This window comes from Malania oleifera, chromosome 10 (assembly GCF_029873635.1).
Source record: "Malania oleifera isolate guangnan ecotype guangnan chromosome 10, ASM2987363v1, whole genome shotgun sequence".
Lineage (NCBI taxonomy): Eukaryota > Viridiplantae > Streptophyta > Magnoliopsida > Santalales > Ximeniaceae > Malania > Malania oleifera.
The window spans coordinates 5153850-5225938 of record NC_080426.1 but is presented as its reverse complement, the minus strand read 5'-3'; the positions used below and the strand labels follow the sequence as shown (position 1 = coordinate 5225938).

The window sequence follows — 72089 nt, the reverse complement described above, 5'->3', positions numbered from 1 at the left end:
AGACTTACCAAAAAATCGCGGAAGCACAACCGGAAGTACTTTCTCTCCCAATTAACAAAATCAGTTCTTATGATATGATAAAAACACAAAAATATATATTTTCAACATCACAAAATCAGCCCAAAAAATAATCATAAATATCAATCACACGAGACACACATTTTTATGTGGACAACCCCTTCAAATCAAAGGGTAAAAACCACTGGACTTGATCGTCTATTAAAAAACTTCACTATGATAAAAATGTGGGTATAAGATCTCAATGAATACATAACTCTATTTTTAGTTAACAAGAAAAGATCATAAAAATCAAAGAGGGAAAGTTGAGAATTTCACCAAAAACATTGTAACGACCCAGAAAATATTCATATTCAAATATTGAAGAGAGAGGAAAATAGATACAGAAATAAAAGGAGGCTGTAGACTTCATCGACGACATTGTATTTTGGAGAATGAAAGAAATTCAAGAAATTAGAAAGACTCGTCAACGAATACAGGGATTCGTTGACGAGTGGTTAAGAAATTTCGTCGACAAACATAGGGCTTCGTCGACGAGAAAATGTCGAGAGGGGTTCTGGGGCAGTCTGAATTTTGTCGACGAATACAAGGCCTCGTCGACAAAATTTGTGAAGGACTCGTCGACGAAATCCCCTGGTTTATAAATAGTAGAAATCCGGGATATTTTTCACTTTTCACCGAGCTCTATCTTCTCTCTCTCTCTCTACGACTCTCTCTCCCTTCTCTCTTCATTTTCGGCCCCACCGGTCGTCGGATCGAGCATCCGAAGCTACCACGACTCTCCTGGCGGAGTTCTCCACAAGTTTGCCGGAGCGAATCGTCGAGAAAACAAAGTTGGATTTCATCCCAAATTCTGGGTAAGGTCTTTTATTGAGTTTTTGACTTCCTGACAGTTATAAAAAATGATGTAAACTGGGAAATACTGATATTTTGTTCTGGGGGATTGCATTTTCAGGATATCGGATTAGGCATCCTGCGGGTATAGAGCCAGATTTTTATAGGGGCTTTTCAAAGTTGAGGGAAGGGAAATATGCTATGCTAGGAATTTTTGTAATGATAATAGAGATTTTATAAATGCATAACTACCCCATTTTGCTATACAGATTTTCAGAATATGAGTTTGAATTAGTATTTGTTTTAGAATATAAGTTTAAATGTTCGTGTGGCCTAAGTAGATTTTTATGAGATGAAGAAATTCATACAGTTATTATGATATATCATATTATACTGAATTGAGAGACGGCGGTACGTAACGCCTCAATCTCATGAGAGATTATACAGATTATACAGATGAGGATATACATGTATAGAGAAATTTACTTGTATATACAGTTTTTATACAAGTAGTTTCATGACCAGTATTTTATATTACAGTTTATTATAGAACGGTATATACATATATACAGTGTTATAACATGCCATGTTTTTCCTATTACCATAACATACAGAACACAGACAGAGTATATATACAGATTACACAGATAGATATACAGAGGTAGCATCAAGATGCTACAGATACAATGTTTACATTACAAAAATAAAGAGTTATGGTAATTTTGGAAATACGATGAAAATAGTAAAAGAGTATATATATGTATATAGTATCAGATCCCTGAGGAAAGTTACACAGACAGATACAGATTACAGAGTACGGTACCGTTGCTAGATACAGATAGAGTGCAACCACATAGCTCAGATAGTATATGGGTACCATCAGCCGTGCTCAGAGAGTATGCAGCTCCCCAGTATACTAGGTTGAGGGGGCCGGTTTGACGAGGTAGTAGTCAGTCCCGAGCTTAGGAGAGGATGCAGTTTGGCCGGGTTGAGGTAGTGTAGAGTATGATGACCTATCTGGAGGGCCAACCAGATAGAGTCCCGCCTATGGGCCGCACAATCCTGTCATGAGGGGTCAAATCAAGACGTACAGAGTCCATGGGATAAAGTATAGATATTTATATATTTACAGTTTTACAGTATAGTATGATATTACCAGTATGAAAAGTAGAAAAAGCAGATGATACAATATGTTTTGAATTGTGAAAGAAAGATATGTTTTACAGATGATTTATTACCCTGCAGATCAGTTATTATTTTAAAAGTATCCTTAACTTAGTTGTCACACACTAGTGATAGCATATTTCTACTTACTGAGCGTCGACTCACCCCTTTATTCTCACATTTTTCAGGTGAGCCAGTTAGGCGAGCAGATCAGGCTCGTGGATAGAGTGTAGCCCATATCACCTTGGTTATAGGGTGAGTTTTTGTCAGAGTAGTGTATGTTTTGGAATAGATGATACTTGAGGGGCATTTTTGTATGGTCTGTATATTGGATTCTGGTATTGTACAGTTATGTTGTAATAGTGATATGTTTTTTGTTTCCGCTGCGTAGGAATGTTTACTGTATATATATATATATATAAATGGTATGAATTTTGAGGTCGTTACAAATATGGTTACTATTCAAACTCGATATATGATGCAATGATGCCTGGACGATCAATCTAATCATTCAAAAAAAGCATTTATGAGTCTTCTATCTGCTGACAAAAAATCAGCTCGATTAGACTACGGATGACCCTCTAATCGTCGATTGATAAAAAAAGTTTAAAATATTCTTATTATTTTATCGAAATATCTGATGAATTTCTTAAGTATATTCACCCATAATAAAAAAAAGAGTTCCAGAGATAAAAACACAATTATGTATATGTATACAACTTTATAGTATTTGATGAATATAGTATGATATTAGCAATATGAAAAGTAGAAAAACTCAGATGATACAATTATGTTTTAAACTGCGAAAAATGTAAGCTATGCTTTACAGACTAATCATTTTATTACAGCTCAGATGTTGTTTAAAATTTATATGTAACTTAGTCGGCATACACTAGTAATAGCATATTTCTACTTACTGAGCGTCGACTCACCCTATTATTCTAACATTTTTTAGGTGAGCCAGTTAGGCAAGTAGATCAGGCTCGCGGATAGAGATTTCTTGATTACCTTGGTTGTAGGGTGAGTTTGAGACAGAGTTTTGTATTTTTGGGGTAGATGATACTGGAAGGAAATGTTTTATAGCTATAGTATGTATGTACTGAATTCTGGTATTGTATAGTGTATATGGATGCATAACTTATGTTTCTACTACATAGGTATAATTATATATATATATATATATATATATATAATGATATAATTTTGAGGTCGTTACATTTATAGTTACACAAAAAATACCGAACCTTGCTTTGAAACCAGTATATTGGGAAGAAACGAGACTTATCAAAAAAAATTGCGGAAGCACAACCAAAAGTTCTTTTTCTCCCAATTAACAAAATCAGTTCTTATGATATGACAATAACATAAAAATATATATTTTCAGGATCACAAAATCAGTCCAAAAATAATCACAAATAACAATCACACGAGATACACAAATTTACGTGGAAAACCCCTTAAAATCAAAGGGTAAAACCCACAAGACTTGAGAGTCCACTCTAAAACTTCACTATGATAAAGGTATAGGTACAAGATCTCAATTTTCAGTTATCACAATGAGTACATAATTATATGTTTAGTTAACAACAAGAGATCTTAAAAATCAAAGAGGGAAAGTTGAAAATTTCACACAAAACATGGTTACTGTTCAAACTTGATATTTGATGCTATAGTGCTTGGACGACAAATCAGGCCATTCAAAATTAGCATCTATAAGTCCTATATCTAGTGATAAAATATCTACTTGATCGGACCACGAATGACTCTTCAATCTTTGGTTGATCAAAACTGCACACTTGCAAAAACCCAAATTTTCTCAACGTGGTTACTGTTCAAAAATCGATATCTAACGCTACAATGCTTGGATGACCATTACGACCGTTCAAAATCAACGTTTATGAGTCTTCTATCTACAGACAAAAAATCAGTTCGATCGGACCATGGATGACCCTCCAATTATCGGTTGATAAAAATTACATGCATTAGGTGTAACAAAAAAAAGATTTTCTCTTCTGTTTCTCCCTATTTCTGCCGCACACTTTCTCTCCCTTTTTTGATGGAATTCTACTTTGCCAACCGTAATTTTCTTTACTTAATTTAGGTGTAAAAAGCCTAAAAAAGAAAAATGAGTTAAATGGTTGAATAAGTTTCACCACATAAGAAAGATATCCAAACCTAACATTGATTTGCCTTGTATGTGTGACTGTCATGTGTTCCACTCATTATATGTCTCATTTAGATGACCTTTCATTATAATTGTTAAGATGATATTATTGTAAGTGACACCTCATGGCAAGAGTAGGAGATAGCAAAAAGATGAGATATATCGCACTAACAATATCAAAATTGAAATCAAATACATACATGATATGATGTGGGAATAAAAACGTGGTGAATGGTGGACGGTGTTCTTGCCATATCCATATATATCGCAAGAAGTTGCTTCTTTCCGTAGAGCACACCATTAATTTTGATCACGCGCAAGGCTACCCCCTCACGAGTTGCGGCTACCTGCACTTGCACTCAATCTCCACTGGCACTGCCAAGATCACAGAGGACAACCAAATCGAAAAAGCACACAGAAGACGACTGATATCTTCTCATTTTTGCTGCAAACTCTGCGTGCGGTAATCTTAATGCATGCTGTCAACATGGCACCCCACCCCTAGCTTAATTTATTTACACCTCAAAAAAAAATAAAAAAAAAAAAAATGCAGCATTTTATGCTTACCAAAAGTTCACAGAATATCCGTCCTCATAAATAAGATAATTATATGTAGCTTAACTTACATGCATAAATTTAACCGTATGAATGTTTACTTTTGTTTTTTTAATTTTTATATTAGTATTTTTTTTTTTCATCCTTATCTCATTATATTGATTAATATTGTTAGTACCGGATGAGTCTTTATGAACAAACTTTATACATATACGAGTGAGCACCAACTTGACTTTAAGGTTTAAATTTACTCGATCTTGGGACAAATCAAGTATATAAACTTTCATCTTTTACTTTATTTTATCAACGCGAGACAAATTTATGAGTACAATTCTCAACAAATGTAATCTTAATTTATATTAAAATGCAATTGACTAAGTTTGTGTCAATAAATTTCATTTTGTAGGATACACGTAGTTATACTTTTTTGTTTGCTCATATTTTTTTGAAAGGTGAAGACAAACAAGAGTAAAACAACTCTTAAAAAAAAAGAAAAGAGAAGGAAACAATCTTATAACTAAGAGCAAGGGTCATGGAAAAATTATACACAGACCTCTCCCTCCACGTGTCTCAATGTCAGTGTCCTTAATTATACACTTATTAAAAATAGAATCTTTTTTGATATTAATGATTGTACAATCAATTTAGTACACACAGATACTTGGAGAGGAAGGTTTCCTATAATTTCCCAGTGTGATGGTTGTTTATTGGGGAGCATGAACATTTTACTGTAACCCCACAAATGCCGATTATCCATTAATTAATTGGATCCATCCATCAGATTTTGCTTATGACAATATTTGTCGGGGACTTTTTGTGAGTAGCTATAGCTTAAAATTGCCAATTGACATACATAAATCCAGACGTGGTTTCAATCACAGGAGAAAGTGCAAGGCACCTGTGGGGGTGGTACTGGTAGGGGATAAAGCTCCCAAAAGCGCTAAGAAGTGGCTGTCTTAATCAACATAATTAATTAATTAATGAGGTGACCTGAATCACCCCTATTCACTCAATCATATACATATATATTTATATACATGTGCTTGTATATATGAATGCATGTGATGCTGAAGACCACAGTAATTGATTGGGGCTCGTTCACAGCGAATTCTATGTACAAATTAAAACTGTCTCTTTGCACTTGGACATCCCCCCCTTCACTCTCTGTCACCCTCACCCCCCCCAATCACGATCCAACTTAGCGACAATGCGACCCATATCGCCAAATTCTGCCCTTTAATTTAATTAATGGCCCACTTCAGTCAATGGTGAGAAATTTAATTTAGATCCATCATAACTCATAAGCGTTTTCAAAATGTGTTGATAGGTTAGTTAGGGTAATTGGTTGAGGACTTTTATTCTGGGTTTGAAAATGAATTATTGTTACTATGTTTGAATAGTTTTTTATTTGAATTTGTATTGAATTTTTGAAAAATGTAATATAAAACAATATGTAGAAATTAGTACAAATCTATCTGAATTCAAATTCGAGCGTATGGAACTCATGTTTCCAAACTCAGCATATGTTTATTTGGAAGAAAAGTAAAATAAATGTGTATAGAATTTCATCTAAATTAATTTACAAAAATCGAAATTTAGTTCTCTCAAACACTATATTAGCGTTTTTCTATGTTTTATGTTTCACAATTGTAAGCGATAAGATATGGTAGATGAACTAAAGAAGGTCTTTTGCTCTCGCTTAAGTTGACGGGTCTTTTTCATGCTGCTAGTCCAAGCAATTAAAATTAAGAGTTAAAAGAAGATATAAAAATTATTGACTAAAAACAAAAAAAATTTGCATGAATTATGTCCTATATATTTCTTACAAATAGTAGATTACTATTTGGAACATCTTAAAAAATAATTTTTTTTTAAAAAAAAAAAAAAAAAAACTTTCTATAAGTACTTATGTTAATAAGTAGTGTTTGATTTATACTTAAATAAGTATTTATTTCAAAAATTACTTTTTCAAACTATTTTTTCTTAAAAAAAAGTATTTTTGAAAAGTAATTTTGTTTAAAAAGGTATTTGGTTGAAAAATTAATTATAGTAAGTAATTTTTGACTATTTTTAGACAAAAATACTTTTTGAGATAAGAACCTTTCATTTTTTTTTTTTTTTATAAATGGTTTCAAACAATTTACACAAGCTAATTAGATATCATGTCTAGGACAATTGAATCTTATAAAATTAAATATATCTAACTCATTGAAGGTCCAAGTTCATTCTAATAATTAACTTGCTAATGGGTTTTGGAGAAAGGAAAAGTTTACCTTTCCTATATCCTTGGAATATTAGGTGCATATTCAGAACCAAAGTAGGTCCCATATACAAACATGGGTCCTATCCTTGTTTCGTATGTGCTCAGGATACTGTGGAGACACACCAGGGAAGGTTATAACTCTCATTTTAAGAATTGAATAATAAGTTTTGACTTCATTGATATTTAACTAAGCTAGGGAAGGAACTCAAGTGAGGTGTGGGGATAAATTTTGTAGTAAATATATATTTTTTTAGGATAACCCAAAACTTTAATTTGGACAAATCCTTCAAACTTACTTAAGCGGTATCAAACTAAGAGATAAAAACATTACTGTCCGTCCATTTATGTATTCCTAATAATTCACTAAACAAAACATAAATGAGGGACCAAACCTGAAACCTAAAAATTATCAAAGTCAAACTTTATCCTTATCACTTAAGATGAACTATTAACTTCAGATATTTTGAATTCGATTTTGTCTTTTTAGGATTAGATTAAATTCAATATTAAGGATGCTCTGCAATCACATAAAATACTTTAATGGTTAAGAAAATATTTCAAGTATTTTCATTAAGCTTGAGTTTAAAACATAGGACGTCATTTAGGAACAAAACTACTCTTCACCTAACCAAGTTTTGAAGAATATGAAGCGATAACATTTATTATAGTCCACCAAATACTAATTAATTAATTAGTGAAGCTCAATCCCCTGTCTCGGTTACATGCATGCATGGGGGCGAGAGAGAGTCCTAGCTGCATGCCGGCCACGAACAAATTATTCCAAGGGCCAATGTCCATGATTGATTGATTCAACTACATTTAATTTAATAATTATGCAATAGAATAAAAATTAAGAATGTAGCAGCCAATTAACATTACTTATATATATTTATTTAGTTATTTATTTATATTCTGCAGTAGCAATCGAAACAATTAGTCATAGTTAGGTAATAGGAAAGCAGGGTTGGTGAGAAGAAGGTGGGGGGCGGGGACCACGGCGGCCGGCGGGAACAAGGGGCCGGGGGGTGGTGGGCCTAATTCAAAGAATAGAACGTCAAAATTAAGGGAATCTGAGGAGACGCCGGAGCAGCAACTAGCAAGACTCCAAATTAATTAAGTAAAGGTACATGAATGCTGCTGCAACCCTAGCTGATCCAACGAGCATGTATATATATGTACATATTACATAACAGCGTTTGACTTTGTTGAGTGTTCATATATCACCATCAAAGAGAGAGTACGTAATGCAGTAGGCAGGTATAGATAGATATAGATAGGTACTGTGAAAAATATATATAGATGCATACAATTAATTAATATCTGCAGTTGGAGAAGCTGTACGTTTAATTGGGTCCATACCTGCATGAGTATATACACTTAATTGGTTCCTGCATTAGTCCAGTCTACTTTGGATGCTGTAAGTTCCTTCCCCAAGGATTGCAATCATGGTCTGCGTATATTTATTAATGGTGAATCGAGTTGCAGGGGAGCCCCAACGGGATGGAGAACTTACAGGAGCCATATTATTACTCTCTGAATTTTGCAGGGTTATATACATGGATAAAAAATACTTTTAAACACTTCAGGAATGCTGTTAATTTCTTTTTCCAAATATTGCTCCAAGTTTAGATGTTTAATGTTACTCATATACATTTTAGTGCACTAAAATTTGAAATATCTAATCTATGAGGGTTTCATTTTATATTATATTTTATTTTTCTTTATATCAAAATAATACTAAAAATAAGAATTAGTTCTAATATAATTAAAAATTAAGAAAAAATAAATTTTATTGAAACCCAAATTAAATTTTAATTTATTGATTTCATATATATTTTTTTTCTTTCTTTTCCTTGATAACCAAACGTCAGAAGTGAATTACTCCATGTTTTCCATTCATTTTCTTCATATTTTTATAGTCCCGAATTGAGTCTAAATATACCAAAAAAGGAGAAATCGAATTGCCTACCACTTCTTACATATAGGTGCATGCTCATGTTAAAATTCAATTGTCTGCTATTCCTTATAGGAGGTACCTACTTGTACATGATGTATTATTATTACATGTGCAATAGGTACATACTTGTACATGATGTATTATTATTACATGTGCAATATATCTAAACACAAGTCCTAGAGTTGGTCTATATATAACGATAATTATATAGAAAATTAACATATAAACTAGGAAGGATAACATAATAGGGGACTAACATACTAGGAGGCGAAAATAATATAACAAGGGACTAACATAAAAGAAAAGTGACGATAATATAATAATAGCCTAACATGTTGAGAAGTGACAATAATATGACACGGGACTAACATACTGAGAAGCGAAAATAATATAACAAGGGACTAACATAAAGAAAAGTGACTATAATATAAAATACTAAGAAGTGACTATAATATAAAATGGACTAACATACAAAAAAAATCACAACTTAATACAATTATAAATGTTAGTGTTAAGAGAAATTCGTTCATTAAATTTCAATTACACAATAAAATTTCATTTTTCATATAATGACATAATATTCAACGATCTCTTAATAAAACCCAACTACATCTTCATTGAAAATTCAATCTATATATATATATTTTTTTGCATTACGCACCGAGTTTCCACGTGTCCGTTTTACGGTCTACGTAACTAATCCCGCGCCCCTTGAAGCCGACATTACAATATCAAAGGGAGATAAATTTCAGGAATCCAGGGGCGGAAACAAACCCGGGAGGGTTTGAACACCTGATGTCGTGAGAGACACTCCCACAGCCTGCACTACCACCTAAATCACACCCTGGGGGAGAGGTTTTGAATTTAGATCTGTATGAATTCTTATTAAAAAATATTATTAGTTTTAAGTTTTAAAGTGACTTTTTCTCCATGTTTGATTAAATCATTATTTCCATTCAAACTTTTTCATAATTCATTTCATTGGGATTACGCATCGGGTTTCCATGTGTCCGTTTTACGGTCCACGTGACTAATCCTGCGCCCTTTGAAGCCGACCCTACAACTCTAAAGGGAGGTAAATTTCAGGAATCTATTGACAGAAACGAATCCGGGAGGGTTTGAACATCTGACCTCGTGAGAGGTACTCCCACAGTCCGCACTACCACTATAACCATACCCTGGGGGTTGCATAATTCATTTCATTTCTCAAATCAAACATAGGAGAGAGAGAGAGAGAGAGAGAGAGAGAGAGAGAGAGAGAGAGAGAGAGAGAAATTGCATACGTAAGGTATGGTTGGTGTTGAACTGTCATACGCGTGACAAGTGTGTCAAGGTACACTGCAACAATCCCCAACCCCACACGTTGGCAATTTGGGCCAAGGAGGCCGTGGCCCTACCCAGAGTCAACTCTATTTTTAGGGCTGCCCCTATATTTTAAGCCACGCACATTACTCCTTACTCCAAATGAGCCAATTATATATAAATAGCATAGTGGCACACGCCAACGAATCAGAGAAGGGGAGTGTTTGGGGACATAATTAATTATAAAACTGAATTATTTTTTGGGGCGGGGGGGGGGGGGTGTCTAAATTTAATCAACCGACCCTCTTTGTGGCAGATAATGGGATTGGGATCCCAAAGTCGAAACAATAGAAGCAAATACACAGCTTAATGCACAATTAAATATCCGTACGCAGTTCAGTTACAGTTCATGATCAGAATATATATTTATACGCTTATAATTATCTGAAGAAGCCTCTGGCTGGCTAGCTGAGGCATGCATCACATACTACGTGAGAGAGAGAGAGAGAGAGTTGAAAGGTAATGGCATGGCACAGAGACCGACTTTTCTCGGGATTTGAAGAATGACAGGCTACGTCCAGAAGGTAAATAGTCGGCTGCGGATGGAGGATAATTTTCAGATTCATGATTCATTTACATACTCTTCTTCCTTCTTCCCCAACACACACACCGACCCATGCATTAGTGATTTTATATATATAACATACTGTGTAATGGGTAATTAGAAAACTAGTTTAAAGATCGAAAGTAAAATCGAGGCTAAAATCTAAAATCGAGGGGAGGAAAGTTAAAACTAAATTTGGATGAGAGTAATTTGGGGAACATAGGACCGACGGATGGTGATGACATCCTTAGAGACTGTACAAGTTCTTTTATTTTTGATTTTTCAAAATATTTTAGTTATTGTTATAATAATAAAACTGAATTGAGAGCTGTGAAAGAAGGAATAAAACTTTATAAAATATTGGGCCATACCAGTATTGACATTGAATGTGATTCGAATATTATAATAAATTGGATAAGATCCATAAAATGATTTTTATGGTATTTGTGGGATTTTTGGGAGCTAATTATTGATGTATTGGAGGGAATAGATTTTTCTATAAATTATTTATATAAAGAAGGGAATAAAGTGGCAGATGCATTGATTCGACAAAGTGTCATGATGAGGAATAGTTTATTACAAATAGTAGTCAACTTTATAAAGTTATCAAAAATTTATATAAATTGGATAAGATAGGTACGACTTATATGAGATATATTTAGTTGGTTTTCTTTTGGTATTGGTATACGTTTGTTTTATTTTTTTTTTTTATTTGATACATGTGATGTTTTTAATTTGATTATTATGTAAGCCCCAAGTGTCTTATTGTTTCCACGGTATTCTTCCGCTATAAGTGATGATTATTAATAAAATTAAGAAAGAAGGTACCGTCCTCTTTTACTACAAAAAAAAAAGTACATAAATTATGTACAGTAATTTTAATAAAATAAAATATAAAACATATATTAAATCAGTGTCTACGTTATCATATATAAAGTCTTGTGTCGCACATTATAATATTTTATGAAAAATTAATGTTATGATATCAAAATAATAATAAATTAAATATAAAAGCTACCTAAAAATGTAAATTATACAGTATATATTTATATGTTTGATTCTAATAAAGCCCTTATCCCATTCTAAAGAATAAAAACTTTTAAAATCTTATTTTATAAAAAGACTTCTATTCGGTGAAACAAACACCATGTTGTATTAATTTTGAAATTTGTTTATGTGTAACATTTGATGGAACTCTGTGCTATGTTGTTTGCGTCAACTTGCTGGTTATTTACAAGTAAAAATATAAGTGAGTCAAATCTACTCACATGCTCACTCATTTTGTAATTTAAATCCACTCAATTTTATCTTAAAATTTGAACCAAATTCAAACTACTCGAATAGCTCAATGAATCAAATTTGGCTTTTGTAATACTAATAGCGGGCTTAGTAAAAAAAAATTAGTTTTCTTATTTTTATATTATAGAAGTTATACAATATATATTTTCTACATATATTTAATTTTTATATTATTTTATTTATATTATTTTATCATTAATTTACAATCAAGTTAAGTTTAATTAACTAATGTTTGAGTTTCTGAGAGCTTCCAACAGTATCGAATTCTAGTTTGACAATTTATGATAGATTGAGTATGGGTTGAATTATAAGTTAAAAATTTTTGAATCATGTTGACTTCAAATATCTCATTCTGTAACACAATTCCATCCACAATTGTGAGTCAAACTCTTCACCAAAAGCAACTCATATTTAGTGAATGCCCCCATAGGAAGATTCATAAACCCTACTCAAATCCTAACCCCAACCCAAACCCCATCTCCTTCCTTTTAGGAATTAATTAAACGCCAATCTCCTCTTTGTGAGCGAGAAGATGAACCACTGGGGACCTGACTATAGTTCAGGCTCTAGATCTAGCAAAACGAAAAAAAAAATTTGTTAATTTTGTGATTTTTAAAGTTAATAGCGAACATACATTCATTAATTTATTCAAAAGAAAAAAAAATATTCATTTATTTTTCTGTTTAAATTTAATTTATATGGAAATTCTATTTTGAATTATGAAATTTCATCAATTTTTAAGAATTATATGTTAAGAGTAGTCATGGTTTGTATTTAAATTTAGATGAATTACATTTACAATTGTAATTTTAATAATATTTGTTGGCTTTATAAGGTTTAACATTCTATTTTAATGCTAACAAACAAGTGGAACTTAATATATTTGGTTGAATAATGTCATTTCAGGATTCAATGATAGAAGTAAGGTCAAGTATTCATTGAAAGCTTATACTTCAAAGAATGATGATCATATGAAACTTAAGACATGAATTCAAAGATGATTTAATAGAACTTGAAGATTATGAGAGCATGCATATTAAAGTGAATTTACTAAAAGCTTAAAGTACATTGAAAGTTTGAAGAAAAGATAGACTTAAAGTAAGCACTTACATGAAGACTTCAAGAGTTGAAGGGTTCAATATAAATTGAATTGAAGCTCTTTAAGAAAAAGAAACTAAGAAACCAATTATGAAAGCCTTAAAATATGTTTTCTTAAAATTAAAATCATAAAGGTCTCAAATAAGAAGATGTTTCCAAAGTTAAAATCAATTTTCTGAAAGTCAGGTCACTGCCAATTCAAGCAAGCGACTACTCATTTCAAATATTTAAAATCTGGTAGATAATAGAGTCTCAGGCAACTGTTAGGAACCTACCAAATACCTGGGTGGTCAAGCTAGGCACCTGCCTGTGCTTTGGCAAGTGATTGCCTACCTTTTGAGTTTCAGGTTTGAATTATGGCAGGCAACTGACAGGTCGTGGCAAGCAACTGCTACTTAAACAGTGCTTAACAAATTCCAACAGACATATTTTTAATTTTGGTTTCTTGAGCACTACTCTTTTCAAAAACTTGGTCCACACTCCAAGAAAACTTGAGGGACAAGGTATTAACTTTTAAACATCTATAAATAACCCTCAATACAAGGATTTTATAAACCAAGAAAATCTTTCAGTAATCAAGAATTCTCAAATTGCTCTAAAACTCTTTTGTTCACATCTTACTTTTACTATTGAGTTGCTATTGATCCTAACTCTGAATTTGTGTCTTCAAAGTCTGAATCTTTCAATCCAAGGAAGACAAATTCGGTGATTTAATTTAATCAAACTTCAATTTCTTTATATTTTGAATTACATTGAAGTATATAGATTTGAAATTGTACTAATCTGCTATTTGTGAGAATATACTTGTATGAAGCTTGTATCTTGTGGTTCTTGTAGTTCTTTTACACTCCATGGTGTTTGGATCCTTGGCTAAGCGTGGGGTATCGCGTAGAAAGGTGTAGCTCTAACCTATTGTGTAATGACCTACTTAATTAATTGATTTTTTTTTTCCATAATAGCAATTAACATACTCTGATACCATCATGATAACCTAAGCAGCGAAAAGCAGAATCATATAAACATAACCTAACCATTACATTCATACCAGAGTGCTGAAATGTTTTGCAATATATACAACATATCTGTATCCCCAAAAATGCCCTCAACTAGTTAGGGTAATACAAAAATGCTCCCAAAAATGATACTCACTCTCTGTCAGGGCACTACTGAAGCCCTTTTATTTGCGAGCCTGGTCTGCTTGCCTACCTGGATCACCTGAAAAATATTTCAATACTGGGATGAGCCAACGCTCAGTAAGAGAAAATATGTTATTACTAGTGTGTGGCAAATGAACTACTATATATAATAAAATATGTTTCATATAAACATTAAATAACTGAGTACAGTACAAATAATAAAGCACACCACCCATTTTTCCTATTGCTTAACATATCAGTATTATGGTTATAATTCAAAATACTTCGAGTATATATAGTAGGATCCCTGTTTCTGTAAATCAATACGTAAGTAATAGTAACTGAAACTGTTCCCTGTGGCTATCTATGTCATGACATGCCCCTCATGACGAGGTTGTGCGGCTTGTAGGCTGGATTTACCCTGGATGGCCAACTAGGAATAAATCACTGAACTCCGTCAGTCGACCTACCCACATCAACCCATATCTGGATGGGGAGCCTAAACTCTTCAAGGGCCTAGGTGGTCGACTTTACCATGTATATCTGAATAGGTGGTTGCACTCATAAAATAACATAGTATCTGTAGCAACGGTACCGTGCTGTGTAGCTGCAAGTCCAACAGGGTCTGATATCATAAAATATATTTCTATACATAACTAACTGATTTACCATAATTCTGAAGTACTGAAATAACCATGATGCTGCATAACGTACTGAAATCTGAATAATCATAACATGGAACTGCATATTCGTAATACTGAAATTCATAAAATTATGGTATTGAAATATCGTAAAATCATGGTACTGAAATTCGTAAGATCATGATACTAAAGTTCGTATAACCATAATACTGAAATTCATAAAATCAGGAAACTAAATTCGTAAAACATATCCTCGTACCATATACATAATCACAAGCCACACTATACTAAAATACATAATTTTCATAAATAAATACACTGTATAATATTTGGGATTTTCCTAACATAGCATATTTTCTTTACCTTAACTTTGAAAAGCCCCTAGGGAATACAAGCCTAACACCCGCAGGACCTTTTACAAAACACCCTGAAACCAATATATGCCAGAATATAACATCAGTATTTTCCTACCTACATTATTTCTTATAACTGCCATGAGGCCAAAAAGTGGCGAAAAGGGCTTATCCTGAATTTGGGATTATTTCCAACTCTGATTTCTAGACGATCCGCTCTGGTAGAAGCGTAGAGAACTCCGCCAGGAGCGTCGTGGTAGCATCGGATTGTCGATGCGGCGACTGGTGGGGCTGGAAATGAAGAGAGAAGGGAGAGAGAGTCGTAGGAGAGAGAGAGCGGCAAGAGAAAATGAGAAATGTCTCAGTTTCCCGCCTTTTATAGGGCCAGGTTTGTCGATGAGCCACGTCACTTCATCGACGAGCCCTTCACAAAATTCTTCGATGAGACCCTGTGTTCGTCAACGAAATTCAAAGCACCCCGAACCGTCTCTCGGTATTTTCTCGTCGACGAAGCATGGCAAAATTCTGAAATTATGATTATTTAATGTTTTCTCCAAATTACAATGTCGTCGACGAACGCAGAGCGTTCGTCAACCAAGTCTACGGCCTCCTTCTGTTTCTATTTCTATTTTCTCTCCCTCTTATTATTAAAAACGCTATTATTCTTCGGGTCACTACATATTGAAAGAGTGACTGAGTGAAGGGATATCACTTGGAGAGGCGGTTTCTAACCTATTCAAGGAGTGTGTAAATGGTGTTGATCCGCCCAGCAAAGGAACTGGTTTTAGCGAATCCTTTTGTGATTTACCAAAGGCGAGGACGTAGGTTGGGGATAAGCCGAACCTCGTAAAAATCGTGGTCGCACTCTCTTTCTCCCTTACTTGTAAAAACTGCGATCTCACTCTCTCTTTCCCTTACTCTCTTTACATTCAGCATATATAAACTGCATGGATGATTTAATTTTCTTAATTATACAAACTATGTAATTTGGAAGGTGAATAAACTTAAATTTTAATTTTGATTTGAGATTGCGTAAACCGAAAGAGAGCTTGTTGGTTAAATAAAACTGTGGAAACTTCAAAAGGAAGTACGTTGTTTGGTTAACACCCAAAAATAAATTAACTAAAGAATTTATTTAAATTTTGAGTTGTTTGGGAATTGAATTGTGGTTTGCATTGAATGAACGATTTCATATATACAAGGTTTAGTTCAAATTCACATTCACTATAGGGCTTGAATATAAATCATATACACAGGGCTACAGACAACAAAGTAGAATCTATCAAAGTACTGCATTTTGATTGATTGAATATATTTTGTTTGATTGTTTACTTGAATTGTGTGGTTGTTGATTGAAATCTATGAAAGAATTAAAAGGCTTAAAAATTCATTAAAAGATTTGAAAGAAATTTTAAAACTCAATTCACCATCTCTCTTGGGACTACACATTTGTTTTCAATATTAATTGCATTTATTAAATTATTTATTATTGATCAAATTATAAATTCAAACATAAAATGATTTACTAATTCATTTGATAAAAAATGAATTATTTTGCCTCAGGGCGTGGTTCAGGTGCGATTTACCTTCCTTGTGGTATTATGGGGTCGGTTCCACAGGGCGTGAGAATAGTCATAGAACGTAAAACGCACTGGATACCCGACAATATTAAAAAAAAGAGGAATTATTTTTTAGCCATCATGCATTCTATTTGATCGTCGCTTAATTAAATTGATCATAAATTAAAATTTATTAATTACATATAACTCAATCAGGTCACAAATTATTAGATCCCACCTTCGGTTTACAGCATCCTTGCCGTACAAAAAGGTTGCAGCAGCAGGTGCTTATAGTATTCCAATTTTCGATGGAGCGGAGGAAGCCAGGGTGAAGGGTGGGGCCCACGCTGCTCCAAGCTTTGGCCCCCGTCGACCATTAATTGTGCCTACTCAAAAAGCTGTGGACTATATATGCACACCGCTGAGATTTGCATTTCCGTATCTTTCCATATCATATCTCCCACCCCCTTCTCTCCTTTTAAAATTCCCAACTTGTGCCTAATTAAATTTCCTAACTCAATCCATCACATCCATTCCAAGGTATATATATATTTAAAAACTTTAAAATCTATGTTATTTTATATGAATAAAAGATACAAGTAAAAAAATTAAGACTTGTATTAAATTTATTTATATGAAAAGTGTGAAGTAATAAGATTTTCATAACTTCAAAATCTCATAATCAATTCTTGATTTAGTTCTTATGTGTATACAATATTTAAATGGATACCTTTTAAAAAATGAAAACAAATAAAAAAATTTAAATTTATATTAATTTGTTGATCATTATTCAAAACAATTCACAAACCTTTTTAGATTTTATTCAAGTTGTTTAGTTATTAAATATGATGCTCAACCAGACGCATAAATGTAAACCACAATTCTAACAATCATACAATTTGAGCTAATTGTTTTAAAATTATATTTTATTTTTTAAAAGATATATTTAGTCATTTAATTTTTATGAAATGTATATAGCAAATATTTCGTAACAATGTGATTATTTGAGTGTTTTTTATTAAAGTATTAATTTAATTATGTTAATACGTATATCGACCAAATAACCTGACTTAGTCATTGTGTATTCGATTCAGCTATAATTTTAATTTTCAAAATATGTTGTAATTAACAACCAGTTTTTTAAACTTAATTTGTCAAGTTAATATTATTTTATTAATTTATCTTATTAAAATTGGGTGGAAGGATAAAACGATAATTTTATTAAGGATAAAATTTAATTTTCACTAAACTTAATTTTTAATTAATGATCTACTAACAAAACATTCATTTTGTTGACAAAATTAAACCTTAAAAGGTTTTATGGTAATTCTAAAAAAGATTGGTTGTCATATTTTAAAAAGTGAGAAGACGTTGTTGGATTTTAATTTTTTAATAATTAATTAAAAAAATGCCATAATTTAAGAGCATAAATTAATGTAAAAAAACTAATTATATATATATATATATATATATATGTATGTATAAAACTCGGGAAATTAATGATAATTACGCCCCATCAGATATTCACAAACATTTTTAATATAAATTAATTAATTTTCGTTGACATTTTTATAAACAAGAAGGGTGAGTTCAAGGTTTGAGGGCTGAGGCGCTGGCCGGTTGCCAGTTGTAAGAAATAGGAGAGTAAGACAAACACACGTGATTGCTAACCAGGGTTGGCATTTACTCCCCTATTTATTTCCAGCAGTGACTCGCTGATTCACCGCGTTATTCATCATCATCATCATCGTTCACCATCGCCATCATCAAACAATTTCACAATAATAAAAACTAACCTCAGCGATTGATCGAAGTGCATGAACCAGGCCACCCGCCACCACCCTATATATACCTCCACCAACCCCCCTTCCGTCCTCACTCGCAATTCCTGCAGCGAGGGAGAGAAGTAGTAGCAGAAGAAGAAGAAGAGAAACAAAGTGTTGATCGATCGAAAATGCCTTTCTGTTCTTCTTACTCTTCTCCAACGGTGGTCTCCAGATGCACCGTCGTGCCGGAGCAAAAATCATCCATGGGAGACCTCAGGCTCTCCATCTCCGACCTCCCCATGCTCTCCTGTCACTACATTCAAAAGGGCTGCCTCTACACTCGGCCTCCTTTAGAGGTGGACGAGCTCGTTGCGCTCCTTAAGCGACACCTATCCCAAGCCCTCACCCTCTTCCCCCCTCTCGCCGGTCGTCTCATCACCGACTCCGCTGGTTATGTCTACATCACCTGCAACGACGCCGGCGCTCTTTTCATCCACGCCAATTCTACCGCGAATCGCGTCAGGGACGTTCTGGTGCCCGGCGATGTGCCCGAATTCGTCGAGGAGTTCTTCGCCTTCGACAGGACCGTCAGCTATACCGGGCACTCGAACCCGATCATGGCTGTGCAGGTGACGGCGCTCGCTGACGGCGTTTTCATCGGCATCTCTGTCAACCACGCCGTCACTGACGGGACCTCCTTCTGGAACTTCTTTAATACTTACGCCGAGCTGTGCAGGTCATCAGGATCGAGGAAGATTTCTCCGACGCCGGATTTTACCCGGGATTCGGTGTTGATTTCTACGGCGGTGCTGAAATTTCCAGCGGGCGGACCCAAGGTGACCTTCTCTGTCGACGCTCCGTTGCGGGAGAGAATCTTTAGTTTCAGCAGAGAATCGATTCTGAAGCTGAAGGCTTTAGTGAACAACCGTAGATTCTCTTCAGACGGAGCCATTAACGCCGAGATATTAGGGAAGCAAAGCAACGACACATGGAAAGCACCTGAAAAAACGGTAACGAAGCTTCTCGGAAACTTGTTCAAAAACCCCCTATCCACCAAACCCCAAAGTCCGGCCGAGATCTCATCTTTCCAATCTCTCTGCGCGCTACTCTGGCGTGGGGTGACGCGCGCGAGGAGGTTTCCGGACTCAAAAATGACAACGTTCCGTATGGCGGTGAACTGCCGGCACCGGCTTGCGCCGAAGCTGGACCCTTTCTACTTTGGAAACGCGATACAGAGCATTCCCACTTACGCGCTCGCCGGAAAAGTCACGTCCCGCGATCTGCAGTGGTGCGCGCAGCAGCTGAACATCGCCGTGAATGCTCACGACGCCGACGCCATTCTCAGCGTCGTGGAGGACTGGGAGAGCGATCCCCGGTGCTTTCCACTGGGTAACTTCGACGGAGCGATGATCACGATGGGAAGCTCGCCAAGGTTTCCCATGTACGAGAACGATTTAGGGTGGGGCCGACCGGTGGCGGTTCGGAGCGGGCGGGCAAATAAGTTCGACGGCAAAATTTCGGCGTTTCCAGGGCGGGACGGCGGCGGAAGCGTCGACTTGGAGGTGTGCCTGTCTCCGGAAACGATGACCGCACTTGAGAACGATTCGGAGTTCATGCAGTATGTGTCAGTCTGATTAAACAATGTGTATCCGCGTAGTATTGATGACTTCCACCAACTTGTCTTGGGTCAAAGCCGTTAAGGGTTTGTAGGGCTGCGATGGGCGTGGCCGTTACGATTTGAACGGTTTTGATTAGGTCTCGGTGGACCACTCTCTCCCCTTCTTTTAACTCTTTTTGTTTAACATAATCCAGTTTTAATTCTGATTTTTAATTTCCGATTCACTAATTAAGACTGAAGTTGACTTGCTCGAGTTGAGTCATGGAATTTGGTATTTCAAATTAGGGCAGCAACTTAATATAATGCTATAGTATTTTATATTGATATTTGGAAAATAAATTACGTGTTAATATTTTTTAAAAAATATGACTTCGAAGTGAAGAATACATGATGAGCTGCCAAATGTTTTTCAACCTTAAAAGTATGTTGTCCAACGTTTAGAACGGAGAGCTGTACATCTCAAAAAGTTATTTTAATTTTATTATTATTATTATATAAGAGAATTATGTTATTTTTGGAAAGCAACCATTTTATAAGAAGTGAAAAAATGTGATCACATAATTTTAAGGCAATAGTTGCAAAATTCTAATGATACAAGATAGTGGAGGAAATTCAAAATTATATTATTGGCCTTATTGGACTTCCGCCATCATTGAGAGCATTTTAATGACAAAATTACAAGATTCGTGGTTTAAAACTTCTCTTAAATAAGTTACAAAATAACTTTTGATATAAATAATACAATAAAAGACATAAGGTAAGATTTGACAAACTTTTTTTAAGATTTTAAAATTTCTAAAAGTCTTCTTTAAGATCTCAAAAAACATAGGCGTTTCTGCTAAATTTCAAAATTTTCACATATCACCCTTGAGATTTTTTTTAAAAAATAATAATAAATAAATATCATTTTCCATTTAATAAAAAGAAACACTTTTCGAGAGATATAAGTATTTCAAAAATTAAATGTCAAGGGAAGTATGTAAACTATTTTAAATATTTACGGGAGATTTTTATTTTTATTGTTTTGTCAAATCTTAAGGCAAATATTTGTCTTTTGGCCCACATAATATTTCCATGATAAAATTTAAGAATGCTTGACTTTTTTTTTTTTTTTTTCTATTTTATAGTAGTTAAAATGACAATTAGTTTTTATGATTTATCTCAAAATAACACCACTCTTCTAATAAGCTAATATTTGATATTTGTATACAGTGACCACTTAATTGCCACTAGCTAATACATTTTTTGAAGCAAAAATAATTTTAGTGCTTTGACAGTGGAGAATGATTTGTCATTTAAGTTAAAAAATTAAAATTTTAATATTTTTTGAGGACATGAATTTGAATTTCTATAGGTTTGGAATAGATTTACTATAATTTTGTATTTCATTTGATTCCAATACATACAAATCCAATCAAACATTCAAATTATATATTTCCAGACGCAGGACTAACATTTGTTGATGTTTGGTTTGCGGAATGAAATTAAATATAAATGGAATGAAATTAAAATTTCAATGAAGAGAATAAAAAAAATCGAGTGATAGATTCAATTCAATTCTTTTGATTCCATTCCATTCTTATCCACCAAACAAACTATTAGGGGCTTGAAGATTAAAAATAAATTAAATTATATTAAATTTTATTTAATTTCATATAAATTGAGATAGCAAAATTGAAATTCAAAACCAAACAGAATCTAAGGCTATCTTTGTGAGTATAAACTTAAAGTTTTGAATTCATATTTAAATTCATGATGGAATGGTTGAATTTTATCGACATTGAATTATGTATTGTTATCATTACTAATTTGATACTTGTTTGATATTACAATTTTGATTGTGTTTCGTAAATGGTGTTGCAATTGTGGTTGAGGATTATAACTAATTGTCGTAGTTGGATGCACTGACTATGAATGTATTTTCTAGTTGTTAGGATTGTGATTTAGCATTAAAATTAATTGTTTGTTGGGAGAAAATCAACAAACAATCACAACGGAATAATTCTTCTCCCTATATGTAAGCAAATATAGTATATTTCTATTTTTATACATGCTAAAAATAATAAGAAAAATAATCAATCGTACCAAACCACAAGAACACAAGCAAAATAATTGGTACAAAAAGTCTTCTTTAATCTCAATTAGAGGCTACAAATATATCTCATCAAGATATCATTAATCTTAGAAAATACAAAGAGAATTGGAGAGAATATACCAAAATTGCGGTTACTGTTCACGAGCACAAATCCCAACTCCTGAACTCAAAATCCAATCTCCACTGTTCATATTATAGCTACTTGCGTCGTGAACCTATCTTCCAAATTTCAGCTTAATCGAACCACAGACGAGGCAGGATAAGAGTCTTGATTAAATATGGGCAGTATGAGAAAAAAAAAAACCTACATTTTTCTCTCTCTCTTTTGAAAAGTGGCGGCTCCTTTCCTCTCCCCTCTTTTTTTATGACTTCCTTTAGGTTATCACACTAAAGGGCTGGGCTCTGGGCTTTTAATAAAACCCACTTGGCCTTTTAATAAAACCCACTTGGGCTTTCCTCCAAATGGAAGGAAATAACCCAACAAATCTCCCCATTTCCAACTATGTGAAGGGAATCGCCATCCCAGTAATCGAACAACAAACTTCAAGCTTCTCCATTGGTAGTATCTTTGTCAACATATCAGAACCATTATTATCAATGTGAATCTTCTCAAGTTCTAGTAACTTATCATTCAAAGCATCTCTGATCCAATGGTATCGTACATCAATTTGTTTCGATTTTCGCATGGAAACTGGAATTCTTAGCAAGATGAATAACACTTTGGCTATCACAAAACAACACATACCTCTGCTGCTTGAACCAAGTTATCTTAAGAAATTTTTTATCCATAGTAACTCTTTAGTCGCTTCCGTTGCTGCAATGAACTCTGCCTCTGTCGTAGAAAGAGCAATACACTTCTAAAGTCTCAATTGCCAAGCTACAACCCCACCTGCAAAAGTAATCAAATAACCCAAAGTAGACTTACGAGTATCCACATCCCTTGCCATATTTGCATTTGTGTAGCCAACTAATAATGGTTATCCATTTCCCAAACCAAGTCTCAAAGCGGAAGTGCCTCAAAGATACCTCATGATCTACTTCACTGCATTCCAATGCTCTTTTCTCGGATTTAACAAGAATCAGCTAACTACACCAACTGCGTAGGCTATATATGATCTTGTGCAAACCATTGCATACATCAAACTTTTTATTGCTGAGGCGTAAAGGACTCTTTCTATGTCTTCCTTTTCCTTATCTGTAGAAGGACATTCCTTTGTACTCAGTCTGAAGTGGTTAGTAAGGGGAGAGCTAACCACTTTAGCTTCTTCCATATTGAACCTCTGAAGCACTTTCTCAATGTACTCCTTCTATGACAAATATAACTTCTTCGAACTCATATCACAATTGATTCTTATTCCAAGAATTTTGTTTACTGGCCCCAAATTCTTCATAGCAAATGACTTACTCAATTACTTCTTCAACTAGTCAATCCTTGAAGCATTCCTGCCAACAATCAGCATGTCTTCCACATAAAGCAGTAAAAAGATAAAATCATCATCAAAGAATTTTTGAACAAATACACAGTGATCTGAAGTTGTCTTCTTGTAGCCTTGCTCTCCCATAACAGACTCAAACTTCCTATACCACAGTCTTGGTGCTTGATTCAAACCATATAGGCTTTTCTTTAGCTTACACACATAATCCTATTTCCCTTTCACTCTGAAACCTTCTGGCTACTTCATATAAATCTTTTCCTCCAAATCACCATGAAGGAAGGTAGTTTTTACATCCATTTGCTCAACTTCCAAGTCAAGACTAGCTGCTAAGGCGAGTACTGTACGGATTGATGACATCTTTAAAATTGGAGAGAAGATCTCATCAAAGTCAATACCCTTTCTCGGATCGAACCATTTTACAACCAATCTAGCTTTGTACTTTGGCTGTGAAGAGAACTCATTTGGCTTCTTCTTGTAAATCCACTTGTTCTCCAAAGCTCTTTTTCCTTTAAGTAGCTTCACTAACTCAAAGGTGTGGTTATCATGCAATGATTACATCTCATCTTGCATGGTCTCAACCCACTCTATGTTGTGTTCATCTTCCATGGCTTCTGCAAAACACTAGGGATCTCCCCCGTCAGTCAATAACTTATATTGTTCTGTTGAATACCGAGTGGAAGGATGCCGGTCTCTGGCTGACCTCCTGGATGGAATCTCTAGTGGAATCTCTGGCACTGTCAACTACTCATCAGTATCAATATCTCCCTGAACCTGTAAAGGAACATCCACATCACCTTTGCCCTGGTGGTCATCCTGAACATCATTCTCAACCTGAGATGGAAAATTCTTCAAAGAAATTGAATCCACATCAGTCAAAATGTCACCCTGCTAAGACATAGATTTCTCTGCCTTCTCAATATCCTGAATCGTCTGATCTTCTACAAACACGACATCTCTACTTCTCACAATTTTCTTCTCAACTTGATCATAAAGCTTGTATCCAAACTCATCTTGACCGTAGCCAAGGAATATACACTGTTGTGTTTTCTCATCAAGTTTGGACCTTTCATTTTTTGGAATATGCAGAAATGCTTTGCACCAAAAAATACGCAGGTGATTATAGGAAACATCCTTACCTGTCCAAACTCGGTCTAGCACATCAAATTGTAGAGGAACACAATGTAGAAACCCAAACCTAGAAAATAAGGAAAATAAGGAAATTAAATAAGAAAAAAAAGGAAAAAGGGAATTTTAGCAGGTTTCGTCAACGAATCCCCTGCTTTCGTTGACGAAGACCCTTATGAGGTTCGTCGCCGGAATTAAGAGCATTGTCGATGAAGAGATCCAGAACGACAAAAAGTATTAGGCTTAGGGTTCGTCGACGAAGTCCTTCTTTCGTCGACAAACGACTTTCTGCAATTCGTCGATGAAGGTGCCATTTTGTCGACGAATTTGACCGGGTTAAGGGGGCTATAAATAAGATTTTTTTTATTCTTCATTAAGAAAACTAAATCTCTCTCTCTCTCTCTCTCTCTCTCTCTCTCTCTCTCTCTCTCTCTCTCTTTAATCTCTCGTCGTTCGTTGCTTGTTTCGATGAATGGAAGTTACCATGAGGATTAGGGGGCGAATCTCTACAAGTCTAGCGGAGTGGATTCTTGAACTAGGGAAAAAGTTAGGGTTCGATTTTCAAGTTTTTGGTCCGTTTCAATTTCTGTTTCGAAAACAGGTAGGGGGATTAAGTTAATGCAGCATTTTAATGATTTTGAAGTGATTGAAATATGATTTGAGTACGTATATTTATGTTTTCAGTTATCCTTTTGAAAGTCGACCGTTCGAAATGAGTTTTTCCTAAACTTAGGATATATGATATGATATTTTGAGTAGAAATGAATGGTGGAAAGATCGGTTTGATCCTACAAACCATTTATACAGTGTTCTTCTTATTTGCCTAAGAGCTATGTTTTAAATATGAAAAATTGTGTGGCAAGTGAATACTATATTGAGAGTTATGGAAACACCAAAAATAAGAATGTTTGTGAAATATTGAACTGTTTGAGAAATGTATTAGAACTGTTTGAGAAATTCAGCAATTGAGAACCGAGTTGTAACAGAGGGTTGAGGCTGAGTTTGTATTAAATGGCACGAGGCTTGGGTTTATAAAATGACAGAATTTATGTGAAATGAGTTTAAAGTACAATTTTAATTACATAAATTGCATGATATGCTCTAGGAACCCTGAGGACCCAATTGTTATGAGTACGGTACCGTTGCTAAAGAGAGTTTCATCAGTTGACTGTGTGCGCCCACACTGTACTCGAGAGTAGTGTTGGGTGGTCCAGCCGATTGACCCAGGTAGAGGTGTTACCTTCCTTGGAAGTACGTACCAGGAAGTGGTAAGGCAATCGTACCCGCAAACGAGCTTGTGGAAGTTTGCAAATGTAGATAGTAGGGAGTGACTTGGTCTAGGTTGATCCCCTAGGTTTTAGTCTAGCCTTCGAGCAGCACAACCCTAACCACGGGGGTTTATACATGGCGTTTAGTTCTAGGGAGAGTCTTTTATGCATATATGTGTATTTATGTAAATGATGTAATTGTTTTTAGTACTGATTTATACTATGAGAAATGAGCAATAAGTATACATACTCTTTTCAATTAAAAGAGAGATGCATGAATCTGTATACACTGAAACGCATGTTGACCACACACTGTTAGTAACTTAATCTTCCTTACTGAGAGGCGTCTCACCCCGTTATACAACATATCTTTTCAAGGAATCCTAGAGATCGAGTTTAGCAGAACCAGGGGGTGGAGACTATTATAGTTTCTTTTTAAGCGTGTCTGCAAGAACTTAGGTGTAAGTAGTTATGTTGTAAGCCTCTGGGCTTGTATTATGGTCGTATGAACCAAGTTAGTTGACTTATTAGTTTGATATGTAATGTGAGAATGGAAAGACCTTGATGTATGTTGATGGTTAGACTTTGGTAAATTATTTTGGAGAATGTTTTATTTATTTTGTTGCATGTTTTATATTATGAGATGGTATCAGGTACATAAACATACGTAGTTATATACAATACTAGAGTGCTAAATTGTTTCCCAAAACATACATATATAATTGTTTTCCCAAAATATCTACAACTGGTTAGGGCTATACAAAAACATTCCCAAAATACTCACACTAATATAAGGCAATACTAAGGCCCCTCTATCTACGAGTCTGATCTGCTTGCCTACCTGGATCACCTGAAAAATGTTAAAGTAATTGAGATGAGCCAACGCTCAGTAAGACGAAATATGTTATTACTAGTGTGTGGCAGATGAGTTACAATATTATGAAAATCTGTTTCTATAAAATCATATATAATTGGATCTGTAAATACAGTATAAGTAATAGAAACCACCACCATTCCCATGTTGCTTAACATATCAGTATTTTAGGTTACTATTTAAAATACTTCTAATGTACATAGGTATATTCTTTGTCTCTTGAAATTTGTATATACATAATAATAATTGGAATCTTCCCTGTGGATAACTATGTGTCTTGATTTAACCCCACATGACAGGGTTGTGTTGCTCGTAAGCGGGATCTACCCTGGCTGGCCAACTAGGGTAAACCACTATACTCCCTTGGTCTGATCTGCCCTCCTCAACCCATATCTGATGGGGAGTCTGTTCACGTCTAGGGCACTATACGATCGACCTACTACCATGTATTATTTGAATAAGTGGTTACACTCTATAAACTGCATGTAGCTACGGTAACGTGCTCTATAACTGTATGGTCCAACAGGGTCTGATACTATATAATACATCTCTATATACAACTATCTGATTTACCATGATTCTGAAATAACTATGTTAACCATGAAAACGAAATAAATTGTAATGAACTGTAATTGTATCATCTGTATTTCTGAACTGAACTGTAATATGTAAATCATGGTACTGATAACTATATAATCATGGTACTGAAAACAACATAATCATGGTATTCTGTAATTACTTTAAAACATATCCATTGGCTGTATATTCTGTATAACATACCCTGAAAATACTATAAAACATACTTGTGTACTGTATTTATATTCTCAAGCCACACGGTGATTTAATACATAGTATCCATAATTAATAATCTGTATAATGTCCCGTTGTGAATAATAAACTGGAAAAAATATACATTTTATACTGGAAATCATTTTAGAACTACCTAGCATAGCATATTTCCCTTACTTGATTTCCTACTAAAATCCCCCTACTGTAACGGGCCTAACACTCGCAGGGTTCTCCACTCAACACCCTAAAAAGCACATTTTCCAAAATAAAATATCAATATTTCTTAGCCTACATCATTTCCTACAACTGCCAGAAGGCCAAAAACTGAATAAAAGACCTTACCCTGGATTTGGGATGAATTCCAACTTCGTTTCACCAATGATCCGCTCCGGCAGACTTGAAGAGAACTCCGCTAGGAGCGTCGTGGTGGTCTTAGATCGTTGATCTGACGACTGACGGAGCTGAAATCGAAGAGAGAAGAGGGAAGAGCCGTAGGGGTAGAGAGAGAGAGAGAGAGAGTTTATAGCATATAAAACTCGGCACACAACCGCTATATCAAATCCCGGCCCCCAACTGTCATATAAAACTTGGCTCGCAGCCACTATATCAAATCCCTATATTTTCACAAACAGTTCCAGTATTTCACAAACAGTTCTAGTATATTTCATAATCATTTCCAAATTCGGTTTCACGATAAACTATAAAATCATTCACCTGCCACACATTTTCTGTAACGACCTCAAAATTATATCATTTTTTTATATCAATATATATTTTACTTAAATATCCCTGCTATAGACTCTCAGGCCTTAGATAGGCGCTAAAGTATTTCTGTAGATAGTGGGCACACCTATGCAGCGGAAAAACATAAATCACATAACCACAAATATACATACAATACTAGAATCCAGTAACTTTCCATATTATATTTACATATACTAGTATCACTTCCCCAAAACTCAAACCTCCCTGTACCAACTTACCCTAAGTACAGAGCAACCAAGGGACTCTCTAACCATGAGCCTAATATGCTCGCCTAGGTGGCTCATCTGAAAAATGTTAAAATGATGGGATGAGTCGACGCTCACTAAATGGAAATATATAATTACTAGTGTGTGGCGACCAAGTTGCATATCAATAATAATAACATTTGAAATGGTAAAGCTGGAAAATCAGTATAAAATAATTTTACGTTAATTGTAGCTTAAAATATAACTGTATCATATGAACTTTTTATCTTTCGTACTGCTAATATCGTACTATATACATTAAATGTTGTAAAATTGTATACATATATATAACTATGTTTTTCCCTGGAAATCTGTATGTCATGATTTAACCCCTCATGATAGGGTTGTGTGGCCCGTAGGCGGGACTTAACGCTGGTCGGCCCTCCAGGTAAGTCACTATACTCTACATTACCTCAGTCTGGCTAAACTACATCCACTCCTAAGCACGGAATTAGAATTGTTACCTCGTCAAACTAGCCCCCTCAACCCAACTGGGGAGCGCCATCCTCTCTGAGCATGGTTTGACGGCACCCACACACTATCTAACATATTGGTTGCATTCTATTTTGTATATAGCAACGGTACCGTGCTCTGTAGACTGTATCTGTCTGTAATATCTCATCAAGGATCTGATACTATATAAATATAAATATATATATATATATATATATATATATATATATATATATATACTATAATTATCTTTTTTGTTTTTATCATGTTTCCAAAATAACCATAACATTATTATTATGTACTGTAAATCCTGTAATATCTAAACAACATGTCTGTAGTATCTTGATGCTATAACTATATATTCGTCTGTATAAACTGTCTGTATAAATTGAGTGTTATGGCATTAGGAAAACATGGCATTTTGTAAATACTGTATATGCTAATCTGAGTAAACATTTGTGTACATGTATATATATCTATCTGTGTAAATATTTGAATATATACTGATATGAATAAAACTGTAGATGTACATATGCTCATATATACTATATAACATGATATTCTAACTAATATCTACTTAGGCCGCACATTCTTTAATACACTTATTCTATAAAATTGCATGATAACTAGTATACATGCATCTAAAATCTCTAATAATATAGGTAAAATCTCCTAGCATAGCATATTTCCCTTACTTAGTTCTTGAAAAGCCCTCATTGAACTCTGGCCTTACACCCACAGGGTTCTCCACTCAACACCCTATAAACGACATCCCCCAGAGCAAAACATCAGTATTTTCTTACATAGTACATTTCCTATAACTGTAGGGAAAGCAGATTCTGAATAAAACACTTTATCCTGAATTTAGGATGAATTTCAAACCACTTCCACCGACGATCTGCTCTAGCAGACTTACAGAGAACTTCGCCAGGAGGGTCGTGGTGGCTTCAGATCGTCGATCCAGCGAGAGACAGTGCTGGGATCGAAGAGAGAAGGAGAGGGGTGCGTTTTAGAGAGAGAGAGAGAGATGTGACTTGAGCTAAAACTCTGTGAAGAAATCTGAGTTTAGCAATTTATAGAGGCGGATTTGTCGACGAGACACGTCATCTCGTCGACGAGTCCTTAAGGAATTTCAGCGACGAACCCTCCTTCCTCGTTAACGAATTTCAGACTGCCTAAAAACCCCCCCTCTTTATTATTTAAATATCACTATTCTTCGGGTCATTACATTTTTAGTATTTTAAACATAGCTCGTAGGCAACCAAGATACACAATATATTTAGTTTATAATGTCAAACCAACTTTTCACCATTCATTTTTACTCAAAATACCGTATCATATATCTTAGGTTTGAAAAATCCATTTCGAACAGTTGTTTTTCAAGCTAACAACTGAAAACATAAATATACTTATATAAAATTTTAATCAGTTCAACTTTAATAAAACTCATGACTTAACTTAATCCCCTTACCTGTTTATTGAGAGAGAATTCCTACAACACTCCTATAGCTCACCCTACAGCAATACGAGCTCCAAAACCCTGAAAACACATTTCCCCAGTTTAATCAATTCAAATCCCAGATTAGCAACCATTAAATATCCCTAGGCCCATACACCCCCTTTAACTTGTTTTATGCTAAACAGATAGCCCATTTCTACCCTTACCTCAACTTTGGGATGATGCTTGGAAAAGTCCCGCTTAAGAATCCAATCCGCTAGACTTGAAGAGGATTTCCCCCAGATCCTTGTGGTAACCTCTGATCGTCGATTCAGGCAACAAATGACGAAGAATCATAAAGAGAGAGAGAGAGAGAGAGAGAGAGAGAGAGAGAGAGAGAGAGAGAGAGAGAGAGAGAGAGAGAGAGAAATATGATTTATTAATGAGGAAGAAATGAAAATTCCTATTTATAGAACGTTGGCCTGGTTGCATTTGTCGACGAAATGGTGCCTTCGTCGACGAACTACGGAAGGATGTTTTTCGATGAAAGAAGGAGTTCGTCGATGAACCCTAAGCTTGAAATTCCTCTCGGCATTTCCTTGTCGACGATGCCTAAACTTTGTCGACGAATTGTAGAAGGGACTTCGTCAATGAAAACAGGGAGTTCGTTGACGAATCCTGCTATTTTCCCTTAAAAATTTTCCTTACTTCTTTTCTTATTATTTTCCTTATTTTTCGGGTTTGGGGTTTCTACAATGCATTTATCCTTCCCAGGCTTTTTAGCATCTAAATTCGTATTTTTCTTAAATTCATAAGTCATAAGTGACACAATAAGCTCATCAAGTATGACTTTGGTTAAATCCTCTGCCTCCTTAATGGCGCTGGATTTTGCATGCCATGACTCGGGTAAAGATCGGAGAACTTTTTGAACATTATTTGTCATGCCCTGAACCCATAATTGGGACCCAGGGGTGATTAAGTAACCTAACCTGTCCTTGTATCATACAAATCAATCAAAGATACCGAACAAAGGATGAGGGTCCAACCCCGTGGGGTTCTCAAGCACCTAATATGCATCCACATACAATCATATACGCAGCGAAAAAAAGTTTTTCTATATACATATAGTACCATACCATAATCTATACCAAAAACGGAGTCCAGGCTCCGTACATACATAACGTATAACTGGGTGCCAAACATACCCCAAAATAGCAACCCGCGAAACAAAAGTCCTAGCACTTACCCAAGCGCTACCCGCAGTACACCGGCCACTACACTCCCAACATTAGGACACTAGTTCCGGTTACTCGAAGGACCTATAAAAAAATATACGTACAGTAGGGGTGAGACACATCTCAGTAAGGCAAACACAAGTTACATTAGTGTGTGGCATTCGAGTGTTATTATGACAGCAAAATATACACAGTTAAAAGCATTTCCAATGTTTTCACAATATAGTTCCAGTACAGTGCATACATACACACACAAGCAAATGCACGCCCATGATCTACCCAGTGTCGTCACACCCCTTGGCCCGTAGAGAGTCTGCGATATCCAGTGTTAACTCGTAGCCAACCCGCAATACACAGTGCCACCGGCATATGGCGTAGCCCAGGCTCCCATGGCATCGTATCGGCGCAAACTGGTGGATTCACACCCTTTGGTGATCAATCGATATAGGTTGATGCCCTCGGATATAGAGCCGGACACTCTTGTCTACATGGCAGGCGATAAACACACGCCCCCCGGATATAGAGCCGAATACTCTTTCATACCAAGAACAACTTGGAACCCAGTTCCTACTGCATTTCAACAAAACACAATCATGCATGCTCTTATAACCAAACAATCCACACCCATTTGGTAATCTGAAAATCATGTTTTCCAATCATATACAGTTTAATACAAAGTCAAGGCACGACCATCCCTATTACACAGTATAAATCACAATATACAACCGGTTTTCACAAAACCAAGGATGCAACCCAATACCCCCTTTTCCCAAAACTGTAACATAAAAAACCCATAATTTTACCCGTCAGATCTCCCCAAATGAGTAATAAAAATGTACATAGGACCACGAACTATAGTTCTACTAAGTCTGATTTAAAAAATAACCAATATAAACTGTATTCTCTTACCTTTTCCCCAACAGACCAATCCCGAACTCTACAACTCCTAAATAGCGAACCGAGTTCTCAAAACCTACTAATCCCAATACAGAAGGTACTCCCAACACTGTTTTCTATAAAACTATTAGATCAGAATTTAAAACCGAGTCTTACCTCAATTTTATGCCAAAACCCAAAAATGGCCGAACCAAAAATCCGATCCGTAGAACTTGTAGAGAATCCTTCCACGATCCTCGTGGTAACTTCGGATTAACGATTCTCGCTTCCTACGACGAAGAAATCTAGAGAGATGGAGAGTGGGAAGAGTTTCTAGAGAGATAGAGAGAGGATATTTAGATTTCTTAACTGAAAAGTAATGGAAATTCCTTTTTATAGCCCTTGACCCAGCCGCCCTCGTCGACAAAATAGCATCTTCGTCGACGAGGTCATATAGACAGCTCATCGATGAGACGGTGACCTCGTCGACGAGCCTGAGATTCCCGGTTTCCCAAAATCTCTCGGCTTCTCCTCATCAACGAGCCTCTGAACTTCGTCGACGAAGCCGTCTCAAATTCCAATTTTACCCTTCTCTTAATTAATTAAACCCACCTCTCAAGGTTTGGGTTCTTACATTATCCTCCATAGAATAGGTTCTACCGAGTGATTTTAGTTCATTTGTGATATGTGTGAACTGATTGAACATGGATGTGATGGATTCTCCCTCATCCATTTTAAACATTTCATATTCATTGACTAACATGTAAATTTTGGACTTCTTATGTAGTGACCCAAAGAATAATAACATTTTAAGTATTAAAGAGGGAGAGAAAATAGAAACGAAAACAGAAGTTCGTCAACGACATTGCAATTTGGAGAAATATTAAATAATCGTAATTTCAGAATTTTGCTAGGCTTCATCGACAAACGCAGGGTCTCATCGACGAAGGTCTTCAGAATTTCGTCGATGAACACAGGGCTTCGTCGACGAGAAAATACTAAGAGACGATTCGGGGTGCTCTGAATTTTGTCGACGAACACAGGGTCTCGTCGACGAATTTTGTGAAAGGCTCGTCAACGAAGTGACGTGGCTAGTCGACGAACCTGGCCCTATAAAAGGCAGGAAACCAAGATATTTCTCATTTTCTCTCGCCGCTCTCTCTCTCCTACGACTCTCTATCCCTTCTCTCTTCATTTTCGACCCCACCAATTGCCGAATCGACGATCCATAGCTACCACGACACTCCTGGCGGAGTTCTCTACGCATCTATTGGAGCGGATCGTCGGGGAATCGGAGTTGGAAATCATCCCAAATTCAAGTTAAGGTCTTTTAGTCTTCTTTTGGCCTTGTGGTAGTTATAGGAAATTATACAGGCGAAAAAATACTGATGTTTAGTTATGGCAAATATTGGTTTCAAGGTGTTTTGTAGAAGGCCCTGCGGGTATCGGGCTAGAGTACAGTAGGGGCTTTTCAGAGATAAGGTAAGGGATATATGCTATGCTAGGAAATTTCTAAATATTATGCAGTGTATTTATGTATGAAAATTATGTATTACAATATGGTGTGGCTTGAGTATATGTATGTAATAAGGGAGTATGCTTTATGAATTGTAGTTTCATGATTTTATGTATTTTAGTGCTATGATTATGTCAATTACAGTACCATGATTTTACGGATTATATTACCATGATTTTATGGATTGTATTACCATGATTATACGAATTACGGATACAATATTATGATTATGTAATTCCAATACTACGATTTACAGAATTTAAAGCATGTCATGTTTTCTATTACCATAACATACAGAGTATACAGACAAAGCATTTACAGAGTATATATATAGACAGTTATACAGAGGTAGCATCGACATGCTACAGTTACAGTATTTACAGTATAGAAAGAAAGCATTATGGTAATTTTGAAAACATGATGAAAACAGTGAAAGAGTATATATGAAAATGTATATAGTATTAGACGGCAGATCGACCGAGGGAGTATAGTGATTTACCTGGTCGGCCAGCCAGTGTAGATCCCGCCTACGGGCCATACAACCCTATTATAAGGGGTTAAATCATGACATACAGATATCCACAGGGGAAAGTTTACACTTATTATTATTATCTATATTTTAACTTATAGAGACAAGGGAACTACTTATGTATGTTAGAAGTATTTTGAATATTAACTTAAATACAGATGTGTTAAATAACATGAAATTGGTAATGAATATCATGATTTATACTGTATTTATAGATCCAAATGTACATGATTATATGGAAACGGATTTTTATGATATGATGACTCATTTTTCACACCCTAGTAATAGCATATATCGCCTTACTGAGCAATAGCTCATCCCAGTTGATTTAACATTTTTCAAGTGATCTAGATAGGCGAGCAGATCAGGCTCGCAGGTAGAGGGGCATCTGTAGTGCCCTGACAGCAAAGTGAGTACAGTGGAGGGTTTTTGTATTTGCCCTAGCTAGCTGAGGGCAATTTTGGGGAATTAGTATCACATGTATATATTTTTTTTTGGGAAATATGATAGCACTCTGGTATTGTACAGTATGGTATATCATTTTGTATGAAAATGTTTATTTGTATTATGTTTCTCGCTGCTTAGGATAATGTTATGGTATCAGAGTATGATAATTATTACAGTGGGAAAAAAAATCAGATAATTAGGCAGGTCATTACATCTTAACTAGTGAAGTACCTTCATATGTGACTTCAAGTTTTTTTCATATTTCTTTACCGGTATCACAACCACAAACACGATTGTATTCATCATCACTTAAAGCACAATAAAGAAAGTTTTTGGTTTGAAAGTTAAGCTCAACTAACCTTAGTTCGATTTCCGACAACTCCTTAGATTGTTTTGGTTTACCTTTGACATTTTTGAATTCATAATCTCCCTCTAAGATGACCCACCACATCTTGAAATCGTGTTCTTTGATGAAGGTAGTCGTTCAATTTTTCTAAGCTGGGTAGTTTGAACCATTGAATAATGGCGATCTTGCCACGGATTTCCCTTGGGAGGAGGTACTCACCAAATACTCCATTTGATCTTTATGCTCTGGATTTTACTCTGTTAAATTCAAGCGTCTGGCTCTGATACCACTTATTAGACGTCGTAGCCCATGGAGTATATACGTGTGCCCCGCAGCGGATATACAATGTAGAGTTAGAGGCGGGGTTGAATGGCTCTTTACGCGTATTAAAAATTTCTCTCTATAAAACAATAGTCTTGGCAAGATGGCAAGAAATTATATCACAATATACAAAATATAAATCATGCACAAGACAAATAGTGAAACAAAGAGTAGGGAGTAAAAAGCTTAACACTGAGTTTTAACATGATTCGGCACTAAGCCTACGTTCACGCCTTAGCACCAAACTAAGGATTCCACAATCCACTATAAACGCTCGTTCCCCAGCGGAGTAAGCCTTACAACTCGAGTACACAACCCTACTTTCGGGAACAAATCCCTACAAGCTCACAAAGAGCTTTCGGCTCACAAAGAACCCTCACCAAAATGGTTCACAAAGAACCTTCCAACAAATGGTTCAAAAGAAACCTTACAAGATGATGGAAATACAAAGGATGCTCCAAAAATGAGCTGATATAAATTACAAAACAAACCTTACACTCTCTCTCAAGGACTGTATCAAACAAGGAAAAGTGGGCTACTAACCGTTTTATGGCCGTTGAGCATTTAAAAAAATAAAAAAAAAAACTATGCAAACTAACCATTTATAGTCGTTGGGGGGGAAATCCCAAAGCAAACCGTAGACGGTTTTCCTAAAAATGTCAAAGTCATCAACGTGAAAGTTGTGAGATTTTTTCTTAGCTTTCCATAGACACCAAGATCGCCCTTTTTGGATTTTTCTACCAAAAGTTATGCCCTAAATACCGAAAGGTATTTAAAAAGTTTGATAAGTGCATAATTGAGGTTTTAAACCCCAACCTAAAAGTCTTTTAATCACTTAAAACATTCTTGGACAAAAGTATACAAAATATATAAAGTCTAATGAAGATTAAAACTTGTCTAAGTGAACTTTTCCTCAAATATAAGATATCTTGTTTGATAAAACACATTTGAAAGCTCATTTTAATATCTTATATGTCAATATGTCCTTTAATGAAAATATGCTTGACTTCTTGAACTTTTGGACATAAGACTCATTTAGATAAAATCGGGACTAAGTATGAAGATGTTTGAAAAACCAAGATGTTGAAAATTTTTCCCTTTAAAAAACATATTTGAGTTTAGGATTCTTTTAACAAACTCTTTGATTTTAACTTTGAAAATTATGAATTGAGTTTGTGACTTTTAGTGCAAACCCATAAACTCAAGTGTCCTAGTATGCATGCATTGACTCAACTCTTACTCAAAAATCATGCAAGAAACACACCCGCAAGAGTTACAGAATATTCCTAATTCACAGAATCGTTATTACATATAAATTAACAGTTAATCTTCCGGTCGTGCTTAGGTCCTTCCGAGTACGTGTTCTTTTGATCTTCCTATTCGCATGTCAACTCGGTCCGATCTTTGCCTTTGATCTAATACTTCATGTACGAGTACCTGTACTAAAAATGATCTGCAAAGATAGGAAAACACTAGGAACAATATATAGGCTAATATCATCAAAACACTTAAAAACAATGATGGTGTAGCCACCAAGGCTAAAAAAACTCTTTTTCGTTTTTTCATAGAAGCCCTCCCTAGTCCCCTTTAGAGCTGCAAAAAGTTTATGATTTCAAAATTTACAGCCACTATCATGCTCTTTGTCTCTCTCTCTCTCTCTCAGGATTCTGCTCGCCGCCCATGTCACACCCCAAACCCGGAAAAGGGACCCAGGGGTGATAATGTATTCTGACCTATCCTTGTATCCAACAAAACATTCAAAGATACAGTACAAAGGATGAGGGTCCAACCCCGTGGGGTTCTCAGGCACCCTATACACATCCAATCACAACAGAATATATGTAGCAGAAAAAAAAAAAAAAAAAGAAGTCATTTTATATATACATGGTACCATTTCAAAGTCTATACAAGAGCAAAACAGAGTCTAGGCTCCACACATACAAAATGTACATCCAGGTACCAACATACCCCAAAATAGCAACCCGTGAAACAAAAGTCCTAATACTTACCCAAGCAATACCCACAGTACACCAACCACTACGCTCCCAACTCTAAGATGCTAGTTCCGGTTACTCAAAGGACTTGTAAAAATGTACGTACAATGGGGGTGAGACACCTCTCAGTAAAGAAGAATAGTGGTTATATTGATGTGTGATATTTGAGTGTTTTCATGACGCAACACATATACAGTTAAATACAGTTCCAGTACTAATTTTACAACAATGCATACACGCACACACACATGATCAAGCAATCCCAGTGGCGTCACACCCTTCGACCCGAAGCCAGCCCGCGACATACGGCGTTGGCCCGTAGCCAACCCACAAACATGGCACCACCTACACATAGCTAGTCCCAGACTCCCATGGCATCGTACCGGCGCTAAACTGGTGGATCCACACCCTTTGGTGATCAGCTGGGATAGGCTCACACCCTCGGATATAGAGCCGGACACTCTGCCAACCTATGGCCAGCGATTTCATACGCCCTCGGATATAGATCCGGACACTCTCAGTACCTGGAACAAATTCGAAACTCCGTTCCTACTCGCATTTCAACCAAACACAACATAAACATGCATGCTCATATAACCAAACAACCACACCCAATTGGTAATCCAAAATCATGGTTTTCCAAACACATATAGTTTAAAACAAGTCAAGACACTGCCATCCTTGTATCATCATATAAATCGTCATATACATACGGTTTTCAACAAAACCAAGGATGCAGCCCAATACCCCATTTTTCCTAAAACTATAATCATGAAAAACTCACAGGACCGTGAACCACAGTTCTACCGAATCTGATTTCCAAAAATAACCGACATAAACAGATTCCTCTTACCTTTCCCCCAAAAGATCAATTTCGAACTCTACGGCTCCTAAACAGCGAACCAAGTTCTCAAACTCTACAAAACACAGTATAGAAAATACTCACGACTCCGTCCTCTACCAAACTACCAGATTAGAAAAGAAAACTGAGCATTACCTTAATTTTAAGCCAAAACCCAAAAATCTCTGAAATGATATTCTGATCCGTAGGTTTTTTAGAGAATCCTTCACTGATCCTCATGGTAATGTTAGATCGTTGATTCCAGTGACGAACGACAAAGAAATCTAGAGAGAGAGAGAGTAGGGTGAGTTCTAGAGAAAGAGGGAGAGGATTTTAGTTTTCTTAGTGATTAAGAAATGAGAAAGGATATTTATAGCCCTTTGATCTGGCTGCCCTCATCGACGAGCCTGAAATCCTCGGTTTCCCTAAATCTCTTGGCTTCTCCTCGTCTACGAGGCTCTGAACTTCGTCGACAAGTAGAACAAAGCCTTCGTCGACGAAATCTGGCTTTGTTGACGAAGCCTGCTCAAATTTCAATTTTACCCTTCTCTTTATTATTTAAACCCACATATCACAGTTCAGGTTCTTACAACCTCCCCTCCTTACAAAAATTTTGTCCTCGAAACTTGCAGTCTCTCATTCATGAACACATACACTCAACTCTAGAGAAAAATTGGCGACTACTACAACGCAGCCCCATCATAATATATATACAACATACCCTCACTTATAGCGGAAGAATACCATGGTTACATACACATCATGTCATAGGAGTTCACAAGTACACACACTCCCAAGACAAACCACCTATCCCAGCCCAAAGCAGGATGACGTACATGTACTCAAAACAACTATGGATATTGATGGCATATTTCTATTTCCAGTTCCCAAAAAGCTTCTTCAACCTCGTGGTTTTGCCACAATACTTTCACTAACTATATCTCTTTAGTACGAAACTTCTGAACTTTACGGTCCAGAACTTGAACAGGTATCTCCTCATACGCTAAAGTATCCCTAATTTCTAAATCATTGTAACTGACAACATGTGAAGGATCCAACATATACCTTCTCAACAAGGACACGTGAAACACATTGTGGACCCTCGAGAGTGCTGGGATAGTGCAATCATGTATGCTACCGAACCCATTTGTTCAAAAATCTCGAATGGTCTAATATATCTCAGGCTCAACTTGCCCTTCTTCCCAAATCTCATCACCCCTTTTATCGGAGCGATTTTCAGAAATACCTTACTCCCCTCTTCGAACTCCAACTCACGGCGACGAACATCTGCATAACTCTTCTGCTGACTCTGAACCGATTTAATCCTCTCTCAAATTAAACCCACCTTCTCAGGCGCCTGTTACACAAGTTCATGTCCTAACACTTGACGTTCACCAACGTCATCCCAACACAAAGGAGATCGACACCTCTGACCATACAAAGCCTCAAACGATGTCATTCCGATACTAACCTGGAAACTGTTATTATAAGCGAACTCTACTAGTGGCATAAACTATATCCAGCTACCACCAAAGTCTAACACACAGGCTTGCAACATATCTTTCAAGTTCTGTATCGTCCTCTCTGACTGTCAATGAGTCTAGGGGTGAAACGTTGTACTGAAAGTAAACTTCGTCCCCAATGCCTCTTACAAGCTTGTCCAGATTTGAGAAGTAAACCTTGGGTCTCGATCTGATACAATGGACACCGATACTCCGTGCATTCTCACAATCTCATGTACATACATATCTGCTAGCCAACTCAAAGGATAGCTAACCTTCATCGGTATAAAATGAGCAAATTTCGTCAATCTATCCACGATCACCCAAATAGCATTTTGCCCGTAAAGTGCTCGCAACAATCCGGTAACGAAATTCATGGAAATATGCTCCCATTTCCACACTGGAATAGGCAAAGGCTGCAACGGCCTTGCCAGCCTCTAATGTTCAGCTTTCACCCGCTGACACGTCAGACACTGCTCCACAAACTGATCAATCTGTCTCTTCATACCAGACCACTAGAAGGTCTCACACAAGTCCCGCTACATTTTTGTGCTACCAAGATGTACCGTATACAAAAAACAATGTGCCTCCTCCAGAATCGTCTTTATGATCTCATTATCGTCCGGAACACATAACATGGTCCCAAACCTCAGCACACCTCTTTCAGAGATGTTAAACTCTGTAGCCAGTTGTAACAACCCAAAATAATAATAATAATAATAATAATAATAAATAAATAAATAAATAAAATTAATTTAAAAATTATTATTAATTAATTAATTATTATTAAAAAAATTAATTAAATTAAGAAATTTGAGGATTTTGGGTATATATATATATATATATATATATATATTTATATATATGTAAGTATATAATAAAGTATAGGAAAGGATAAAGGGAAAAAAAAAAAGGAAACTTAATGGTTAAGTTTTGAATAAAGCAGGAAAGGAAAGAATAAAAAAAAGAAGAAGAAGCTTCATGCGGCAAAAGGAAGAAAGAAGAGAAAGAAAAAAAAAATAAAATTCTCTCAGCTCACGTTCTTCACGCCTATTCTTTTTACGATTTTGCGGCGGATTCTTACCCAATTGAAAATCTGAAAATACCACTAAACTCCATTTTCCGCCACCGACATATCTACAAAAGTAGATTTGTCGTAGGAGTAACGTGGGCATATCTCCTAGGGTAAGGCAAATTCTTATTTTTGCCTCAATTTTTCTTAAATTTTAAGCCAAATGGGCGATCGGACACCACCACGAGAATTTAGGGATGATTCTCTACAAATCTAGCGGAGCAGATTTCTCGTGGGGTCGTTGTGGAAATAGCCCCAAAATTAGGATAAATGGGCTATTTAGAAATTAACTATTATTTAATTATTGTAAATTAGGAAATGTTAAAATAATATTTTATTGGGATTGATTTGATTGAATCAGGATTTGGGTGAGCGCTGCGGGTATAATTTTAGGAGCCCTACAGGCGTGATTCAGGGAATCAGGTAAGGGGGAATAAAATTATATCAACATTTTATTAAGGTGAACCGGTTAGTTACTAATGTATGAAATTTATTATTTATCTATATGATTTTTGGAACCGTCTGAGTACTAGAAAATGATGATTTTGTTTAAGGTTTATATTTGGGATAATTACATATGATATTAAATTTGTGTGACATGAGAGAAATTTTTCCTAATAAATTGAATATGAATTTCTGTGGTATTTGAGCTTACATGAGGGGTTTTTTAGAATGATTTTGACATGATGAATGAATTTTTATGTTTGACTCCTATGTGGGAATGTATTGATATGTTAGATACCTGTGTGGTAATGCATTGATGCGTCTGTGTGAACTAACTAGTGTGGTTATTCGTAGGCATCTCAATATAACGTTGGCATGAGGAGGTTGTTATATTGTCTAGATATAAATCATGATATGAGGTTGGCAGGTCGAGGAAATGGTCATATTGTCATTTATATGGGATAGGACATTGGTAAGTCGAGGAGCTTGTTCTACTGATGTACGACGGGTAGGTCATGGGGATTGGATACTGGTGAATAGTGGTGCCTATGTGGGCCATGTGTTGCGGAAGCTAGAGTGGTGCCAGTGTGGGCCACGTTATATCCTGTGTGGATAATGGCGTCTATGTGGGCCATGTTATGTACCATGTGTGGGTAGTGGTGTTTGTGTGGGCCACGTTATATCTTGTGTGGATAATGGCGCCTGTGTGGGCCATGTTATGTACCCTGTGTGGGTAGTGGTGCCTTTGTGGGTCACGTTATATCCTGTGTGGATAATGGCGCCTGTGTGGGCTATGTTATGTACCCTGTGTGGGTAGTGGTGCCTGTGTGGGTCACGTGTAGATAAGAAGTACGTAGGTTCCTATGTGGGCCATGTACTGACATGTACGCAATTGCTCTGTGTGGGCCACATCCATTCATGTGTGGATGTGTTGTGCGCATGTGAATTTTATTATAGCATAATAATAATGATATAACATATTGTGAATGTATGTGTGTGCATGCGGCGAGGTAAACATACCACCGGGGGTTTGCTGAGAAATGCGAGTGCTCTGCTAGGTAGTTTCTTGGTATCAGTGTAAAGGGATGCTACTTGTATGGGCAGATAGACATCCCGATCCTCGGAAACCTTTGCCTTTAAAATAATAAAGATGTATGTACTGGAGGAGGGATCGTACAGTGTATGGGCCTATACCCTGCCATAACCTTAAGAACTCTCACCTGTAATGATGTTGGGTTATACATTATCAAGAACTTATATATGTACTATATCTATATAAAATATATATATATATATATATATATATATATATTACAATATTGAGAATGTGCAATTTATGTAACTGTTTTCAAATAAGATTATAATTGTACAGTCATACATTAATGTAATATTTTTTTCCTTACTGAGAAATGTCTCACCCCCAATCTTATAACCTTATTTTCAGGAGTTATATGAAATCAGTCCTAGTTGTCTAAAGAGGTTGTGAAGCATAGGGTCCTATTAGTTAGCGTAAGTTTTTGTATGAGTATTGGGTTGTTAGCCTGGTTGGTTTTTTTGTGAATGTAATATAGTTTATGTTTTACGTACGATTGAATATATGAAAGAAACATTTAGATACTCTAGTATTTCTACTAGAAATCCATATAAATATTTATGTTTTCCGCAATATATGTGAGCACAGATCATTATGAAATACTCATATGTCTCTGTTTAGGACGGATAGTTATGTATGTTATCAGGATTTGTACATGATATGTATGTATAGTAGCACTTTGGGGCCGTATCGAGTGTCAGGGCATTACAAAGATGAACTCTCTGACTGTGAGAGGAGAGAGGAAATGAGAGAGACAAAGGGAGATCTGAAGAAGTAGAAGAAGAAGAATGATAGCGTTGACATACCTGGATTGGATCTAGGGCTACTGCCTAAAGGGAGAGAGAGAGAGAGAGAGAGAGAGAGAGAGAGAGAGAGAGAGAGAATTGACTGCAGCATTTTTAAACGAATGATATGTTTATGACTCATTTATTAAACGGACGGATTAGAATTTATATAATAGTGATATGTTAATAAATTGATCAATCCAAATCCAGACTCATTTAATTCCGACCCATTTATAATCTCTCCAAACCCGACCGTGAACTCGTTTTGCCAGCCCGACTTGCTTTGTTCTTACACTACTCTTTTGTTTCAAGCTCGAGTAGCTCAATGCCTCAATCTCCCCTTCGGCCGATGGTCGTTTTTTCTCTCTCTCTCTCTCACCGACGACCTCCTTCGAGTCCTGATCTTGCACTTCGAGCTCACATCTAGGGTTCTGCAACTTATGAGCTCCTCTGCCGTGCCTCTACGGCAAGACGACTTGCCGTAGTCTCTTCTCGCCTGCTATTTTCTCTCCAACAGGGCGACTAGATCGCCATCAAGAGCCTCCCGCTCCGATCTGCTCCGTCGATCTCAAATCTGGGGCGCCGAAAGCTCGGACCCTCTCCGGTGAGCTCTTCCGTCTAGACGACTTGTCCATCATCTCTCCTTGGCTGTTCCTCTCTTTTCTACGAGACGCCTAGGCCGAGTTTGAGAGTCTCTCTCCCTCGTATCGAAGTTTACTCATCAGATCTGTTCCCTCTCTCCTTAGTTTCAGCGCACTACTGCGACTGCCACTTACCTCCCAAACCAAATCCGTCACTCAATCCTTCCCCTCACTGTTTCGTGCAAGCTTAATCCATCGGTGAGATATTTTCTCTCATTTATTTTCTTTTTGATGTGTGCGCGGTTCTGGAACTGACTCTAGAACTTGCGTTAGATAATTGTGAGGTGGACGCTGTTTTTTTTTTTTGGCTAAACAAGAGTCTGCACACACAACTAACGACAAAACACAATAGCCCAACAAGCAGAAACTGCTCTGTGAACCCAACCCAGCTCCCAAAGAAAAGCACCCCGTCATGAAAAGAAGGAAACTGATGTGAACCCAACCTCAAATCCTTCAGCCAAGCATCCTTGAGTTTTATCGGCAAGGATTGTTCATCCAATATGCATTCTTCCGTAGTCCTTCTTGAAGCAGCCCATGCAACAACTACATGGGCAAAATTATTTGCCTCTCTAGTGCGGAAACTGAATTTTAACAGGCCCATTTGAGATCTTCCTTGTAATCTGTTTGATAATATGAATGTACCTCCAGTTTGGAGTTCTATCAATCCACAAGACTTCCTCAATAAGGATCTTAGCGTCTCCTTCTAAACTAATCTGGTCACATCTCAGACCCTCTGCCTTAGCAATCAGCAAAACCTGCTGGCACTGCCTCCCCTGTAGACAGATCAGCTGCAAAAAAATGACTTCGCCCATCCACTAACCAGGCTACCATGTTCATCTCTAGCCAATTTTCTGATCATTTTCTCTAAAAGTAACATTGAAATTGATTTAATCTCGCAGGGATGGAGGTCTCCAAATCCTTTTAGCCACTGGATTGGTATTGCCTTGCTAAATGAGATCCTGGGCATTTTAGTAAGCAGTGTTTTTCTCCTTCAACTCTTTGACCAAGCTGCTTGGATCAACACTTTTGTTAAATCATTTCTCACTTTCCATATCAACTCCAGGAGGACAGCCTAAAACAGAGTCACAAACTGTTCTGGATGTTGCCCAACCAGATCAAACCGGTCTATCAAAATTTTTTTCCATTCTACAGCTGAGAGAGAGACTCGATTGGCTGTCCCTCAACTCTGATTCCCCACGAGGAAAACCAAGCTAATCTCGCAAGCTGACATTGGAACAGTTGGTGAATCATAGCCTCCTGACCACCGTTACAGATTGGACAATTTGTATCCCCGATAGAAAATCTTCTATTGATGTTCATCTTTATGAGCAGAATTTCAGAAATTCCTCCCCAGAAGGGCGTCTTCAACGTGTCATGAATCTTAGGTTTATTTCCAAGGAAATCTGTGCAAAGAATGATCAATGAATCATTTTCCCTGATAAACCTTCAAAACATAAAAATTATAAACTTAGGCTTTGAACACCACCCTATTTTCAAGAACAGCTGATTTCCATTTTTGTTTTCAAGGTCAGAGCTTGCAAAGTCTACGTGCTTTTCAGTTTATGCACTCATCTTTCTTACACCTGGAATTTTTTCGAAAACAGAAGTAACCTTTGTGTTTAATTTTCAATACGTGGCTAACACTATCATGCACTAGAATTTATTTTATTTATTTATCCTTTTTGTATCTTCAATTGATAGATACTTGTGCTCTGCCAATGCAACATATATGCCCAAAAATCCCTACACAAAGTCGGTATCAAGCCCAGATAAAATAGGAGGGTCCTTTGATACCAGTCCTTACCAAATGTTCCCCTGAATGAACGAGAAAAAGGATTTATATACCTGACTGCACATAGTAAGACCTAAGGCTGGTTGTTGTTTTCTTTTTTGTTCTGTAACAATCAAGTGTCATCTCATTAATGTGTACATTTTTTTTCCCATCTTATAAATTGTTTAAAAATGAGCTCATGCAAACGCGTCCAGATTCTATTACTTTTGTAGTTTACTAAATAAAGGCTTGAAAATTGTTTTCACTTTCCCTTATTTTTGAATTGCGGGTGTCGGATGAGGGTATATTTCTTATTCCCAATTTGTATAATTTATTAGAATTCTAATTATGTATATTGAATTTTAAAACATTATCAAAAACACTTGGTCCACTAATGAAAGAATATGATAAAGGATAATCAATAATATTTTAAACGAGCAGTTATGAATGAGCATTTATAATGCAACCATTTAAAACTTGAGAAGTTATTCAAAAATTGTTTCCTGGTTAATTATGTCTGCTGCATTCATATTTTTCCGGCTGATAATGCGTTGTTTTCTATCATAGTTTTAATGGAATATATACTTTGGCTTTATCATGGGCATATTTCTTTCATAAAAGTTTGCGTCTTTCAATTTGTTTTCAATGACTCACTAATGTTTGTCATATATTCTGCTATTCGTGGCTATAAGTAATCGCAATACTAAAATTCAAGCAGTTGGGAAATTGGAATTGAGGTAGACAATTGAGAAAAAAAAAAATTGTAATGGACTAAAATTGATAACCTACTTGCGCAGTTTCCAACTAGTATAAACTTTCCTACCCAAAAAAAAAATCATAACAATTGGTTAAAAATTAATAGAGAATTTTTTTCTTGTAGATGCAATCAAACCATTTCTAAATTCTGATCAGATCCACAAGACTTGAGACTGTAGACTCTCAGATCTGCTCGGCGATGACCCTTAGCTAGCAGATTCTTTAAAAAAAAAAAAAAAAAAATTATGGAACACTCGAACAAGATCAGAAGAAGGTGCTTCTTGAAGAATTCGATTGCCCTAATGTTGGCGGTCGTCTCCTTCTCTTGCTTGTTGATTGTGATTATATCAACTCTCAGGCTACCAGATGCATCCTCGGAACGCAGATCTCACAGGACTTTTAGAATTAGGGATGTAGCTTCGAAGGGCGAGTTAGGATTGGGAAAGTTCGGAGAAATGATGCTTGAGATGTTGCCCGACGATCTCGCCTTCACGGTTTTCGTGCCTTCGGAGAGAGCCTTCGAGCGGGATCTGAGGCTACGGATCAATCAAAGCTTGGTGGCGGAGAAATGGAACGATACGTACGCAGTCCTAAGCCGCATATTAGGGTTCTCAGCCGTTCCTCGGGCAATTTCATCTGCTTCGGTGCCATTGGGAAAGGAGATTTCTTATGATTCGTTGTCTGGATTTAGCTTATGCATTTGGAAGGACAGGGATGGAGCGGTGGTAGCGAACAGAGTTCGATCGGAACGGGTGGATTTGAAGAAGAGAGAGATTGTTGTTCATGTTATAGATGGGGTGATTATGGATGCTGAGTTCGAGGAATCGGTTCGGCCAGATGATGAGGAAGATCAGTAGAAGCTTACAGAATACAGATTTCATTAAAGACTTAATTAGGAAGAACAGGATTGTGATCTGCGAGCTTCTTACAATATGTTGAAGTGTTGTCATTTAGGTAAACGATTCTTTAAATTTGGATATGAAATCTTGTAGGTCCAAATGAACGAGTTTAAGCTTTTGTTTGTTTTAAACTGAAAAACGCTGTGCCGTCGTGCCTATTTTTAGCCAAACAAACGGAACTGGGCTCGTTCTTTCTATTCAAGTTTTGACCAAATCAAGGGGGAAAATAAATCAAAAACCAAGGCCTAGAATTTATTTATTTTTTAATAAAATGAAAAATAAAAACCAAGAATCATCATGAAATGTAATAGAGGCATGTTTCTGAGTCCCACAGTATCTAGTAAACAGGGATCCCTATCATCCTAAACATTTTTCCCAGGGTTTTTCAAAAACCACAATAGCATCTCAATCCTACTGTTTGTTCAAGTGTAAAAGATGCTTTGCGTGTCCAGATGCTTGAAACAAGTTTTCCCTCAATTCTCTTGTTTTTTCTAATACTATCTTTTATGAGTTTCCGAGTCCTCTGTAACAACACTCGGCAAAATCACAAAAAATAAGGTGACATTGTTTTCTACAGGACAACCATGCCTTAAAAGTTTGCCATCAGACAACCAGTGTATTTCGGGGGCATTGCAAGAAAGACAATTTGGAAGTCAAAATTATTCCAACACGGAAACATATTTGTAGCAAGTTGGAAAATATGTTGCAGAAACTAAAAACAATAAAAATGCATCCAATAAAATAGAGCTAGTTTTACCAAACAAATGAAAAGGAGATGGACGCTTCCAAGTTAATTCGGCCAAAGAATTGAAAAGGAGATGGACGCTCAACGAGCATCATAAATGGTTGACAGCGCAATGACAAAATGCATGGTCCAACCATAAGAACTCTAGCCTGTGACAAGTCCAAACACAGACAAAATATAATCTTTTGAAGGCTGGGAAAGTAACGGTCAGGGTGCGTCACTGGAAAATGAATCCCCATCTAGCAGGCTCTTGCTTAGCTTCCAGCTGCAGCTGGCACAGCAATGGGTTTCGAGTCCTCTGCCTTTTCGTGCTCTTTGTTAAGCATCTGAAAACCATATTCCCAAATTTCAGCTTACTTTGCTCATGATAACAAAAGCTTTGAAGACAAATCATGCAGGACGCAAGTAACTAGTAAAAACCTAGCACAATAGTTCCAATTTAGCATTTTAAACAGTTAGCTGGAGGAATTAAACCCCCCCCAAAAAAAATTAATGGGAAGAGTACAAGACCCGAATGATGAAATCACTAGTACAAAGAACAGAAACACTCAAATTGCAGAGTAAGTTTGAATGCACAACCTAAAATCCAATGGAGCAAGAGGAGCCTTCCGCAATGGATGGTCTTTATTTATTTTAGTTTTTTTTTTTTTTTTTTTATAGCCAGCAAGCAGAACTAGATCTAGGGTATGAAACTAGCTTGTGTGCAGAATCCAAGGAATGCATCCAGCTTGAGCATAAAGTTAGGATTTAGCAACTTCAGGAAATCTGAAACATGGCTACTTTGCCTGCCTTATTGGAGCCATATGCATGCTGATGGCATAAAACCCAAGTTGATACTCATCAATGTTGATCTTAATGCTCATTTTGCAGTCTCTTTGGTTGTATCATCAAATGCATTGGTGGTCCCAGAGGAGAGAGAGAGAGAGAGAGGGCCCTCTGCACAAACAACGGGTGGGGGTGGGTTGACATGCATAACACATTCGAGCCATCTATGCTCTTCTACTCCTTGCTCCCAAAAACCTACTGTTGAATATCATTATGATTTTATCCTCACTCCCACAAACCTGCTGATTACTATTTTAAAGTTTATGACTATGCAATATGAATACTATCAGTTTTTGCATTTTCAACCCTGATGTAAATGCTGTGCGTTAATACTTATATATAAGCACTCAAATGGTTAATTAAGCAATAAAGTCTCAGGCTAAGTGGCTAACTAATAAGTATGCAAGCAATAGTAATCAAAGTGCTTCATTTACATTATCACAATTACATTTTTTTTCTTTTGGTGGTTAAGCATGTATATCTTGATTACTTAATAAACAAAAAAAGTTAGGCCATCACTAACCTTTTCTTGAGAGAGAAGTGCTTAAACCTCTAAAATCTAAATGAAACATAGCAATTACAATTGACAGTACTTAAAACAGTAAAATAATCATTAACCATCAAAATTAACCACAGGCTTACTTTGATGTTTATGGAGTCGATAACATTAGAAAAGCCATATTGCAAAATTCCAGATTATGTAATTTACCTTGTTGTTGATCAAGTTGTGAAGGGCAATCACACTTCGGATCAGGGATGAAAGATATATAACCAACATCATGTCATTTGTTTTCACTGCACAGAGGAAATAGATCAACAACCAATAATAAAACTTACTAAAATAAAAAAGTTACACTAGCACATGAGGCAAAAGCATAATTAACATTTTTGGTGCCATTACCTGCAAAAGCCTTGATTAACTCATTCACATTGAGATTCGGAAGTAGGTTGAATACATCCTGCAATAACAATTTTGAATACGTATCAAAAATATAGACACAACCCAAAAAAAAAAATCAAGTCTTAAGTCCCATGAGGTGGGGTCGACTATATGAATCATTTTCTGCCAATTTATGCGATCATGTACCATTTCTTTTGATAGTTCAAGGCCATGAAATCCTTACTCACTATCACCTTCCAAATTATTTTAGGTCTACCCCTACCCCTTTTATCGCCCCCCACAGTAACTAACTCACTCTTCTTCACTGGCGTATTATATAATCTGCATTGCAAGTGTCCATACCATCTGAGTCGTCCCTTCCTTATCTTATCTTTCATAGGAGTTACATCTAACTTACCACGAATATGTTCATTCCTTAATTTATCTTTCAGTGTTATACCACTGATCCATCTAATCATTCTCATTTCGGCAACTTTTACTTTTTGGATATTCTGTTTCTTCATTGCCCAACATTCTGATCCATATAGATATATATAAAATATAGGTCAAATCATTGTGATTCCAATATGGTCTTGAACGATGGGAATACAATAGAAGTCAGTAAAAGATTAGATGGACAGAAAATATACATAAAAAATAAAAAACGAGAGATTTGGCACCCCATGGGCATAAACCATAGAATCATTTAAAACATCTCCTAATTTGAATGGCTCCTAGAATCCCAACAGATAGTTCAGATTTTAGGTTAGGATAGAAATTCATGCTTTGCCTTGCTATATGGCTGCATCAATACACAAGGCAGTTATTATTATTATTATTATTATTATTATTTTAGGGTCGGGGGGAGGTTGGAGAGGACAGAGAAAAAGGATGCAGATATGGAACCCACAAAGCCAACATCAGGCACTGAACAGTACATCAACTTTGTTTTATTACTTTCCGAACATCAATTATGTTATTGGAAACCTGGTCTAGCTCCCAATGGCCAGTCAGATATTGGAAAACATGCTTTAACAGCTTCAAATAATTTTTATTATGCAAAATTTGAATGGGTGTCAATTTCTGGGCTAAATGAAGTGTTTCATTGTCTCTGTAGCCTATAATTACAGAAAGAGCCTCAGGAACAATGGTGGGAAATGCAAACACACACACAAAAGCAGGATTAAAGCACGTTATAGTTCCACTGAGAATCTGACATAGGAGTGTAAGTGAATTAAGCCTACTAGCAAGCTACTCAGACTCAACTCATCCAGTCATATAAAATATATATATTTTAAATATTTTAATATTATATGTACATTATATATATATATATGTGTATGTGTGTGTGTGTGTGTGTGTATTTAAACACATATTTAATATTAATTTATAATTGAGTTGAGCTTACTCGAGATGAGCTGAAGTTTTAAAAACTTGTAGCTGAGTCGAGTTCAAGTTTAGTAATTTTGGGATTAAGTCAGAGTTTTGAAGTTAAGATTTTCGAGTCAAGTTTTGAGCACCCCTAGTCTGAGAATGTTTGAAATTCAATTTCAATACCATTACCAGATAGAGAGGTAACAAGCAAATACCTGCTTCATTAATTAAATGAAAGCAGGGAATAAATGTAACCTGCAAATGGTACAGAATCTCATGATTTAGTGGGAGCTTTCCATCAACAACAAGGTCAAGATAACTGCGTATCTCTCGTAGTCTTGCATCCAACCCCTTCAACGCTGCTAGCTTCCCAGTCACCTGCACAGTTGAAAGAGAACTTAGTTTCTTGCTTGTCAACTAAAAAGTTGAATAATCTGTAATTTATGGGTTGACTGGTAACTTGCTATTTTTTCCTTCTGAAATTTAGAAAAATAGAAGCATCTGTATCTAAAATGAATAGGAGAAATATATAAACAGCATTCAAAAGAAACAAACCTCCGTAGCAAGGGTACTAATGGTTGTATCCTTCACATCCCTAAGCAAGTGCTCCACTCCTGTTATTAAAGAGTGACATGGAGGAAAATCAGTACCAGAAATCTTATCTTTGTGGAAATGTAAAATTGGAAGGCATTTTGTATCAAGGAGAAGAAATAATTTTAAGCAAACTGACTTTTCATTCCATTAACATACCAATTTCCTCAACTTCATGGGCAGCAATCTCGGAAGGCACATGCACAAACACTTTCTGGCTTTTCTGGGTTGCGTTCTGTATCCACAGCCAACAGTAGTTAGTTTATATCTGCAGCCTATTCATGCTGTTCCCAGGAAAACTGAAGTAACCATTAAAGGCAGCAATAATATTTTACTCAACAGTCCAATGTAACACAACTCGTCAGTTTAGACATGACAATTATACTGGAAACCCAATGTTATTACCTCTTTAACTTCTTCAACAGCATAATAAGCTTTAGTGGGTATTCCCAGCTCTTTAGGTTGGACATCAATTATGACAAGAACAGGATTGGGAACGTAGCTACAATAACACCAACAAATTCCATCAATAGTGTGAAGGAGGTATATTTCTTTTGGTGATATAAAAAGCTATTTTTCAGAGTATTTCTTATGGTGATCCAAACGTACAAATCAAAGAGAGAGAGAGAGAGAGAGAGAGTGAGAGAGAAGAAGAAGAAGAAGAAGAAGAAGAAGATGATGATGATGATGATGATGATGATGACAAAAAACTTGAGCCTGGTCAATGTATAGTTCATCAAAATTATTGGCAGAAAACTGCCACACAATGCAATAAGTAATACTCCAGGTCCATAGGTCAAGTGCCAATAATGTGATATGAGATCATGCCACACTGAATCACAAGCCAGCTTGTTTAGGGCATTGTGCTTCCTTATGGCTACTTGATTGTTTACATGGAATGGGGTAACCATCATATAAATAGTTGTATAGGTTTTATTCATTGTGTGTGTTTATGGCTTAATGTAAAATGGTAGTATAACTCCTCAGTTAGGTTTGTGTTTCCTAGGTTAGAGGAGGGTGTATATTCATCAATCATTTTAAAACTCAGTAACATTTGTAAACATAATTTGCCTACTTGCTTCCCTCGCTCAAAACACATTGCCTACGAAGATGTTAGTAATGAATTGCATTGCTTTACAATTTACCGTGTGATTCTTATTTGCTTACATGATTGCTTACCACTTCTGCGGCTCTGCTTGCTTGCAAGCCTATTCTTGTGGTAAACTGTGGTATACTTTCAGCCAACTAGGTAAGCAAAGTACTTTAACTAGTGCTGCACGAACCTTCACAAGGTGTGAAGTGTTCAACCTGTGACATACTGGTGCATGCCACAGCCACACAAGCAAAGTGGTATCATGCAATTGGCCTAGGATGGCCAATGCCTTTGTTGCATGGCCAATGCTAAATCAGTTGAGCATATCCTCCTCCATCGCTCTTGGACTAGGAATTTGTGGAATTTTGACTCCAAATTTGATCGGACAATGATGGATCACCACCAACTCTACTGGGGGGGAACTCCAAGCCTGGAGAAGGATTTGGGCAACAAAAGAGAAGAGAAAGGCTTTGTCTCTTATCCCCTTGCAATATTCTTATGTGTTTGAAAGATAGAAACAAGAGAGTGCTTAGTAATTAAATCTATGCGGTTCAGACAAGCAAAGAGTAGTGATTAAAAGCAGTCACTAGCTGGTATAGTGGAAATGTTGAATATGATTTTAATGTAATTGATCTTTGTGATGGTTGATTTTTTTGTATCTCGGGCTAGCACCCCCTTGCGCCTTTTCCATAAATTCCCTTCATTTATCAAAGGAAAAAATCATGCAAGTGGCCTATGTGGAAGATGATTCTAGGTGGGAAAAGGGTTTAGTAGAGTACCCGATGGTCTTCCCCATTGAGTTTTGTAGTGATTTCTAGAGAAATCTTGAAAATTGTTTTTTTTTTTGGGGGAGGGGGGGGGGGGGGGGGGGGTTGCATTTCTATGAATGTTGGCATGTTGAGAATTGAAAACATAAGCATTATGCATGGCATCTATACACTTGAAAGAGGGGTTGGAAGTCTCTGACGAAGAAGGATTTCTTATAGCTATGAACTCATGCAAAGGTAGCCACATACAAGGAGTTTCATAAGTGAAGCTACACTTAAGTGGAATGGCATTATGAATTTCATCAAGGTGGACAAGGATGATCACTTGGTAGCCGATTGTACTAGGCATGGATTTCCTAGATGACTTAAGTTCATGATTAGACCAAGTACTCAACAGTTAGCTCTCCTATCAACAGCAAGTGCATGCACAGTGAAAATGACACAAAAACAAAAGGATATCCATGCAATAGAAACCATACAGTTTCAAAATCAGGCTAGGAAAATCAAAGTGATGAGCCAAAAAGGCTATGCAAGGAGTTAAGAAGGATGTGATGATGTCTACAAAGCAACACAATGAGGGCATTGCCAAAATGGGTGGATGAGCCAAGAGCATGAAATGTGTTGATAATGTAATGCATATCATGCTACATAGATGCAAGCCACTTATAGGCAGCCTATGTGGAAGATAATTCTTGATGGAAAGGTGTCTCACTAGAGTAGCATGGGTTTTCCCCCATAGTGTAGTGCAAAGAGTTCAAGACAACTCTTGTACATTGTTGAGAGGAAAAATCCGCGATAGGGGTTGAGGGGGAGCGGATAGATGTCAAGAGTCTACCCATGGGTTTCGGAGGTGGTTATCTCCTTACAAGTAAAGGGAAGAGCTTTCTTATTTCTCGAAAAACTTTTGTCTTCCTACTTAACCTACTTGCTTGTCATCATAAAGTTCTCTCCAAGGCTACGTAAGGCTTGCCCAAGTGAGCGATTGCTTGCCTATTGCCTCGTATGCTTGGCAAAACTCATGGCCCATGATTCATGAACCACAAAAAAGCAGAAAACAAAAAGTTTATACTTCAAGGTAACACTTTCTTACAACATAATCAATGCTTAGCGTCATGAGCCAAGCTTATTCAAGGCCTTTTGCTTGCCTATGACAACTTGTCTTGTACACATTGGGTACAAAAACATCATGTAAATACTAGTCTATTGTTTGGATAGAGTAATGCCTAAGTGAAAAAAGGGAGTATAACTCCTTGACCACATTAATATTTCCTAGTACTAAAGTGAGATAAGTAAATAAAGCTCTTTCAGAGAGGATGAATGTTCATCAATCTTTGTACAACTCACCATTTTTACAAAGTGTTCAGCTTACGTGCTTCTCTGTATAATCACCCGTTGCCTACGGAAGTATAATATATGAATTGCATTACTTTACAATTTACCAATTGACCCATATTTACTTTAATGCTTGTTTAATACTATTGCATTGATGATTGTGAACATGTTTAAGTAGTGAACCCATGATTTACTTTCAACTGACTAGTTAATATTGTATGCTACAACAAAACCCTTCATATGGGGTGAAGTCTTTGGCTGATGACACTAGGCATGTATTAAGGGGTCAATGCCAATGCCAATGCCAAATGGTTAATGGTTGAAGATGAATCAATTGCCTATTATATCATAAGCACTTCATGTTTGAGTTGATTTGATGCCAAATTCAAATCAATTAATGGCTCAAGACAACTCAATTCCCTAATATATCATAAGTACCTCATATATGAAGTAAGGTTAAGTAAAGTTGCCAAGAAAGAAAGCACTATCTAGGAAATTGTTGCACTGCCCTATAATGGAAAATGGTTGAATTGCTAGCAATTAGTATTTGTTTTGAGAAATTTTGGCCCCAAATATATATATTTTGTGAAGAAGAATAAGAAGAACAAAGTAAATAAAGGAAATTGATTCAAATTTCTGAAATTACAATTGAATTTTAGTTAATATAATATAAAAAGAAAAAAAAAAGTAACAAAAGATAACTAATAATGACAATCTATCGACCATAACAAAAAGTGTTAAAAACTAATTAGAGTTTGTTTCCACATAATACGTGAAAACTTACAAAGAAAAGTTCTTTCCTTGTTCCAATGCTACCCAATGTTTGAGAACCTTTCAAATTGCCCACTACTTATTCATTTTTTGATAATCTTCATGGCAATCCTCCCTTTGGCTTTAAGTAGTACGTAAATTGTCCCACCAGTAAGTCCAGAATGGAGGATTACTTAGAGCTGTGCCCTCTCTTTGGTGCATCATAGCTCTCCCAATTAATGATTAATAGAGCAGGTCAAAAAAATTGTGTGTTCCATTGCTAACCACCACTGCAATTTATTGCAGGAAGACATTTTCATCTAACAAATAAAGGCTATTACCAAATCCTGGTATGCACATTAATTTTGCCACTTTCAAGATGACATGACAATAAGCAATGCATTCTGCTTCATTTATTTTGTAATTCCTGAGCAACCGAACATTTGAAATGTGGTTGTTTGGGGAATTTATTTTGGAGATAGTTATTCTCTTCAGTTTTTTTTTTTTTTTTTTCTGCATGCGCTTGTTAGGGGACAAATGTTTGTCGGGGGGAGGGGGGGGCTTAAAGGTTGGTTCTAAAAAAAAAAAAAAATTCAACAGCAACCATGTTTAACTTAGAGAACAAGAATGACTAATATTACTCATTAAATAGTCCGTGTATGTCCAAGTCATTTTCCCGTAGCTTTGGACCAGTGCTGTACCATCCTACAACATGCTCCTTAGCTGCAAAAAGATAATAATCAATTTGATCATATAAAGTAAGAACAATATTACACACTCTGCAGGATGCACATGATTGAGTGATTAGAACGGTACAACATTGGGAGTAATACCATTTATTCTCTTGAACATAGAAAACATTGACTCATGGTAGTTGTGGTCAAGAAACCAGATGCTTGGATCCTTGTCATCCTCTTCAAAGGGAACTAAAAAATTGAGATTCAAATATCAGATAAACTACAAAATAAAAGATGCACACTGCACGAATTTTTTTTTCAAAAAATAATAACATTATTGAAAATCCAAAGCTACCAATAACCATAAATTATTTCTATGCAGTACTCCAGATTTCTGACTCCTACTTGCCCTGACATGTGTACTTCAGCCACAATTTCAAAAGAAAAAGAAGTAGAGAGTTTCAGTAAACTCTCAAGAGAAATTATATATTCAAGTGACAAGAACATTTAAAAATGAACAAAAAGCAAAGTAGCAGCAAGATAAAGATATACACAGTAACACTGGCACAGGAAGGTGTATGATTTACAATTTAGGATGAATTGGTGCAGAAAACATGTACCAGAGCATTCAATAATATTTTCAAATAAATCATGCTTCTTATGTGCTCCGTGAGACAGCATTTGCATTTGGGGGTTGGGGGGTGTGGGGTTGGTTTGATGCTCTTGTAACAAAACTCATGATCCATTGAGGATCATCTGTTCTTTGTGCTACAATCAATGCATATTTAAAGTATCCGTAGTATGCTCCTTTAAATTTGAGCTGCTGCATGCTTCATAGGCGCCAGTAAATCAGCACACCCCAATCATGTAAGAAATCTAGAACATTATTAAACTAGGAACCACATGATATCAAGCCCAATATAATATTAAATGATGTCTGATAAGCTGCAATTGAAACCCTAAAACTTAATTATCCCATGTATGATGTCCTTGAGATCGTCTCTTCCTGTGTAACACTTAAAGTAATAACATTAAATCCCATAAAATCTTGTATATAATGTTTATTAATTCCCTAAGGTTTTTTCACCAATATATAACGAAGTAGGAGAATAGGGTATTCAAACTCATTCAAAGCAAGTACTCGAGCAAATTCTACCGCTCAACAATGTCAAACGCGCAAACACATCAGGCACTAAAACACCTAACTTGTCCAATCAATTGATTACACGACTCATAATTTCAAAATTCGAAACCCTAAATCCCAATTCTACACTATAATCCAAAATTCATTGCTTCAAAAAATATGAAGCAGCGCTACTAAAAAATCAGAGCAACAACAAATTGAAAAAGTCAGGTGTAAAGATAATTTTTCGCGAAGCTGCTTAAAAACAATCATCAAAAACATCAAGCTGCACGGATATATATATACACATATATATAAAAAAAACTATTCTCAGTTTTGGAAGGAAAGTGTCTTAGTTCAGATCCCAAACGAAAGAAATTGAAGGGAATGGAGGAAGGAATCCCAACCGGCATAGCTGTTGGTGACATCGACGGTGCCTTTGAAGGAAGTGCCAAGAAGAACCCCAACGACGCGCTTGCGCGTGTCCTTGGCGACCCGATTGTAGTTATCGACGATGCTGAGAAGAACCAGAGGATGAACTATCACCTTCTCTATCGGCCTCGCGGAGATTTGCTGGCTCTTTATCACATCCATTGTTACGAGGTTTCTCAAAATTTTCAGTGTTTCAGTGTTTGATCCGTCTCTTTTCAACCTTATTTCTTCCCTCGCTGCTTTCCCCAATACATAGAAATCAGAAACCAGCACAATTTCCTTTTTGCTTCGTGAGAAGGTTTTGTATATGCTCATACCGTGTTCAAAAGGAAATAATTTTCGTAAATGGGCCTGCGGGTGCTTTCCAAATTCCAAGGCAATGATATTGGGCTCCGGGAGGCCCAACCCAAACCCTAGTTCGCGTTGCACGTGGACTGCTAGCCCACTGGGTCAAAAATTCATTTTTAATTGTATTGTTTCTTCATATTAAATATTAAGAATTGTGTTGGCGATATGACTCATATTGAGTATAACGCATATGTCGAAAAAGTATGGTGAAATAAAGAACAAAAAAGTTGGTTGCAGGAAGAAACCGTCTACTGTATGGTTGACGGTGATTAATTGTTTTGGCCTCGGGAGATAACCATTGGTGGTTTCAGAGAAACCGTTGACTGTTTCAGTCTGTAGAAGGAACAGCTCTTGGTAGATAACCGTTGACGATTTTAGTTCATACAGTCGTAGCAAACCGTCAACAATTTTGTTCGACACAGATCATGGATTTTGAATTGAGAGATTTCAGAAAATTTTCCTCTGGGAACTGCTACAGGAGTGTTTAGATGTAGTTTAAGTTTTCTGTATGAATAGGGTTGATATATAAACTATATTTGTTACCTTTGATGACGAATCTGATAGTGAAAATCAGCCGCTTGCTCCCGTGGACGTAGGCAAATTGCCGAACCATGTAAACTCTTGTGTCGTGTGCTGTTAATGCTTTATTTTATTTTCTTTGTGGTTGATTGTGTTTTTGTATATTCATCGTTGAGTGTTTACATTACTTGCCCAGATTTGAGTTATGTGTGTTTCCGTTACGCATTAGAATAAACAAACTGATGACCCATAGATGACATTGGTATTGCATATCACGACCCGAAAATTATGCTAGATTTTATTTTATTTTATTTTATTTTTACATAATAAGCTATGATATCACAAACTATAAACAACGTCAACTCAGACTCAAAGTGGGATATTAGGGATATACCTACCCATATATACATATTATCTATGCAGTGAAAAACATAATGAACATGTCCTCATATACAATACCAGAGTACTGTCTCCATAAATATACATCTACATTGTCAAAAAGAAACCATAGAATATCCCAAGGACACACAAAATCCATCTCCCAACTCAAACACTTACCTTGCAGTTAGGACAATACTAAAACCTCCTCTACCTCGGAGCTCGCTCCGCTCGTTGATTTGGATCTCCCAAAATATTTGAATTATGGGGTGAGACACCTCTTAGTAAGTGGGATAAAATAACATCAGTGCGTCGCACATGAGTTCTATTGTTTTATAGAAGTATATTGTACATAATTAACTGTAACATAATTAACTGTATTTGATGAGCCAGGGAAATCTATACCCATACTTATATAAGTCTGATCAAATCATAGTTAATTTCTCAACATAAGCATACCGCTGTATACATGTAAATCATCTGCTATAACTATACAATACTAAAATTTACCCCTGAATGGATAGTTAGCTGATATCATGTTTTACTCCCACGTGATTGGGTTGCGCAACCTGTAGGCAGGACCTGGCAATGGTTGGCCTACCATGCTAAGTCAAAACTGACTCGTTTATAAGTACGATTGTCCTGCCTTGCCTGGTCTGGACTGCCAGTGTAGAGACCCGAATGATTATCGTAATTTAATAATAGGAGGAGGAAAGGAAAGAAGGAATTAAAGAAGAAAATTAAACAGGGTCTCGTCGACGAACGCAGGGGATTCGTCGACGAGCACACATGAGGGGCTCACTTACATTTATGGACAATTTATGGTGGAGATCTTATGGTGGACTGTAGATAACTCTGGTATTACGTACTCTATGGTTTGAAGATCTTTATGTAATTTATTTTTACTGCTGCTTAGGTTTCCGCTGTGTATGATAGATGTATTCCCGCTACCCACGGGTTCGGGTTGATTTTTATTATATAACTAATTAGTAGTATCAGGATGGTTAATGTAATTAACTATACAACAAATTAAGCAGGTCGTTATAGCCATGGGGCACACTACTCTTCTCTGGGCTCAATCGACTATCCATTCACCAACACTCTATTTAAGACGTATGGTGGCACTAATATGAACTGATAGCTACAGTACTGTGCTCTAAAACTAAACTAAGTCATTAGGATTCTGCTATCATATAGTACATTTCATAAATAACTGTAACATATATCTAATCACGGCACTGGACCGGCTGAAATATCATGAGATTTGGGCCGACTGAAATATCACGACATTTGGGCTAGCTGAAATATCACGATACACTGAAAAATATCATAATTTATGTACTATTTATAGTTTTCTATAAAATCGTTATCAAATCATGCTTGTTCTGTGTAATCATAAAATAATCTGACATGCTAATATTTGCAGTGAAATATTTATACTCATGTCACACAATTTGAGTACTATTCTATAGTATGCTAACTGTATGAGAAGATTATATTTTTTTGAAAAATAATATTAAATCTGTTTCTAGGATTTACTCAGTTTAAACATCAAATTTCCCAAAAACTTACATTAGTTCGTAAATATGGTTTCCATAAATCTAAATATCCAGATAAATCGTATATATATAATTTTTGAATCAAATAATGTATTTTAACGGGTAAACTATCTAAAAATACATGACATAATCTATCTCCTTACCTGATTCCCGAAGAAAAGCCTACAGGAATCCTAAATTCGTGCTTGCGGTGTACACGCAAAATACCTGTATTCATAAACCCTAATCCAATCAACTTAACCTCAGAATAATAGCCATTCAACATTGCTAGGCCCATATACTTTCAATAATTAACTAAACTTTAAAAATAACTTCCTTACCTTAGTTTTGAAGTGATGCCTAAAATGTTCGATTCACGAAACTACTCTGGTTAAACTGTGGAGAATTGCCACCGGGATCCCGAAATCATGTTTATCAGCTAATTCGGGCTAAAATTAGATAAGAAATCGAGGTGAGAGAGAGAAAGCTGGCCGCAACCCTTGGTGAGAGAGAGTTTAATATTTTCCTTTAAGAAAATGAGCTGCAAGACCTTACATATAAGCTACTGCCAGATGAAACCGTCAACAGTTTGACTTTTAACCCTCCCATTTTTCACTGTTTTACCGTTACTGGGCTGCGGTTACACAAAACCGTCAACAATTTTCTACACCTCCACCAAACCATTTTCCCTCTTTTCCATAATTATTATTAGTTTCCAGGCCTCTACATTGCATTTAAAAGATTTAGAGTACAATACTAGGGTACAAAAAGCCCTAGTAAGGTACCATGTTAAAGAATTATAATTGGGCAAAATTAGCCCAAAAGTAATTTCAATAAATATAATTGGGCAACCATGTTAATGAATTATTTTCCTTTCTTGTAGTTGGTTGCGAATGTAGATTTTTACGAATCAAAAGTTGATTGTTGGCCTTTCGATTGGTTTGGGATTGCGCACAATGAGATATTGAGTAGGAGGATCTTGCCATAATCTATGTCCAAGATGCCGACAATGTGTAATGCATAGATCTTCTATGCATAAGTAAGATCAAAAGGTGTGACTTGTTTTTTTTAAGCTACAAGACTAGACTGGACTAAATATATATCATAATGTAGAGATCTCATGTTTTAATACTCAGATATGTTAACCATTCAAGAGAAAAATGTCCTTACGTTGCCTTTGGGAGTATTGAATTCAAGTTTTTGATTTAAATATTTCAGTAAATTTATAAAAAGCAATACAATTTTGCATTATATTTATAAATCTAAACCCAAAGTCTCTCCCAAATATATGATCAATGAAAAAAATAGCATAATAAAAATGAAAAGGGGAAAAAAGATAATTCAATCTTTGTATTGCTTAGCACGTAAATGGGTTAAGACCTTCCCTCTTGGCCAATCTTATCTCACATCTTTGTTTCATCAAAATATAAGATAAGTGTGCTTGACCTAACCAAGCCTAATCAAGCCTTCAAAAGAAATGCGTCCAAATTTAAAATTAAATTAAAACTTTTGCGCATTTGCCCATAATGTTACATACTCCTTTCAAATATTCATATTACATATGTTCTGATTTGGTTGGTTGTTAGTGTTATTTTTGGGAGGATTTTAATTTTTTTATCTGTAATCTCCCAATATTTGTCTTGTAATCATGGTATTTCTCCACAAAAAGTGAGGGCATATCAACAAAAATTGCGTTTTTTTTTTTTTAAAAAGTATATATTACATATGTTCCTTTAGTAAATATTAAGTCATTGTTTATATTGAACAACTAAAGCAATTAATATATTAATTCATGGTAGTCTTTTTGTGATAAAATTCACAATGACTGTAATACACATGGAAACACATTCAATTGAAATTTAGCCCACAAATATCTAAAGAAAATTAAAACTGTTTGTCTCTATCTGCAAGTTGGTTCATAGTTGTACTTGCACATCCTTCTATATTCTTGAGCAAGCTCTCTCTCTCATCTTCAAAAGTGTATGACCTTCTCCATTCCAAACATGCAATCCTCTTTTTCCCCAACAATTTTATTGTTTCATTTAGTCATCTCTTTGTTCTACAAAACCAATTCATTCTACAAACTCCAATATTCATAGAATTCAAGTAGCAAACAAGAAAGTTTTTTTTTTCTTCCTATTGTTTTACAAACATTCACAAGAAAAGCTAGTACTAATTTTGTTAGCTTTGGTGCAATCCCAAGAGGGTGGTGAATTGGAGATTTAAAAAATTTCCTCCTAAGTTAAACTAATCTACCAACAGTATAATGCAACCTAAGAGCAGTCCAAGTATATATGAAATTGTAGATACGATATATTAAACAATTTTCAGTACATATACAACAATTTCAATATTTCTCAACCAGATACAATTTAGTGTCAATCAGATATGTAGTATATTCAGTAGGGAAATTAAATCAAACACAAAGCATAATATAATACAGGAAATATAAAAGTGACACCGAATATGATATCGAGGTTCAGCCGCCTACATCCCTATCTTGGCTCACCAGCACAAGGATTACACTATGAGCTCACTTAACGGGTGGAGTGACACCTAATACAAACAAGTCAATTAGCATAGAGCTGATCTCAACCTTTACAAACAATCCTTCCGGGCTGCATTACCACCCCCTCAGGCCATGCCTAAAATACAATCAATAAATATGAATTTTTGCATATAATTTAAACACTTCTATACAAGCATATACGTACTACAATACAATTCAGATAAATATGCACTCACAGAAGATATGAATTTAATGCTCAGGTGAGATCCAATATGTAAACTCTCTAAGATGTGTGAGTGTACGTATAAGTGAGAGTTCAACCTTTAATTCAAGATAAGATATTCAACACACAAATAATCAAAGGAAGTTTAACACAATCCAAATCAAATATCTCAAGGATATTCTAAATGTAAAGCGCAATTGATATTTTGGATTGAAACTTGCAAAAACAATATCAACGATTATATGCAAGCTTTCAAGTCTTGCAATATGAGTGTCAAGACTAGCAAGCTAAAATCAAGATCTTCCCAATCAAATATTTATGAAATAAAATACTATGGGAAAGATCAAATAAGCAAGAACTCTCAAAATGATTTTTCAAAACGTATGTGTATGTGAGAGTATTTTCCAAAGGAAAAATTTGTAAAAGTGTATTTATTAACCACAATAACTTCCCTTCAACCTTGCAATTGATTTGCAAGAGATGGGAACAAGTAAAACCAACACTCAATCTAAAAGAATATTTGCAAGAAAGTATGAGTGAGAGTTTTCAAAGATATGAGCTTGGAATCAAAAGGATGTAGCAAAAGAGTATGAAAAATTTGAGAGGAAAATTCCCTAATCACTTTTTGCTAATTAGTTATTAATTAAGTCAAATGAAATGATATATATAAGGACCCTTTTAATTTTGACTCTTGGGGACCTTTTGGGAATTATAGAAAATGTTTAATTGTGTTTTAACCCAATTTACCCCTAATTATTGTAGTTAAAAATAAGCAACCCAAGACTTTCGGTCGACCAAGACATAGGTTCCGTCTCCCGAACAAACACATGAGAAAAAGCAAAGTTTTCATATTCGAGTGCCTGAGGAATTGTTTGGTTTGCTGAACCGAGGCGAAAATCATTATGACCGCGTTTCGATCACTCGGTCTATGATTCGGTTGACCGAACTCATGTGTTCGGTCGCCTGAGGCCATTTTGAACGCTAAGTTTGGGAGCTTGGGTTGGTGAAAAAAGTGTCAGGTCGGGGATTCGATCGCCCGTGGAAGGTGCAATCAAATATGTTCAGTCGCCCAAAACCAAGTCAAAATTTTGACTTTCCAACTGTTTGATCAACCGAGGCAAAATATACTGCCAAGTTCGGTCACCCGAATGCCTTCTAATTTTTACCTTTCAATCTTGATTTTATTCAATTTATTCACCTGATATTATATGTGATCTTGGACTCTTTTACATGTAAGTGCTGGGACCTAGGGTCATTCTCATTTTTCTTACAGAAAAAAATCTGGTATCGGTCGACCGATCCCTAAGGTCTGTCTATGGTCTTGAGCATTAAACCTATCATGCATGTTATGCAGTTATTACATACCATATTATATTACAAACTCAAATGAATTGAATGCTATTACAACAACAAAAGAGTCTTCATTCCCTTTGCTTCTTCAAGAGCCATATAAAGCTTGAACTTTATGGTCTGTATAGTTTCCTTGAGTTCCTACCAACAGTGCATGCTTAGAATGAACCTGTTCAAGAGACTCAGTCCACAGGTAAGAAACATTGTTTTTGTTATAATCAAAACATGATCAAACTCATAGAGTCAGCATTCTCCCCCTTTTTGATGATGACAAAAACAATTTGTAAAAGTGGGCAAAACCAACAGGGTCCTCCTAAGTATATGTATAGAATTTAAATTTGAAGTACAAGTATATGACAAATGAAGACCAACTAACACACATTTTGCATTCAATCCTTAGTTGTCAATAAAGCTCAATTATGATATGTATTGAGATGTATTCAGCTTTAGATGTACTTAGCTCTCCCAATTTTGCATTAGACACTTCTCCCCCTTTTTGACATCAGCAAGAAGGGGCTAAAGTAGGAAAGTAAACACAAGACATAGTCAATTAAGTGAATGATTTCATTTTGGGAAGAACATTTTTAGAAAATTTGACAGTATGCCGTTTGAAAATAGAGCATTTCCTAAAAATTAAACCAAAGACCTGATTGATTCCAAGTATGCACATCATTCAAATCAATCATGTGAGATATTCAGTGTAGTCCAAAATAGTGCATGCTATGATTCAAATACATCCAACATTCATGATCAGTATGAAGCACACAACTCAATATATACATTAAGAACTTGAATGAAAGTGCTAGAATTGTTAAGGAATTTCAAAACTGGAGAATTTTAAGTCAAGTTACTCCCCCTAACAAATCAAGATTCATTTCATTATGCCTAGAAGTATAAGTTTCTTACAAACTATGTTGGATATTGATTAAAAAAAAATTAAACCAGTATAATTATCCCAACAAATCATACATGCATCAAAAAAATGATATTAACACATAACATGATGCTTATAAACCAAGAACAGTTCATATCAGATTATGAAGCTTTAAGTACTAGATATAATGTTCAAGGTTTTTCTAAAGAGCCTCAATATTTCAATAAACGACAGTGATGCATATAAGATCTTTAAGCTCTTTCTCTAGGGATGGATCTTAGTCTTTCTAAATATTTGATGATTATGTTAGGATGAAGTTTAATATATTCAAATGATTTTTACTCATCATTTCAAAAATATTTTAAAACAGTGGGTATGATTATGTAGATTATCAGGTAAATGAATGGATTAGTAGCACCTCGGGCCCACGTAGAGGGTTAGGGCGTTACAAAACAGTGGGTATTTCCTCTCACAGGCAATTGAGTCAAAGACCATAATATGAAACACCGTGTATTTCCTCCCCAGTGTTGTTGCTTCTCAAGATAGCTTGTCATTGCACTATGGTGATAGTCTTAGAGTACTCTTTCATGCGATTGGGTCTTGACAATTGCTTTTACCCTTTTTGGGTGAAAACATTGGTGCCACTTTTGATTTCACATTAGTTTCACTTGCATCACTAGTTGAACCTCCGTATTCAGAGGGAAATTTTCCTACTTGTTGCTCTATTCATTTACCATCTCTACCTTCATCTTGGAAGGTCCTTCACTACGCTTGTTATGATTCCTCGATGCAGAGGAATCGCAACCTTCCCTGTGCATTCTTGCTTAATCAGATACTTTGCTACATACATCGAGATTCTAACTAGCTCACAAGCACCCAAACACCTAAGAAAAGACCATAGATCATCATCTAAACTCAACCAATCAAACACAGATTGTTCTTTCATTAACATGCATTATTAGGGATGGTTTTAAAAAAACTGTCAATAATAATCCACTATATTAGTGAGGGTTTGTAAAACTGACACTAATAATCCACCCCTTTGGCAGATCTTGTGTGACGACCCGAATAATTATAATGTAATTTAAAAAGGAGAAATCATTAGAAGCCTCGTCGACGAACATAGGGGATTCGTTGACGAGGAAATATCGAGAGAGGTTTTTGAGCAGTCTAAATTTCGTTGATGAGGAGTGGGTTTCGTCGACGAAATTATTAAAGGACTCGTCGACGAGATGACGTGGCTCGTCGACAAATCCAGTCCTATAAATATCAAAAACTCAGATTTTTACTTCAAATTTAAGGAATCTCTCACCCTCTCTCTCTCCATTCAGCTCCCTCCTCTTCCCCCTTCGATTTTGGCCGGGATTTTCGCCGGATCAACGATCTGAAGCCACCACGACGCTCTTGGAGAAGTTCTCTGCATATCTGTCGAAACGGATCTGTCACGCCCCGAACCCTAGAATGGGACCTAGGGGTGAAAATGTAACCTAACCTGTCCCTGTATCATACAAATCATCACAGATACAATACAAAGGATGAGGGTCCAACCCTGTGGGGTTCCCAAGCACCCTAAACACATCCAAACACAGTCATATACGTAGCAGAAAAAAATCATACATACATATGCAGTACCATACCAGAGTCTATACAAGAGCCGACACAATGCTCTATCAAAATGTACAAATGAGTGCCCAACACATCCCAAAATGGCAACCCACCAAAATTACAGTTCTAGCACTTACCCAGCGCTAAACGCGGTACACTGGCTACTACGCTCCCTACACCAGGACGTTAGTTCTGATTAGTCGAAGGACCTGTAAAAATGAACGTACAGTAGGGGTCAGACACCTCTTAGTAAGAAAGAACACAGGTTATATCGGTGTGTGGCATTTGAGTGTTATCACGATGTAACATACACGCAGTTGAATGTAATCCAATACTAATTTACACAGTGCATACACGCACACACAACACATGATCAGCAATCCTAGTGTCGTCACACCCGTCGGCCCGAAGCCGGTCCGCGACAATCTAGTATTGGCCCGGCCAACCTATGAAGCACGCCGCCACCGGCACATGGCTAGTCCCCAACTCCCATGGCTCGTACCGGCGCTAACTGGTGGATCCACACCCTTCGGCCTAATCTGCCGGTATAGTCTCATGCCCTCGGATATAGAGTTGGACACTCTTGCCTACGTAGCAGGCGATAAACACACACCTTCGGATATAGAGTCGGACACTCTCAGTACTTGGAACAATTTCGGAACCTAGTTCCTACTAGCATTTCAACATATCACACACACATGCATGCTCATATAACAAAACAAACCACACCCATTTGGTAATCTAAATCATGGTTTTTCAAACAAATACAGTTCAAATGCAAGTCAAGGCACGGCCATCCCAATATCACAGTATAAATTAACATATACCCACGATTTTCAACAAAACCCGGGATGCAGCCCGTCGCCCCCTTTTCGCAAAACTGTAATAATGAAAAACCCATAATTTTTCCCGTTAGATTCCCCCCAAATGAGTAGCCAAAACACACACAGGACCGTGGACCACAGTTCCACCGAGTCTAATTTCAAAAATAACCAATATAAACATAGTTCCCCTTACCTTTTCCCCAAAAAGCAAATCCCGAACTCCAAGGCCCCTAAACAGCGAACCGAGTTCCAAAACTTACAAATCACAGTACAGAATATGTTCGCAAGACAGTTACCTACAAAACTACTAGATCAGAAATGAAAACCAAGTCTTACCTCAATTTTTCGCCAAAACTCGAAAATCTCTTAAACGAGATTTCGATTCGTAGAAATTGTAGAGAATCCTTCCACGATCCTCATGGTAACTTCAACTTCTTGATTCCAGCAATGATCGGCGAAGAAATCTAGAGAGAGAGAGAGAGTAGGGAGAGGTTTAGAGAGAGAGAGAGATAAGATTAAAGTTTTCTTAGTGAGGAAGCAAAGGAAATTCCTATTTATAGCCCTTTCACCCAACCCAATTCGTCGACGAAATGGTGCCTTCGTCGACGAATCTTCCACTACCTACGTCGACAAATCGGTGACCATGTCAACGAATCTGAGATCACCAGTTTTTTCAAGACTCCTCGGCTTCTCCTCGTCGACGATTCTCTGAATTTCGTCAACGAGAAGAACAAAGGCTTCGTCGACAAGACTTGCTCTTTTACCAAAATGTGACTCTCTTTAATATTTAAACCCATTTATCACGGTTCGGGTTCTTACAGGATCGTTGGTAGAACTGTATTAAAAATCATACCTGAGTTGAGGTAAGTCTTGCTAAGCCAAATTTGGTCTTACGGTAGTTATAGGAAATGGTATACACGTGTGATTACGCGTCAAAACAGCGTAATTGGACACTTTAATCCAGTCTTTACGACTTATATTTTTAATTAAGTGTCCAAATTTGTCCAATATTTTAATAAAGTTCCGAATTTATCATTATTGAGTTTTATTGCTTAATTTATGAATTTTTGGTAATATTATATCACAGGAAAATTCCTAGGAATCAAAACCAACACCTGTTCGTATTTCATGCATCTCTTTCGTCCAAGCTCCGATCGAAACGATTCAAATTTATAGAAAAAGAGGAAAAGATTATCTACAATGTTTGTGTTTTGAGTCTTGCAAGAAATAGGCTCCAAGAAGGTAAAACTTGGCTGTGAACGCAGAGAGCAAAGATGAAGAAAAAAATAATAATAAAAAATAATAAAACCATGTTTTGATGTGACCCGGCCATGCGTGGCCGGGTCGGGTTGGACTTCATCCGAGTCTAGGGCAAGCCCCTTCCTCTATTTAATCCTTTTTTTTTTCCCTTTTCTGCTTGTGCCCTGCGCACCATCCCCTCTCTCCCTTAAACTCTCCTTCTTCCCTTCTCTTTCTTCCTTACTTTGTTATGTTCTCTCTTGCTCTCTCCCTCTCGTGTCTTTCAACTCTCATTCCCTCACTCCCTTAGTCTCTCCCTTAAGCTCTCCATATTCACCCTATTCTATTCCCTAACCCCAGCAACCTTTCTCGGCCACAAGCCCCAACTCCACCTGTATCCTCGGCTCTATTACAACAAGCACAGCAGCTATTTTTGCTGCAACACCAGCACTTGAGGCCAACCTTTCAGTGTAACGACCTGGTCTTTTTTCACATAAATTTTTTTATATAAATAAATTATCATCACATCATACATTCCAGCTCAGCAGGTCACAATCCACTTGGGCCCGTAGGCACCAGGGATATAACAAAACATACAGCAGAAACCTACGCAGCAAAAAGTATAAAATTATATACATCTCATCATAATGTGCATAACACATACCAGAGTCACTACAATTACTATCTCACAGTATATACATCTCAAAAATGAAATCTAGGGACAATCCCCACAAAACCTAACTGTCCCTACCAAAAACTTACCCTTCCAAAGAGGGCAAACAACTGATCTAAATCAACGGGGCTTTTCCCGCTCTCCTATCAGGGGCTCCTGAAAAATGTATAAGATTTAGGGGTGAGACACCTCTCAGTAAGGGAAATAAACTAATACCAGTGTGTGGCAACATGAGTATTCTGTGTTCTACATATACAATACATAACATATTCAATACTGTTTATCAAATCTGGAAAAACATATGCATATCAAAACATGGCAGAACATACTGCATTTTCATAAACATTTCTCATCTCATATAATAATAATAATAATAACATAAAAACAATCCTAGTAGGTTAGCTGGCTGTTGTCATGTATTACCCCCACATGACTGGGTTGTGTAGCCCGAAGGCGGGACCTGACGATGGTTGGTCGACCACTGCCAAGTCAAACAGTAGTCTGTAGGTCCGATGGGTCTACCCAGACTGGTCCGTACACCAGGGGCGATAACAGCACACTTCTTGAAAATAACCACATCGACCATCCAATCTCACACCACTCCGTATAACGGCGTTAACACAGATATCATGATTACGAGGATCATGGACACATAGCAACGGTACCGTGCAAGTGCTAGCCTAGACCAAGCCAACCAGGTTCTGATATCATATACATATACTAAAATCGTGATACATGGATATCTCATATAAATAATTATCAAATCAATCATATCATTTTTCACATATACATATTTCATGAAAATCATCGGCCCGTATGCCGAAATTACACATTTTATCATAGCTTGGCCCGTACGCCGGCAAATCACATAGCACAACCCGTACGTTGGCAAATCACATAACTCGGCCCACACGCCGACAAATCAAGTAGCACAGCCCGTATGCTGGCAAATCTCATCCGCATAGCACAGCCCGTATGTCGGCGAATCACATATATATATATATATATAAATATCTTGGCCCGTATGCCGATTTTCCATCATAGAAATCCATATCGTCCCCATTCCAAAAAAAAAAACAGTATTTCACAATATTTTTATACTCATGCCACACTAAACAAATTTTCCACGTATTCAACATATCATCATTTAAACAGTATTTTCCAAATATAAATCATATATATAAATATATTTATTTTTCCTGAAACCAGATGCTACATATATATACATGCATTTTCTCAAAACAAAACTAACTTAGTTTATCCCCTTACCTGATTCCTGAAAAGCCCCTAAGAAAATCTTTCCTGTATCTACAAGGTTCTTAACTCAATACTCTGAAAATGAAAACTCGCAGAATTAAAGTTTAGTATTTTCGTACGTACAACATTTTCTATAACTACCATTAAGTCAAATTCGACTTAAAAAGTCTTACCTCAACTTAGGAATGATTCCCAACGTTCCCAATCAATACCCCTGGAACTGAAAATTTTCAGTATTAAAGTTTAGTATTTTTATGCGTATATCACTTTCTTCAA

The 72089-nt window shown here is 36.3% G+C and overlaps 3 protein-coding genes across 7 annotated transcripts; 2 read left to right on the top strand and 1 right to left on the bottom strand.

The window, feature by feature from the left end:
* The first annotated feature begins 18495 nt into the window (after positions 1-18495).
* Positions 18496-20544, top strand: LOC131167009 (uncharacterized acetyltransferase At3g50280). Its single transcript, XM_058125729.1, has one exon. It carries the CDS (start codon positions 18902-18904, stop codon positions 20345-20347), a length of 1446 nt encoding a protein of 481 aa, XP_057981712.1. The 5' UTR covers positions 18496-18901; the 3' UTR covers positions 20348-20544.
* Positions 20545-43940: 23396 nt separating this feature from the next.
* Positions 43941-48026, top strand: LOC131167007 (uncharacterized). Of its 5 annotated transcripts, XR_009139948.1 has the most exons (4): positions 43941-44659; positions 45361-45432; positions 45525-46319; positions 47113-48026. XR_009139948.1 is itself a non-coding variant. In XM_058125728.1 (3 exons), exon 3 carries the CDS (start codon positions 47234-47236, stop codon positions 47843-47845), a length of 612 nt encoding a protein of 203 aa, XP_057981711.1. In that variant the 5' UTR covers positions 43941-44424; positions 45361-45432; positions 45525-47233; the 3' UTR covers positions 47846-48026. The 5 variants fall into 5 exon arrangements, 4 of the variants coding, with proteins under 4 accessions (XP_057981711.1, XP_057981709.1, XP_057981710.1 ...); XM_058125728.1 differs by having other exon boundaries at positions 43941-44424; positions 45525-48026; XM_058125726.1 differs by having other exon boundaries at positions 45525-48026.
* Positions 48027-48532: 506 nt separating this feature from the next.
* LOC131167006 (26S proteasome non-ATPase regulatory subunit 7 homolog A) lies at positions 48533-58938 on the bottom strand. Its single transcript, XM_058125724.1, has 10 exons — positions 58452-58938; positions 57078-57170; positions 56886-56967; positions 52708-52804; positions 52462-52537; positions 52267-52325; positions 51967-52089; positions 50359-50416; positions 50167-50252; positions 48533-48958 (listed from the first exon to the last, which is right to left on the bottom strand). The coding sequence occupies exons 1-10, from the start codon at positions 58789-58791 to the stop codon at positions 48887-48889; spliced, it is 1086 nt and encodes a 361-aa protein (XP_057981707.1). The 5' UTR covers positions 58792-58938; the 3' UTR covers positions 48533-48886.
* Positions 58939-72089: the final 13151 nt, after the last annotated feature.

Excerpts from the sequence above, each read along its gene's own strand:
- LOC131167007 (XM_058125728.1), top strand. The coding sequence starts at position 47,234 with ATGGAACACTCGAACAAGATCAGAAGAAGGTGCTTCTTGAAGAATTCG.
- LOC131167006 (XM_058125724.1), bottom strand. The coding sequence starts at position 58,791 with ATGAGCATATACAAAACCTTCTCACGAAGCAAAAAGGAAATTGTGCTG. Across the intron at positions 52,538-52,707 it reads CTGTTGAAGAAGTTAAAGAG|AACGCAACCCAGAAAAGCCA; the intron begins GTAATAACATTG and ends CTGTGGATACAG. Across the intron at positions 50,253-50,358 it reads GTTAATCAAGGCTTTTGCAG|TGAAAACAAATGACATGATG; the intron begins GTAATGGCACCA and ends TCCTCTGTGCAG.
- LOC131167009 (XM_058125729.1), top strand. The coding sequence starts at position 18,902 with ATGCCTTTCTGTTCTTCTTACTCTTCTCCAACGGTGGTCTCCAGATGC.